Genomic DNA, 72089 nt, shown 5'->3' on the forward strand with positions numbered 1-72089 from the left:
TCCCCTTTGAGTTTCTGGGGGGAGGAAACTTCTCTCTCGCCCTGTTAGGTTTCCTTGAGCTGGTTCTGGTTGACAGAATGTTCCTTCCTCATATCCTTTCCTCCCTACCTTGTGGCAATACCCTGCTGACCTTTCCTTCATCCCAGCTCTTGAACTCCACAGCCACTGAGCCCACGTAACAGCACAGCTCTGTCAGCAGGAAGGCCCTGAGTTGGTTGGGAGTTTGGAGAAGTCTTATTCTGCAGCTCAGACTTTTCCATGCCAACCCCTTGGCTGGGCTGCTTCTTTTAAGCTAACTTGATGTCTGTCCTGATCACGGGGCCCCATCCTGGCCCTCTGTCCAAGCCCCCCTCTCATGCCACAATTCAACACACTGACAACCTCTTTGACTTCCAGTTCATCCCACCCTCCACTCTGCCCTGCTGCTGCTAAGTCGTGTCAGTCGTGTCTGACTCTGTGTGGCCCCATAGACGGAAGCCTACCAGGCTCCTCCGTCCATGGGATTTCCCAGGCAAGAGTACTGGAGTGGGGTGCCATTGCCACTGCCCTAGAGTGATCCAACTGGATCCCTCCTGCTGGAAACCCTTCTCAAGCTCCAGAGTGTCTTCAGGTCACAGTCCAACCTCCTTGGCCCTGCACCAGCTGTGCATAAGCACAGACATTAGCCAGGTACCCACTGGGCAGGAACCCCCCCTGCTTTTGCACCTGCTCTTTTCTCTGCCTTCATGTTCTTCCCTCCCTGTTGGCCTGCTGGATTCTTATTCACTCTGTCAGGGGGAACACTGACTGAAACCACCCACCCTGGCCAGGCACAAGAGTAACCACTTGCATGACTTATTTTATGATAGGAGGTGTTGGTAAGGGATATGAAACTAACAAGCTACCACTAACTGGAAGAATTTGGGAAGGGTCAAAAGGAGATACTACATGTCCCACCATCTCCCAGAATCCTTCTCTCTGGTTTCTATCTTGGCTGAGCAATCTGTGCATCTCCAGGAAGGACCCTGAGTAAGGATGATTGGCCAATGACAACCCAGAAACTAATCCCAACACCATCAAACCCGAGACTGTGAGCCACGTGGCACAGCAGCTCTCCAGGGTTCCCTTATCCCACTGCTCTCCACCGGGGTGCTCCTTCCCAATAGTCTCTTGCTTTGTCAGCTTGTATGTCTCTCGGGCAATTCATTTCTGAGTGTTAGATAAGAGTCCACTCTTGGGCCATGGAAGGGGTTCCCCTTCCTGCAATAATTTTACAATAGGAAGTCTTGGTAAGGAACACAGAACTAACATGCCACCCCCAATTGTGAGAATTCAGGAAAGGTCAAAAAGAGATGCCATGTATTCCACCACCTCCCAGGATCCTCCTTGCTATAATCCCTCTTGGCTAAGCAATGCATGCGCTGCCAGGGAAGACCCAGAGTCAGAATGACTGGTCAGAAATGGCCCGGAAACTCATCACCATAAAGTCTGAGACTGCAAGCTACGTGACAGAGTAGTCCTCCTGAGTTCCCGCACCCTCCTTTACTCTGCCCGGGAGTCTCTTCCCAATAAAGTCTCTTGCCTTGTCAGCACATGTTGCTCCTTGGACAATTCATTTCTGAGTGTTAGACAAGAGCCCACTCTCAGGCCCTGGAAGGGGTCCCTCTTCCTGCAACAATTCAAGACTTAGCTCCAACATCCCCTTCTCTGTAAAACCCTCTATAAAACACTGACTGAAACCTTCCGCCCTGGCCAAGCACCATGATAACCATCTGTGTGAGTTATTTTACGACAGGAGGTAAGGGACACGGAACTAACAAGCCACCACCGACTGGAAGAATTTGGGAAAGGTCAAAAGGAGATGCCATGAGCCTATTTCTGTCTCCACTCATGGTCCTTACTTAGGTATTCCCTGGTCTGTCTCTCCCACTAAACCACGAGCGTCTCTAGGTCAGAAGCCAAGCTTGATTTTCTGTGTCTGTCAGCAGATGAGGTGTCAGTGCGTTTGTGAAGGGAATGAATGGACTTACTACTGTTAAGACAACAGCAACGGTTTCTGGAGCATATGCTATGGTATATTGCCTAGAACTGTACTAAGCAATTTCCCAACTTATCCACCATAGGGTCACACTCCATTCTGAATTTAGCATGATGATTAGGCCCATTTTACAGAGGAGATACATTGGCTCAGAGACATCAAAGATTCAGTTCAAGGTCATACTTTGAGGGAAAGAAGGGGTTTGAACTTGAACCCAGAGATCTTGCCTCCAGCCTCTTCATTTACCAAGGGTTTATTATGCACCAGGCCCTGTCCTGTGGTCTGGGGACAGAGCTGGGACAAGAACAGGTCAAGTCCTTGCCTCACAATCAGAGCTCCCACTGTATGCGGTGGGGAGGAGACAAACACTAACAAAATGCATGTGTAAATAATGCCAGGGCTGATCATTGCTATGCAGAAAAATAGTGCAAGGCTGAGGGCAGAGTGATAGGGTGGGGAGGGTGATGTTTTTTGGGACATCTGAGCAGAGTCCTGAATGAAATGGCGGGACAAGCCCTGGTTACAGCAGAGGGAAGCAGTTTCCTGGCAGGGTGTGTGTTAGTTTCTTAGTTGTGTCTGACTCTTTGCGACCCCATGGTCTGTAGCCCGCCAGTCTCCAGAAGCAGCAGCCCCTCTGTCCATGGGGGTTCTCTAGGCAAGAATACTAGAGTGGGTTGCCAACTCCTTCTCCAGGGGATCTTCCCAACCCAGGGATCGCACCTGGGTCTCCCGCATTGCAGGCAGATTCTTTACCATCTGAGCCACCAGGGAAGCCCAGGGGACAACAGCAAATGCGAAGTCCCAGAGGCCAGAATGGGCTCTGTTTGAGAAACAGCGGGAGGTCAGTATGGCTGGAGTTCTGCGAGTGGAAGAGTCAGAGGGGAGCAAGGTCAGAGCAGTGGCCTTGGGGCAGATGGGGAGGAGGCTTGGGTCACACACATCTGAGTCAGCCCAGAAGCCTTGGAGGGCTGGGAGCAGAGGGGATGGCAGCCTCTCTATCGGTTCAAAGGTTCCTTCTGGCCTCTGGGAGGAGCTTGGTCTTGACCCCTCACTCTGATACTCTTTCTTTTTGCCAGTTTATTAAACTGCTTCTTCTCAGTCCTGGGCTCACATATGGGGTGGCCTTGGTTGCTCTGAGCCTCTGCCAGGTTGGGAAAGTCCCAGGACCACAGTCACCATTTACCGAGCATGTAAGGTAAAGGACCTTACCAGGAAGGTCCCCTCACCCACATATTCTCCTATAGTTCTCACAACAGCCCCATGAGTAAGGTCATATTGAAGGAGGGAACAGACAGAACAGGCCCTATCTTGAAAGCAGGACTCCATCTTAGACCAGACTGTGGACACTGGGCTACATACATGGTCACTCTCCCAATGGACTCTGAACTCTGCGCCTGGTGTCTATGGAAATGACATACCAATGGAAAACCAGACCCCCTGGATGGAAGAGCCTCAGGACTCGTACCTAGACTCTCCATGGCCTAAAAGAATACACTAATTATCTCTGTAACAGAACAGTTGTAAATTCTGCTATGCTTATCCGGGTGTGATCACAGGCCTATTGACAAATGTCCACTGTTTAACTACGTAGGCTTATGGCACATGAATCATGGGTTAACTTTGAACATATATCTCTTTTGCTTTGTCCAGACTAGTTTCAGGGAATTTGGGGAGGTGGGTTTGAGCACGTACACTTAGGGTATATAAGGTTTTTGCAAAAACTGGCCGGGGTCCTTGACTAAGAGGAGACTCTGCCTTGGGCCCGCCGGTGTCTGCATTGTCCTTCTGAGTGAGTTTGTTTCCTGGAATGCGTGGCTACAACAATTGTAAAGGTCAGGAGACTGAGGCCCAGAGAGCCGGGGCTGCCTGACGCAAGCCCAGTAAAGAAGGGAGTCTCCCTGAAATGGGAGCTCAGGGAGGGTCAGGAGCTCACCCAAGGGCACACAGCATTTTTTCAGGTCCCACTCCTACCTCAGACAGTAGCACTGAGCTTCTCCCACTCTGATCCTCAGGTCAGGATTGGCTGTAAGGCAAGGTGAGGCTGAGCTTGCAAGGGGGACTTTAAAAATGATAAATCAGATCATTTCACCCCCTGACTGTGGCTGATGGGGGGAACTGTAGCTTTTAAAGCTGAGTCAGTCTTATGACTTCATGGCCAATCACTATCCAGCACCGGGGCAGCCACTGGCACAGTGTAACCCCCAGGCCCCAGGAAGACACAGGGTACTTGACTTCACATACGGTGCTTAACTTTCTAACATCTCCAGTCCTTATGACAACCCCTGCAGGGTACATGGTGGTCCCCCACTTTCCACAGGAGCAAGCTGAGGCTCCCAGAGGCGAGGAGACACCCAGACTCACACAGCCTGGAAACAGAGGATCCACCCCCAGAGCCGCTGGCCCCAAAGCCCCCAGTCAGCATCCTGAGGCCTCATGTTGGGAAAACAGCAAGATTGATGCCTGTGTCTGCAGTCGGGCCTCGTTGTTCCCAGCTCTCCCGCCCGAATGGCTGGGCCAGCAAATGCTTTATTACTTAAATCAAATCTGATACGTATTACCCCTTTGGCTGGACATTAAGAAACTGTCTCAGCTATGAAGGTGAAAGGTAAAAAGGAGTTGCTGTAGAAGGGGGATAAAGATCAGTGTGACAGAAGCTGGTGTGGACTGGGGTGTGTGAGAGACCTGAGGTCAAGGAGGCCGGCCTAGGGTCTGCGGTAGTGGACTCCCAGCTCAGAGATTCTATCGCCGACCCCTAGGTGACCCGAGCGGGTCCGTTAACCTCTCCAGGCATGGCTCCCTTCTGGGTAAGGTGGCTTTGGCTGTGTACAGCCGTGGGCAGCTCTGTTTTTAGAATTTCTGACACTGACTCTGCTGGACTCTTTCACCTTCTCGGTCCTCCCAGCCTTTGCTCCATTGGTGGGTCTGCAGGGACTCTATTCCCCTCCTGTGACTTGTGTACCCTTACTCATCCTCCCAACCCCACCTGAGACACTGCTTCCTCCAGGGAGGCCCCCGGCACCCCAGTGCTGGACTGTCCATCCCGCTCTGCCCGCTGCCTGTGCCCAAAGCTGTGCCTCAGGCTCAGGTATTCACATGAGCCCCCAGTCCATGACCTTGAGCATGAACCAGGGAAGAAGTTCCACCTGGGCTCAGGAAGTGGTCTCTGGACCACTTGGTCTGGGAATTGGCAGAGGGGGTAGTGGTGGCGGTGGGTGGTCCTAGCAGTCCATAGGCTGGCAAAGAGTGGGACACGACTTAGCGGCTGAACAACGGCAACAGCTACCTGAACCATGGTCTAGAATGATAAATCTCAAACCTTGGAAAAGTGTTAATTGCTCAGTCGTGTTTGACTCTTTGCAACCCCAAGGACCGGGGCTTGGCAGGTTCTTCTGTCCATGGGATTCTCCAGGCAAGAATACTGGAGTGGGTTGCCATTCCCTTCTCCAGGGGATCTTGGCAACCCAGGGATTGAACCCGGGTCTCCAGCATTGCAGGCAGACTCTTTACTGTCTGAGCCACCAGGGAAGCTCAAACCTTGGATAGGCACAGCTTTTTAGCCATGCACATTTCTCATCCTGGGGGAGGGGATACAGAAGAAGGGGGGCCAGGGTGGAGGCTGTAAAGTGCAGGGCCCAGATCCACGATGGTATGAAGGCCAGCCCTGCTGCATCTGATAGGCCATCAACCCAGTTCCTTAGTGGGAAAGACCCAAGGGGCTGGACCAAGACATTAGGGAGGTGAGACTCTGAGACCCCAGGCCAAGGCCACAGACAAAGTTTCAGAGACAGGGCCAGACTTAGAGACTGGAGTCTCAGGAACAGGGTGACCACCTCATCCTCGTTGCCCCTGACTTCCCTGGAGTGCCCTCTGTCCTGGGCAATTTGAGACAGTTGGTCACTGGATTACGGACAGTGTTGGCCAGACAAGAGGTCTAGGCTCAAGCGGTTGGGAATCAGGGGGGATGTCAGGAATGTCCACCAGCCTCCCACCTATCTGCACAGGTGAGAGGGTCCAGGTGAACCTGTTTACCTGACGACAGGCCAAGGCAGGGCTGACAGTCCCAGCAGGACTCACTCCACTTCCTGGAGTATCACCACCTGAAACAGAAGCTGGAGCACCGGTGAGAAGCCGGCCCTTACAGCCAGATCTACAATTCATTCAAAGCAGAACAATTCAGCCCACCCTACAGTGACCCCACAACTTACACATTCATACTCGCACTGCAGATAAATGCATCTTAAAGAGCTACGTCTTCTCAGGAGTTTATGCCTTCCAGATTCATCTCCCTTAATGCACCTTTCACAAGAATGAACGAGAGACCCTCTTCTATAAAAGAAAGGAAGAGGAGGGGTTATTATCGAGTCGAGAGGAAATTCTGATTTTAACATAATGTAGCTTAAAAGGAAGTGCTGCCTTTTGCCAAATAGCTCTTCATGAGCTTCTTACCACTGTTTGTTCAAAAAAGCAGAGGAAGGCACGCTGAGACAGGGGCGTGCTGTCATTAACCAAGCGGTAATAGATGCATAGTTTTGCAAGCACAGAGAATCCATTTCCATAGACTGAGTAGAGGCCAGACTCGCCCTGTCAGAGCTGGACCAAGAGACAAGAGATGGTAAAGCAAGGAGGCAGGGGAGGGACAGCCATGGATCCCACAGGGGATTCTGGAAGGGATGCCGGGAGTGAATGATAAGTGTGAGAACAACAGCCCTCCTGTGGTCCAGGGTTTCACTTTTTAAGAGGCCCCGCAGAGCCCCTGCTCTGGGGGACAGCAGCTGCCTCTGTGATGGCAGTGCCTTCCATGCAGGCTGTGAGCCGGCACGTAACAATGATCACCTCACCGAGTCCTCACCTCGATCTGCAGGGAGGTGTTATTATTCTCCATCTTGCAGATGAGGAAACTGAGGCTCAGGGAGGGAGAGGGGCTTGCCCAGGGTCTCACAGCCAGGAGCCAGGGCACCAAGACACAAGTCCCAGAAGCGTGATGGTGGAGCTGTGACCCTGGCTGGGGTGTCCTGGCGGGCAGTGGGCGGGAGGAATCCCCCGCTGTCAGGGACCATCCACCTGCCAGGCTCTGGGCTGGGCCTGTTGCATATTTTGGGGTTTATTGCTCTGCCCTGCAGTCCTAGGGGGGTGTTATTATCCCCATTTCCCTGCCCTGATCATTGAGATCACTTGCGGAGGGTCACAGAGAAGGGTGTGTGGAGCAGGACACAGTCCCTGCCTACAGAGCTCATTCCAGCAGGAAAGTGGTCCCCTAGGTGCAGCACCCACCCGGCACCCTGCACCTCCTCCCTCCTGTGACCCCTTCCCAGCCCTGGGGACCGCCTCTGATGCTGTTACCCAGCCCCTCCCCAGCTTACTCTATCTCATGGCCTCCTACTGACCCCGCCAGGCCCCTGCAGTGTCGCTGTCTGGTCTGAGATGGACGCACCTGGCTGATGGGAGAGAGAGAGAGGCCGGCACATCCCTTCCAGCCAGTTCAGTTCAGTTCAGTCGCTCAGTCATGTCCGACTCTTTGCGACCCCATGAACCACAACGCACCAGGCCTCCCTGTCCATCACCAACTCCCGGAGTCCACCCAAATCCATGTCCATCGAGTCAGTGATGCCATCCAACCATCTCATCCTGTCATCCCCTTCTCCTCCTGCCCTCAATCTTTCCCAGCATCAGGGTCTTTCAAATGAGTCAGCTCTTCGCATCAGGTAGCCAAAGTATTGGAGTTTCAGCTTCAACATCAGTCCTTCCAATGAACACCCAGGGCTGATCTCCATTAGAATGGACTCGTTGGATCTCCTTGCAGTCCAAGGGACTCTCAAGAGTCTTCTCCAACACCACAGTTCAAAAGCATCAATTCTTTGGCACTCAGCTTTCTTTATAGTCCAACTCTCATATCCATACATGACCACTGGAAAAACCACAGCCTTGACTAGACGGACCTTTGTTGGCAAAGTAATGTCTCTGCTTTTTAATGTGCTATCTAGGTTGGTCATAACTTTCCTTCCAAGGAGTAAGCATCTAGCTATTTCAAATCCTGAAAGATGATGCTGTGAAAGTCTATTTCCAGGCAGCCTGAGCCTTTAATGGGGGGTTTCCCAGAGAGGGCAAACCCAACCTCTTCAGAGGGAGACCTCGGCTTGAGCATTGTCAGAGGCGTGATGGTCTGTGGGGACAGAGGTGGTGGAGAAAGGCCCCTCATCTGGGCTGGGGGCCCCTGATGTGCTGAGTGAGAGGGCAGGCCATGTCCCTCTCTAAACCTGGGTGTCTCTGATTGTAAGGTACACCACAGTCCCAATTCCCTATGGGCCCCTGACCTTTGACAAGAGGTTGACATTTCTGCAATCCAGGATGGCTGTGACCCCAGGGAGGTCAGGGGGCCTATGGCAATGCCTGAGAGGACTGGGATCTGGCTCCTCTGCCTTTGAGCCTTTCTTGCCCCTCCCTCTCCTCTAGGCAGCACCAGATCCCATCACAATTTAGCCTTTCTCCTGAGTCTTCTTCTAGACTCATCAACCATGACCCCGCCACCTCTTCTCCCCAAAGCTCCAGATTGGCTCACAGCCTCAGTTCTTCCCTTGAACATGAGCTGGTCTTGGCTCCCTGGCTGGAACACCCCTCCTAATGCTGGCTGTGACTCTGCTCTCCCTTTCCACTCTGTCCTGAACCCCCAAAGCAACTGTCACCCCAGCCCAGGCACAGGCACCCCAGGAGGACCCAGCCGTTCTCACTGCAGACTGCACGACACTGGAAATGAACACCAGGGTCCACCCTGGAAGGCGTGGCAGCTGTGGGGGATTTGCTGTCCCCCATCAGGGGCAGGGCACCTGCATGCAGACACTTCGTTCCCTGTAAAGAGAAGCCCTGGTCCTTGGCAGATGAGTTCAGGCTTTGGTTGCATTTAAATTGCATTAAACTGACAGCTCTTCTGTTGTCAGTTTCTTTCTTTCTTTCTTTGCGGGCCACCTGGCTCTCTCTCTCAAATGCCTCCTTTTGTGTTCTGAGAATTGTTTTCAGTTCCAGCAAAGAAGGTCTCTGGCTTTGCATAAAGTCCAAGTTCTCAGGCCCTAGAGGGACAGCTTTCCACCTGCTTTCCCTCCCTCCTGGCTGGACACTGGACTCACTGAAGGAGTCTTTTGGGCCTAGAAAAGAAAACAACAGTTTCAAAGGCCCTTGCTGAATCATCTGACCTCGGAGAAAATAAAACAGAACTTTAGGTCCCGCCCTGATGCTCCAGGCAGGTTGCATCTATCTGGGATTATCACCCCCTGTCCAAAAACCTTCCACCCCCTACACCTGCCCAGAAGACTTATCACCCCCTGCCCAACTACAAATGCCATCTCAACTAAAGTATACCCAAAACATCCCGCCTGATTAACATTTCCCTTATCGCTTACATAAACCTCCTTGTAAATATGGAGCCTCCCTGATCCCTCTCCACGCTCAGCCTGGTCGTTAGGCCAACTGTTGCCCCTCCTTGCCTGAATAAAGGTAACCTACTTCTGTTGAGGTCGTCTTTCCTTTTTCTGCCTCGGCCTGAACTATACCTTACACTCACTATCTGAGCCACAGAGGAAGGTGACGTGGCACCTTGGAGGTGACACAAAGGTCTCACCATGTGGCCAGAAAGGCCATTGCCCATGAGACCCATGAACCAGCACAGTGGGCCCCCTGCCCCAGGTTCACAGATGAACACATGCCCCACGTTTGCCGGGAAGGGGCCTTGTGATCCTCACTGTAGTGACGCTGACGGTAACTCGTGATCACGGAGCCCTTCCTGTGGGCTCTCACTCCTCCCCTGAACTCTATAAAGTGGGCTCTATGACTATTTCCATTCCTCAGATGAAGACAGTGAGGCTTAGAGAAGTAGGAAACGCACCTCAGCTCACACAGCCAGTAAGCAACACGGAGCATCAAACATCTGTGCATATTGGTGCATCAGCCCCCACGTATATCAGGGGTCCTCGCAAGAGCAAGCCTTGCCCTGCCTCCAAAGACACGCTCTTGTCTCACTGATGACACAAGTCCTCGTGAGTGCTAAGGAAAAGCCTTCCTGTGCACGGGCTGCATGTGCTCCCATGTGTCTAGCGGCACTCTCCCCGTGGACACGGCTAGTCCTGGCCCCCAGGTACTCTGCATCCGGCCTGGCAGTGATCTTGAGTGGCCTCAGCCTACAGCATCTTGAAATGGGGCTTCGGTTCCCAGCCAGAGGCTGAGGTCAGGTCGTGGTGGTAAGAGCACCAAATCCTAGCCACTAGATCAGTGGTCCGTGACAAGGCCCTGGCTCTTTGGCTTGGCAGAAAAGAATTCTCACAAAGATGGAAAGTAGTGAAGCATGTATTAGGAGGAAAAAGAATATAGTGAGTGTGGATAAACACATGGGCGGACGCAGAGTCGCCAAGTGCATGTCTCAAGGTAGTGTGAATCAATTTTATGGGGCACTTCTTCTGGATTTCCTGTGGCCAATCGTTTTGATTTGCCTGGTTCAGAGGCCGTACTTGGTATATCTCAGGATCCTCCCATATGTACACACACAGCTCTTAGGCAAGATGGATTCGACCTCAGAGGCCTATGGGTAGTTAGCATCCCTTAGCATCACGCCCCTTTTGAACTCCAAAGAGCTCTTCTGCGCATGTGTAGTTGGGGGTGGGGGTGGTCTCCTAACTTCGAGAATGAGAAATATGTGCACTCTTAACTTCTCTCTTGGCAGGGCTCAGCCTCCTCCCTCCACTGTCCTACTATTTTCGTCTTGGAGTATTGGTCCACAAAGAACAAATTCCATCTGTTTGCGATGGGGGCCCATCTATCTTCCGCTGCAGCAGGACAGCCTTTGGACTCAGTGATAGACCCACATGCAAGTACCCCCAGTAACACTCTCCACCTGTGCACCCTCCAGGGGCCCGATGGTGAGCCAATCCCAAGAGAAAATGGTCCCGAGGTCCCCCACCCGCACCATGGGACCACAGGCACTTGAAGACCCTTCTCCTTCCTCCCCTTGACCTCGTTTCCCTTCTACTAAGTCCCTCATGCCCACTAACCAACCAGGGGAGCCAGCTCTCCTCAGCAACAGAGGAAGAAAATAGACTGAGATTGTTGCTCTGGCTTAATCGGCTCCAACGTGGAGTATGAGAGATGTGAATTATGGGCTCCCAGCGCTTCATCACCCCGGTTACTGTCATATCTTTATTCATTCTGGAAAAGTAAATTAGAGCTGTCTTTCCAATCTTGTTCTCTGGGAGAAATGAACGGCAGCAAAGAGAGAACTGGCTGTGATGGGGGTGTTTGATAGAACTTCGACCTAGGCTTCCTGCACCCAAAGGCCCATTGCCCTGAAGGCCAGGCTCATCTCCTGGGGATGTGGTTTGGGGCAACTGGACAGACATTTGCCTCTTCTGTGTTTAATCCCAGAAGATTGGTGAAATGGGAGTGGGGTCAGCCCGTCTCCTCCAGTTCTGCTTCCTCACACAGGAGCATGCGTGAAGGGGAGGTCTCATTATCCCCATTTCACAGAGGTGGGCACTGAAGCTTCGAGAGGGCAGGTGCCTCCACAGTCATGCCTCCAGCGAGGGGCATGTGAGGGGGGCTGCTTGCCTCCCGTGTGGGCGTCCCTGGGGTAGGGGCTGTGTCTCATCCGTGGTGGGGGGCCCGCAGAGGCTTGCTGAGGGGACTTGGTTGTGCCCACCCCGTCCTTGCGGCTCAGAAACCAGCAGGGAGAACCGAGCGGCTCTGAGGCCTGGGGGTGGGGCGGATGCTGGGCGGGTCTCTGTCCTTCCATCAGGGAGGCTGGTTCAAGGGGAGGATGGAGGAGAAAGCCCAGCTCAATGCAGATGCGCCCACAACACCTCTTGGTCCTTAGGGCTCCAGGTGGAGGGCAGAGCGCGTCTGGGAGACTGGACCTGGGAGGGTGACCATCTCCACTCAGCTGACAGTTCAGGCTCCTGTGAGCCAGTCAGGAGGTGGTGGAGAAAAGAAGGCTGTGGGCAGCCGAGGAGGGGGTGAGCTCCCAGCGTCTGATGCTGCCGGCTCCTGCCTCCCTCCAGCTCCCTCCCCGCCAGCGTCTCTCACAGCCTCTCCCCATCACTCTCGCTCTCCCTTTCTCTGTGTATTCATCTCTCCCTATCTTTTTTCTGTCTTGCTATCTGTGCCCTTTTCTCTTCTCTGCCCCCACACTCCATTTGTTCCCTCCGCCTGTCTGAATTGTATCTCTCCATCTCTGGACGCGGGTGCTGGGGCAGCGGTGGGTGGGTGTGAGTGTATTTCTCATTCTCTTTATGCCTCTGTCACACCCTCATTTTTATACCCGCTCCCAAAGGCTCTCTTTCTTTCTCTCTGTGTGCGTTTGCATGTACGTGTTTCTGTGTCTTTCTTTATGTGTTTTTCCACCTTTATCTCCCTCTAGGTGTCTCTTTTTCTTTTTTTTGCTTTTCTCTTCTCTGTGTGCCTCTCTTCCCATTTTTCTCTCTCCTCTGCTGGTTGCCGTCTCTCTCTCCCTCATCTCTCCTTGTACTTGCTTCCTCTTTCCAGGTATCTCTGTCTCTCTCTGTCTGTCTCTTTCTCTCCACCCTGTCATAGAGGAGCACAGAGGATGATCACACAGAGGCTGATGGGTGGGAAGGAACTGACCCGCCAGAAGGGTGCCTCCAAGCCTGGGGAACAGCCTGTGTGGAAACTGATCATGTGGTTTTGGTCTGATTGAGATTCAAGAGAAGAAAGTCTTGGAGGGCTATGGAAGTGGGGGTGGGGGCAGAGGGAGGTCTAGCCCAGCCAGCATGGGGCAGGGCCAAGAGGACTCTGAAGGCTATGAGGAATAAAGGCCAACTTCTTGGAGTGTTCTTTCCCTTCGTGCCTGCAGGGACGGTTTCCAGTTCCATAGGGACATGGGAGTATTGGTTATACTCACGACAAGTTTCGTGAGCCTCAGCTCCTGAGCAGTGCAGCTCAGAGGCCCATGTAACATCCAGACGAGAGATGGGACATTCTCCCCAGAGCAACCTACCTGTCCAGCACCTCCTGTGCCTTGCAGGGTCACTGCCTGTTGGAGCAGGGAGAGACCCCGGTGCTCAGCAGAGGCTCAGACTCCTGGAGACACCATCACTGGCGGCAGAGGTGGGAGGCCTCACTGATGGCCTTCAGGGGCCAGCAGTCCAGGAGGAGGGCAGAGTGGATGCTGAGGATGGGCGGAGCCCTCAGCATGTGCCGCACCCACCACAGATGCTCAGATCCACCTGGGGAGACCCAGGAGGGAAGTGAGGTTCAGTGGTCCTCAGCTAATGTGGCCCCCTTGCAGGTGGACAAGACAGAGGCATCCTGGTTGCCATGAGAATAACCTGCCAGGAGAATAACCCTCTGAGGGAGGCGGTGTGCTGGAGATGCCATCAGGTGCTTCTAGGAAAAGGACTCCATCGTGAAATCTGCGTGGGTAACTGCATTAGGTTTTCTTTTTGTCTTTGTTTCTTTTCCAAAACAACTTCAAATTCTCAGAGGCTGATAGCAGTAAACATTTATCTTTCTCACTTATGAATCTGCAGGCTCCTGGGGTGGAGGTCTGCTTCAGGCTTTGGATGAATTTCTGGGCCACTCCTAGGCCTCTCTTGGAACCAGGGGCTCCCTGTTCTCCTCGGGGCCCTTGGCCAAAATGTGACAAAGGTGAATGCATGAGTGAGTCATGCCTCTTAAGGCCTCAGCTCAGAACTGGCAACAGCCACTTCCACCAGTGTTCCATTGACCACCGTAAATTCCACGGCCACACTCAACATCAGAAAGAGTCGGAAACGTGCTTTACCTACTCCAGGGTCACGAGGCAGAAGGAAGGAGGAGGGAACCGGGAGTAAATCCCACCTGCCTCCTTAACAGGCTTCCCAGGTGGGGCTAGTGGTAAAGAACACATCTGCCAATGCAGGAGACATAAAAGACGTGGGTTCAGTCGCCTGGTCGAGAAGATCCCCTGGAGGAGGGCGTGGCAACCCACTCCAATATTCTTGCCTGGACAATCCCATGGACAGAAGAATCTAGTGGGCTACAGTCCACGGAATTGCAAAGAGTTGGACACAACTGAAGTGACTTACACACACACACACACACACCTCCTTAACACTGCAGACTCAGCCCCCAGGCTCCACTTGTCTCTGTGCGGTCCCCAAGCTCTCTGGACTCCTTACCCTTAGTATTAGGTCAGCTGACTTGAGCCCTTTGGGGCACTGTGGGACATCCAGTCTCCCAGGGCTTAGGATCCTGCTCCCTCTGGTTTCTGGATTCTGCTCAGTGTTACCCCTCTCCATCTGCCGCTCTCCATTCCTCCCTACACTGAGCTTGGAACCCATGCTGGAATTCTCCAACCCTCCCTCTGGCCTGGCAAAACAAAGGGCTATCTATTTTGAGTTTCTATTCTCAGTATTACAAAAGATGATTGAAGATTTATTATTGTTATTCTTATTGTTGTTGTTTTGCCTCAAACATGATGAAACGCCTCTCCCCACTTGCCTGCCTGAGCCAGCCAGAGCTTCAGGAAGACCGCCTCCGCCTGCCCGCTGCAGCAGCCCCCAGGCCTTGCGCAGTGTTTTCTTCCATCCCGCTGCGCGTATTAGCACATGAAAGGTGTACTTGGCCCAGGAAACGATCTTTCCTGGAACATCTATTATGGGTCCTCTGACAGTGGATGGGGTGGGAAGAGCTCTCTAGGCTTTAGGGAGCTTGTGAGGATTAAAAGAAGGAAATCTTGTCGGGGGCCCCTGGGCACTGCTAGAAGCCCAGTCAGTGTTTGTTCCCCTTTTCTTTAAAGAACACCCCACCTTAGGTGACCCTGTAATGCTGTCAAGCCAGCATGTTCAGAGAGAGCAAGGGGACACTGCTATGAATCACATCCAGACAACAGGTGTACGCTGGGGCTGTCCCAAGTCAAGTGGGATTTGTGGCTGCCCTGCCCAACCGTGGTGGCTCAGACGGTAACGAATCTGCCTGCAATGCAGGAGACCAGGGGTCTATCCCAGGGTTGGCAAGATTCCCTGGAGAGGGGAATGGCAACCCAACCCAGTATTCTTGCCTGGAGAATTTCATCGACAGAGGAGCCTGCAGGGCTACAATCCATGGGGTCACAAAGAGTCAGACACAACTGAGTGACTAACACTTTCACACTGCCCAACCCTGGGCCTTATCACAGACTCTGGTGTCTCTGCTCCCTTCCGCTTCCATGGAGATAGGGTGGCAAGGGGGTGGCGTGGGTAGGGAGGCCCCACGCCCACTCGCATAGCACAGGGCTGCCTCCTGGCCCTGATATGAGGCCCTGAGGTGGTCAGGGCCTGTGGAAACCAGCTGGGACTCAGATTCTGACAGATCATTCAGCCTTGCCTTCAGCCTCTCTGGGTAAGGGTGTACTCAGGGATGGATCACAGGCACACACCTGCTGGACTCCAGCCTTCCACTCTTCTGCCACAAGCTGATCCTGGAAGCTGTTGTTTTTCGTTCTTTGTGACAGAATTAGAAAAGCCTCTGGGAGAGATCCTTCCCGCCAAGGGTTCCACCTGTAAACCCCCTTGTCCCACCCCCAGTGCACAGCAGCTGACTGCTCCTGGCTCAGCAGAGAGGGGACCTGACTTCCCTGGATGAGCTGGGCTGAGAATGGACAACCCTCAGTCAGACCTGGGTCAGATGGTGGCTCTGCCACTGTGTGACTTAGAGCAGGTCACTGCACCCTCTGTTCCCTCATCTGCAGAGTAAGTCTAATTACATCTTTCTCCCAGGACTCTTAGGAGAACCTAGTGGGTCCTTTGGTTGGGGGAGTGTATATAATTCCCTCAGTTCTGTCTCACCGCAGCAAAGATTTGAAACGGTGGACCAGCGTTACAGCTCAGTTACAGCTCAGTTTTATTTGGCAAGCAAAGGATAGTACACCCTCAAGGCATGAGGGTGGGCCAACCCCAAAATAAAGGGAGCTCAATCTTGGCTCCTCTTTTTATATGTTTTCTCTCCTCCCCCTGAGCCTGCCCTATGTAAACTGGGCTAGGCAGGAGGGCTGTTTGTTTCACCTGAAGTTCTCACTCCGGTCCTCGGATTTTCTTTTGCTCCATTTTTGCGGGCTTTTCCCTTTCTTTATCTTTTAGCCTCTGCCATTTTGGACTCCTTTTTCCTATTCTAACTACCTAACACCTTGAAATCAGAGTCTCATTTCTGCTCCCATGAGGTCAAATCCCACTAGTCTTTAAGCAAGCACATATTGTGTGCATGCATGCGTAGACCCAGGGCATGTACACACAGCACCCCCTCCCCCCCTGCCCCGCCTCCGCCACCACCCAGGATGCATCTGGAATGTATTCTGCCCTTTGGTTTCCAGATCCTCCCCATCAGGAGTTCATCTCAGATCCTCCTTCTCCAGGATGTTTCCTCAAGCTAGCTAGAGCATCCAGTCCCTGGCCCATCCTGGGGAGGGTGACCTCTCCCCATGTTGTGCTCCCAAAGCTTAAATGGGCCCCCACGACCTATGTGTCACCTTACCCCTTCATTCTTTATATACATGATTTATCCAGTCATGCAAATAACATATAATAAGTCCCTACTGTGTGCCAGCACAGTCTAAAGTCATGTGAATGAGATTTGATTCCTGCCCTTAAAAGCTCTTGGTATAGAAGGCAAGACATCTGTTTCACCTTGGCATTTAATCCTCAACCAATGAGCAGAGACCAACCTAGACGGGCCTTTTGGTGGCGGATCCTGGGCCATACCAGGAAGATGATCCCACAGCACTGGGGGCCTCCCCTCCCCTACACTGGATACATTCAGCCTCCAGGCTGGAGTCCTAGGGAGCTGGCGAGGCACGGTCACCTCTTTCTCTCCCCAGGAGCACTAATCACAACTCACCTGCTGCTCTGGGGAATGATCACCTGTCAGGATTCATTCGAGCCCTTGGCCTCCCAGAGACTCTCCCATCCCCCACCAGGCCGTTCTGCTGGCAGCCGAGGAACTGCTCCCCTAGATGTTAGGAGAGTGAAATTACTTCTCCCCCACCTCCTTGTTGGATGTAGCAGGGGGGTGCTGGGACGTTTCAGTTCTGCCGGACCTGATAATGGAACTGTTGTGGTCAGACCAGCCGTGGGAGGTGAGCAGTGAGGATTCCAGAAACTCCTGGAGATTGTCTGCCATGCAGACCTTCTCAGATTAGATTGGCTCAGGGAGCTATTTCAGACTCTTAAATTGCATCTGGAGCTCTTCTTGCCCTGACCCTCAGCAGGCCTGTCACTGTGATTCTCTCAGACTCCAGTTCCCACAGACCCACTAGTGGGTCTGGGCTTGAATCCCCAGGTAGTAAGTGACCAGTGTACCACTGCCAGCAGGATCATGGTGGTGTGGGAAAATGGGATAATAATTGTTTTGATTGGGTCCATTTCTGTTACAAGAAACACATATCCAAGTTGGCTTATTAAAGGTTGAAAAAAGGAATTTATAGGCTCATGTAACTGAGAAGTTTAAGGGAATCCAGGTACAGCTGGATCCAGGTATTCAGATGAGGTTGTCAGGCATCCATTACACCCAATCTCTTGCCTCTGCTTTCCTCTGAATGGGCTTCACTCCCAGGTAGACCCTCTCCTCCTGGAGGCTCCCAGTAGCTTCAGTAGAAAAAAAGTACTTTGCTTACCCAATATTCCAACAGAGTCCCAGGATGGAGTCTCACTGGTCCAGGCTGAGTCACATGTCCTCCCCTGAACCAATTACTGTGGCCTGGATCCCATGCTAGCCATGACTGTACATGTGCATATACTGTTCCTGTCACCTGGAGCAGGCTTCTCCTTCATCTTCCCAGCTGCATCTCCTAATCATCAAAACCAAGGTCAGCACCTCTTTCCATGAATGCTTGCCCAACTCCATCCCCTCGTCTGCTTTAGGCTCCCCTGCTCCGAGTCCCTGTTGCATTCTATCTTGGCAAGCATCACATGATCACTATGGATTTATATGCTGATTCTCATTTCACTGTAAATGTAATGAAATTGAAGGTAGGCAGGCACTCAGTATTGCCTACCACTGGCCCCTCAGCACAGGCTCAGGGACACAGTTGCTGCTGTTGTTCAGTGTCTAAGTCATGTCCAGCTCTTTGTGACCCCATGGACTGCAGGACTGCGGCACACCAGGCTTCCCTGTCCTCCACTGTCACCCAGAGGTATCTCCAGGTATACAGTAGGCGCTCAGTAAATATTTGCTGAAGCAGGAAATGGTTAGTGGGGAGTGAGGGAGGTTCTGGCACATATTCAGAAGGCAGAGGATTAAGGCTTGAACTGGGCAGTGGCTGGGGGAGGAGGGACTGACACCAGACACATCCAGTGGGAATTGTGAGGTTATCCCTGCCACTCCCTCCCTCTGTGAGCTCAGATTCTGATCCAGGAGTCAGAGAACCATTGAGGTGACCCCACCTCACTCAGCCTTGAACTCTCAGTCACCCACCTGCTATCCACACTTGAGAAGTCCATGAGATGTTAGCCTCAGAACTGGACTACAATCTCCTTTCGCATCTGGGAGGGGAACACAGTTCCACTCCTCACAGTGAAGAGAGCTCTGTCTAGGACAAAATCTCTCCAGGGACTTGGAGGAGCCCATGCCTTTGCTGAGCAGCTCCGGAGGGAGGGTGATCAGAGCCCTGCTTTCTCAGCCTGCTGTGTGATCTTAGGTCAGGCATTGCGCTCTCTGTAGCTCACTTTATCCTTCTGGCCAGTGGGGATGACAACTGCATCAATTTTCTAGGGCTGCCATGATAAAGTGTCACAAAGTGGTGACTAAAAACAACAGAAACTGATCGTCTCATGGTTCTGGAGGCAAGAGGTCCAAAATAAAGGCGTCAGCAGGGTCACGCTCCCCCCAGAGCCTCTGGGGAGGAGTCATCCTTGCCTCTTCCAGCCTATCTTGCCACTTCCATCTTCACAGGGCATTCACCTTGTGTGTTTCTTTGTCTAAATTCCCCCTTTCTTACAAGGACACCAGTCCTATTGGATGAAGACTCACCCTGATGACCTCATGTTAATCTGATTACATCTGCAAAGACCTTGTTTTCAAACAAGTCTCATTCATCAGTACTGGGATTAGGTCTTCACTCTGTCTTTGTGAGGGGCACAAACTTGTAACATCACTTAACCGGGTTTTTGAGATAATTAAGAAATGAATGTGAAGAGCATTGTGCAATCGTGGACCCTTGATAAGATGAAGAACCTGGACTGGCTACTGTTCTGGGGTCCCTGCCAGGCTTGTGACTCTGTGCCCTTTGATTTCTACAAAGGTTTTTACAGCCTCCCAAGAAGGGGGCCCTGGTCACTCAGAAACATTAGCACCGCGGGTGAGGAGATGTGATGAATGGGCTATGTCTCCTGATTCTCCTGCTGTCACATTTAAAGAAGGTTCCAAGCCCAACCACTCAGTCACTGTCATGGAACATTCCAGAGCTAGCACCCACATCCTTCCCACTAATGAGGCTCAGCCCTCACCCTAATCTTTTCCCTCTTTGCCCTTCTTGTCACATCCAGGAGAAAAGTGGTGTTCAAGTTGTCTGTCTGCCAGAGGAAAAGAGATGCCTTGGCTGAAGTGAAGGCTGAGGTGACATTCTCTGGGTCTGTCTTTCTGGTGTGGCTGTTTCTGAGGGAATCTTAACTGTGGTCATAGTGTGGTATCTTCTCCATCCACGTGACTGTGTATGGCATAATCTGTAGCAGCATCTTGACTCATTGATTTAAGAAATGCATTGAATTCCTTGAGAAACATGAAGTCAAGTCAACCTACGAGATGGAGACTATAGGCAATTTATCATTGGGTTATATAAAATAATCAGCTTTGAATAGTAATGGAGTTTGTGCTTCAAATAGGAGACACCAAACATCCCCATATTTCCCAACATCCTTTGCAGTTAGGTTGCCACCATGTGACTAGTAATGGCCAATGGGCTGAGAGCAAAAGTAACATACATATTTTTGGTTTCAGGTAATTAATAGTGGGAGTGATGCCTCCATTCCTCCTTTCCTTAGCAGTGGTGACCACAGGATCCCAGATGGGAGAGACAGACCTTCTCTATCTTGTCCACTTCTGGCCCTAGTACATAGAAAAGAGGCACTTGGAGATATTCCATAAACATGGGATGCATGAAATAATGACTTTTCTACATAAATGTCCAACATTTCTTCTTTAAGCCACTGAAAGAAAACTCTTTCTCCAGATTTGGCTTGAAAACATGTTCTGCCTTTCTCTGTCTTGTCTGGTTCAAGTTCCAAGGTCCCTTTCCTGGGGTGTGCTGATGCCCCTGCTCCCACTCTTGTGTCTCACATTGTCAGAATCTTCCTCACAAGGGCTTTCACAAAAACAAAGTTTTTTATTTCAGTGAGGTTCAATTTAATTAATATTTTCTCTTGATGGTTCACACTTTTGTCATCAAATCTAAGAACTCTTTACCTGGCCTTAGATTAGGAAGACTTTCTTCTATATTTTATTCTAAAAGTTTTATTTTTTACATTTATGTATATGATCCATTGAAAGAGAAGAGTGAAAACACGGGCTTAAAACTCAATATTTAAAAATCTAAGATCATGGCATCCAGTCCCATCACTTCATGGCAAATAGATGGGGAAAAGGTGAAAACAGTGACATTTTATTTCTTGGGCTCCAAAATCACGGATGGTGACTGCAGCCATGAAATTAAAAGATACTTTCTACTTGGAAGAAAAGCTGTGACAAACCTAGGTGGTATATTAAAAAGCAGAGACATCACTTTAGTAACAAAGTCAAAACTATGGTTTTTCCAGTAGTCATGTCTGGATGTGAGAGTTGGACCACAAAGAAGGCTGAGTGCTGAACAATTGATGGTTTCAAATTATGTTTCTAGAGAAGACTCTTAAGAGTCCCTTGGAGAGCAAAGAGATTAAACTAGTTAATTCTAAAGGAAATCAACCCTGAATATTCACTGAAAAGACTGATGCTGAAGCTGAAGATCCAATACTTGGGCCACTTGATGTGAAGAGCTGACTCATTGGAAAAGACTTGATGCTAGGAAAGACTGAGGGCAGGAGGAAAAGGGGACAACAGAGAATGAGATGGATGGATGGCATCACTGACTCAATGAGCATGAGTTTGAGTAAACTCTAGGAGATAGTGAAGGACAGGGAAGCTTGGTGCGCTGCAGTCCATGGGGTTGCAAAGAATTGGACGTGACTGAACAACTGACAACAACATATGATCCATTATGAGCTTTGTATGAGTTGAGGTTAATTTTGTTGTTTATAAATGTGTAATTTCTGAGGTCTTCTTGTTGGGTAGGCTATTCTTCCTCCATGGAATTGCTTTTGCACTTTTGTCAAAAATCATTTGAATGCATTTGGCTAGGTCTACTTCTGAGTTCTGTTTTCTGTTCCATTGATCTATGAGTCTATGGGGAAACAATGGAAACCATGACAGACTTTATTTTCTTGGGCTCCAAAATCACTGCAGATGGTGACTGCAGCCATGAAATTAAAAGACGCTTGCTTCTTGGAAGAAAAGCTACGACCAACCTAGACAGCATACTAAAAAACAGAGACATTATTTTGCCAACAAAGGTCCATCTAGTCAAAGCTATGTTTTTTCCAGTAGTCATGTATGGATGTGAGAGTTGGACCTTAAAGAAAGCTGAGCACTGAAGAATTGATGCTTTTGAACAGTGGTGTTGGAGAAGACTGTTGAGAGTCTCTTGGACTGCAAGGAGATCAAACCAGTCAATTCTAAGGAAATCAGTCCTGACTATTCATTGGAGGACTGATGCTGAAGTTGAAGCTCTGATAATTTGACCACCTGATGGGAAGAACTGACTCATTGGAAAAGACCCTGATGCTGAGAAAATTGAAGGCAGGAGGAGAAGGGGACAACAGAGGATGAGATGGTTGGATGGCATCACTGACTCAATGGACATGAGTTTGAGCAACCTCTGAAAGTGGTGATGGACAGGGCAGCCTGGCATGCTGCAGTCCATGTGGTCATAAAGAGTTGGACATGGCTGAGCAACTGAACTGAACTGAACTGATGTGTCTATCCTTCTACCAAAATCTCAGTATCTTGATTAATGTAGCTGTATAGTACATCTTCGGAGAGGGCAATGGAAACCAGTACTCCAGTACTCTTGCCTGGCAAATTCCATGGATGGAGGAGCCTGGTAGGCTGCAGTCCATGGGGTTGGGAAGAGTCGGACATGACTGAGCAACTTCACTTTCACTTTTCACTTTCATGCGTTGGAGAAGGAAATGGCAACCCACTCCAGTATTCTTGCCTTGAGAATCCCAGGGATGGTGGAGCCTGGTGGGCTGCTGTCTATGGGGTCGCACAGAGTCGGACACGACTGAAGTGACGCAGCAGCAGCAGCAGCATAGTACATCTTAACATTACATAGTGTGATTCCTCCCATTTTTTTCCTTGTCAAGATTGTTTTAGCTGTCCTAGGTTCTGTGTTTTTCTATATACAGTTTAGAATAAGCTTGCCTATGTTTACAAAAAGCCTTCCTGGCATTTTGTTAACAATTGTGTTAAACCTGTGTATCAATTTGGTGAGAGTTGACATCTTTAATATGTTGAATATTCAGATCCATGAGCACAGTCTGTTTCTCCATTTATTTATTTAGGTCTTCCAAAATTTCTTTTATCACTAATTTATAATTTTCAGCATACAGATTCTGGATGTATTTTGTTAAGTGCATAGCTAAATGCTTCATTTTCTTTGATACAGTTTTAAGTAGTACTGTGTTTTTAATTTTGGTTTCTGTGTGTTCAGTTAGTTTATAGGAATATAATTGGTTTTAGTGCATTGATTTTGTATATCCAGAAGCCTTGCTGAACACACTTAATTCTGGGAAGTATTTTGAAGATTCCTTGGAATTTTCTATACAGACAACCTGTCATCTGCAAGGAGAGATAGTTTTATTTCTTCTTATTCAAACTGTATGTCTTTTATTTCTTTTTCTTACCTTATTGCAATGGCTGTGAATTTTAGTACTATGTTCCTTAGGGACATAGGAGTGAAAAAAGCAGATATACTTGACTTGTTTCTAATCTTGGTCAGAAATCATTCAGTGTTTCACCACTAAGTTAAATGTGGGTTTTGCATGGATGTTCTTTATTTTCTGGAAGAGATTGTATATCTTTGTCATAGTGGTAAAATTAACTCACTCAGTATTATTTGAAAGTGTTAGTCACTCAGTCGTGTCTGACTCTTTGTGACCCTATGGGCTGTAGCTTGCCAGGTTCCTCTGTCCATGGAATTCTCCAGGCAAGAAAACTGGAGTGGGTAGCCATCCCCTTCTCCAGGGGATCTTCCAAACCTAGGGACTGAACCCAGGTCTCCCACATTGCAGGCAGATTCTTTATTGTCTGAGCCACCAGAAAAGCCCCCGATATCATGTACTGAACATCTACTATGTGCTGGGCACTGTGCTGGGGCTGGACTTAGTGATGAAGACATGTGTTATGGTTCAGCCTTTGGGGGAGTGGATATTCTAGAAACAGAATTCTCATGTCAGCTGCTTTGCCAGTGGTGTCTTAAGTCTCAGTCCTTGTGATGATAATAACGCTTTAGGGGGCCTGCTGGAAGCATCTGCTTCCCTGATTCTAAACCCAGCAGAGGGTCCCGGGCATGGCATATAGAGAACGGGTCTCCCCTTTATCACTGATTAAGCTGTTGCTGGAGTATGGGACACATCCTGCAGGCCTATGGACCCCTACTGTGGGCCCCAGGATTAGAGAGCAGTCACCCCATTACTGGAGGCAACACTGGACCCCATAGGCTTCCTCAGGGTCAGGGTGTTGGGAGTCATTGCTGTAAAACCTCTGGCAGTGGGAACGCAGCAGATGGCAAGCTTCCGAAGACAGTCAGGCTCCCAAAGAGAGAGTGATAAGGGTGGGCCCCATGAGCTGGTCCTGCTCTCCTCAAACTCCCCCAGTTCTTTGGGAAGGAAAGGCAAGGGCATCTGTAGGACCACCCTCCCCGAGGACCCTAGGAGTAGGAGGGAGCCTCCTCCCAGCTCTTAATAATTAATAGTGTGCCCGCTCACCGTACTACGCTAGGCAGGGCAGTCATCATCTCACAGAGGAGGCAATGGAGAAACAGAGGTTTAGAAAAACTGACTCACTCTTCCAAATCCCTGGAAAGTGGGAATTAGAAAATGGACTCAGGTATGATCCTCAGCCACCCCTCTTCATCACCCCCCACAGTGACCACACCAGGTTCTGGACCCTGCTGGTCTTGTCCTCCGCCCTCATGGGGCTGATATGATGTTGACCAGCTCTGATAGCAGAAAGTGCTTCTTCCTTCTGAATTCCTACCTGCTTCCTGGAAGATTCTGCCAATTGGTCCTTGTTTTGCCCTCTAGAGCTGCATAGTGACTTTAATCTCCTCACTAGCAGCAGAATAAATTTAATAAACTCCATTAAAGTATGTAATCTCATAGACAAGGTGCAGAATTTCTGTGCTTCAGACTTTTTTTTCCCGTAATTACTAGCACCATGGAAATTGCAGGGATTAGAGACTCTACTGGAGACGGAGACAGATTGTGTCATCAAGAAAGTACAAATGAACTGAAACTGCTGCACAATAAGGTGGGCTGGGATTTGCATTACATTAGGAGGCAGGTTTCTTCCCATTAACTCCATGGGACCAAACTTTGAGAATTTGTTTAGGAAATGGGAAGGTAGTTCGGGTAGGGGTGGTGATTTAGTGGCTGCTGCTGCTGCTGCTGCTAAGTCGCTTCAGTCGTGTCCGACTCTGTGACCCCATAGACGGCAGCCTCCCAGGCTCCCCCGTCCCTGGGATTCTCCAGGCAAGAACACTGGTATGGGTTGCCATTTCCTTCTCCAATGCATGAAAGTGAAAAGTGAAAGTGAAGTCGCTCATCGTGTCCGACCCTCAGCGACCCCATGGACTGCAGCCTACCAGGCTCCTCCATCCATGGGAGTTTCCAGGCAAGAGTACTGGAGTGGGGTGCCATTGCCTTCTCCGGATTAAGCGGCAGCTCATCTTAAGAAGGATTTCCCTGGTGGTACAGGGGATGGGAGTCTGCCTGCCAATGCAGGGGACATGGGTTTGATCCTTGGTCCAGGAAGATTCCATGTGATGTGAATAAACTAAAGCCCATGCTCCACAACTACGGAGACTGTGCTCTAGAGCCTGAGAATTGCAACTACTGAGCCCATGCGCCATAACTACTGAGCCCATGCGCCTAGAGCCTGTACTCTACAACAAGGGAAGGTGCCGCAGTGAAAGCCTGTGCACCACAACAAAGAGTGACCCCTGCTCACCGCAACTAGAGGAAGCCCACGCACAGCAGTGAACATGCAGCGCCACCAAAAAAAGATTTATTAAATGTCTGAAGGGAGCAGTGGCGATCTAGGCTAATCCTATTTTCCGGGTAGGACAACATTCTTCTACCACAGCTACCCCTCCCCCCACTTCCACATCCCCCCACCCCCAGGAGGAGGGGACCTGCCCTAGAACCTAGAACATGCAACTGGTTCGCAGGAGACCTAGGGCAGGGACACAGGCCTCTGACACCTACCCAGTGACCTTCCCAACACACCAATGAATCCTGGCTCCCAACTTTGGTGATAAAAGTGGCCACCAGATGGTCATCAGGTGATCAAGAAACAAAACACCCATGTTAGCCAAAGAAGACCCTCTCTTCAGTTTGGATCCTATTGTTAAACATCTGCCCTGTGCCATGTGCTGGGTCAGGGATTTTCTCATATAATCCTCTCAACAGCCCTATGGGATACCAATTACCCCCATTTTACAGATGGGATAGTTGAGGCTCAGAGTGATTAAATATGCTTGTCCAATGCTGCCCTGGTTAGTCATTTATAAGCTAGAATTCAAACCCAGGCCTCTCTGACTCTACCACCAACATTTTATGTAGCCTGAGATTTCCTTATTCTTATTGGGCAAAAAGGATCATCTCTCAAAACAGTACCAGTTGGATGGTTGTATCTGCTTGATGTGCTGCCTTGGAAAGGAGTTTGGGATGGAGTTCAAGGTCAGAGAGAAAGAGTGGTGGGATGGATTAGTGATGTCTGCCATGGGAATGCGGAAGCAGAACATGAGTGCTTGCATTTGCCATTTGCGCTGAAATCTTGCACATGTTAAAACCCACTGGGTCACGTGTCAGACTCCTGGGTGGGGCAGGGAACCTGTGAGTGCTGCCTGCTCGTGTGTATGATGGCTGTGCCATCTTTTTCTGCTTTCAGGCTTTGGATTCCCTAGTTGTCTGCTCTGCTCCAAGGGGTCACCAGCTTGCCACATCCCTAGGTTGGCACCGGGCCTGAAAGAGTTCAGAGGTGAGAAAGCACTTCATATCTAGGTGAAAATGATGGCTGCTAAGTTGCTGCTAAGTCACTTCAGTCGTGTCCGACTCTGTGCGACCCCATAGATGGCAGCCCACCAGGCTCCCCTGTCCCTGGGATTCTCCAGGCAAGAACACTGGAGTGGGTTGCCATTTCTTTCTCCAACGCATGAAAGTGAAAAGTGAAAGTGAAGTCACTCAGTCATGTACGACTCGTAGCGACCCCATGGACTGCAGCGCACCAGGCTCCTCTGTCCATGGGATTTGCCAGGCAAGAGTACTGGAGTGGGGTGCCATTGCCTTCTCCAGAAAATGATGGAGGAGAGTCAATTAAAGACAACTCCCCTCTCTCTAAACAAATGGAAGACAGCATATAATGAAACACAGAGAGCGGAGGCCTTGCTTTCATTATTATTTAGGCTAGAAACTGGCCACCACTCTATCCGTAAACTGAAGCATTTCTTCCAGGAACTGTGGCATCTAGACCCGAACAAATGAGGAATCAACGTACACTAACTTCCTTAAGCCAGTTTCCTTAAAATTCAATATCCCAGACATGATGGTTTATCTAAGAATCCTCTTAAAGTTCTCAGACCCAGAAAGACTCCTAGAGAAAAGGCAACCACCCCTGAGGGGAGATGGGAACAGGGCAGGGCGTAACCTTTAAGAGAATGATGTAGCCCAGGGACATGATATAAACAGATTGGAACCAACCAGGTCCAAGATGCGGAGTAGTAGTCTTCCACTGGACCTTGAGCCTAGTATTCTGTTCACACATCAGCATGCTAAGTGACACCGACCAGCGCCATGACTGTAAAGGTCAAAAGGTAGGTGCTGGTCCACTCCCTGGAATCCCCATCCCTTCCCCCAAATAGGTGGAATATTCTTCCCTCTCATTAACCCACGAAATCACCCAGGCCCATAAAAGCTGACAACCCCATACCGTGGTGCCTCTCTTGCCTTCTGAGACGGCCGAACTCTGTCTAAGGAGTGTGTTTCCTCCCTGAATAAACCTTCTTTCACTCTCCTATGGCTCACTCTTGGTTCTTTCCTGTGAGAAGTCAAGAAGCCACACTTGGTGGCCGTCCCAGGGACTTGGATGTGACCTGAGATGTGACTATACTCCTGTGTCCCACTCTCTTTTCTACAACAATCTCATCTTGGGGGGGTGGGCAAGCAAGCTGGAACGCCTCCTCTAACCCCTCACCCGTCATGGCTGAAGGCTGCTCACAGTTTATGAACACCTTAGCATTCCCAGCCAGTCCTCACGTGGAGACTGCCCAATGCTCACAGCTGGGCCCATCAGCATGCCCTGCAGTGGTGTTCCTACCTGTGAGGCATTATGAGCAGAGCAGGACCACCGCTGGGCAGGAGGGGTGCCCTGAAGTCCAGACACAGAGCAGAGAGCAACGCATGAGGAACTGGTCTTTTTGGTGGGATGTGGTAAAACATGTTGGCTCTGCCAGTGATGTCATCAGGATGGCCCAGGTGTGGGGGACTTGGTGTCTCTGAGGCTCTGGACACCTTCAAGTGCGTTGCTATAAACTCCACAGTGATGCAAGCCCTAACACTTGGAGAAGCATTCCTTGGAGCTGTGACCATGGCAGGGCTCCCAAGCTCCTGGATGCATAGCTGTCCTGGCTGGAGCTGCAAAGTGACCCTGCATGTACCCCTCCCCATGCTGGGTGCCCCCTGATACCACGTTCTCATTTCCTCTCCACTCACAGGTCAGATCCGGGATCTGGGCCCACGGACTTCACCGAAGACCTGAAGGAGTCGGAACTGCAGCTCCCCTTTTCTTCTTTTTCCTTCTGCAGCCTCAGCCACTTTGTCCTCAGGCCAGCGCTCCAGGCTCATAATTTCAAAGGCCTTTTAACTTTTCTAGGTCAGAATTTTATCGCTTTTGGCCAAAGGCCACTTTGAAATTTACAGAGTGAAGAGTAGGCACAACAAGGTCTTTGGAGTAAGTGACGGGGCTCAGGACGGAGTACGTGGGGCTGATTCAGCAGCTCCATCTGGACTGATTATACCTGCTTTTCCCGCAGCCCTGACCCGACCCAGGTGGCAGACACAACGCATCAAGCAGGGCTGTGATTTCTCTCTTCCCCCAGTGGAGCCTGGGGTACCATCACTGCCAAGGGGCTTCTGGAGGCCTCGGGCTGGGCAGATTGGGAGGTGCCAGAGGGAGGGCAGTGCTGTGGGCAAGGGTTGGGAGTTGGGGGGCTAGGGCTCAGGGTCCATGGCCTGCTCTGTCCCCAGCGTGCACTTGTGAGTTGTAGGTGAGATGCAGACCCCTCCAAGTCTCAGCGTCCCCATCCAGCGTCCCCATGGGGGAATCACACACCTTCAAGTGGCTGTGTCAAAGTTTCAGTGGGGTGATGCAGATGGCATCTGTGTGCCTGGCACAGGTCAGCTTCCAGGTACCTTGAACTCAAGGGTTCCAGAACTTTCTATCAACTCCCAATCTCCTGGTGATGCAAAGTTAGGAAGCAAATACAGATAGTAGTGTTGTCTCTCACTGAACCATGAACCAGGACCCTGAGGTGAGGTCTGGGGACTGTAATGGGAGAGAATAGAGCTGAGGCTCCTGCCCTGACCCAGCGGGGCTCCCTTGGATCTGCAGGGATGTGGGTCTGTGGGGATGCAGGTCCTGTGGCCGGATAGAGGCTGGGCATGGATAGAGGAGGGGCTGTAGACGGGGTGGTGGAGCACCACTGGGGTGGCAGAGTCACAAACACCCAGGACTTCCGGATTTCTTCCTGGGCCACAGGACTCTGAAGCTGAGTCCCTCGTGGGGAGCTGGTGTGAGTGAGTCAGCAGGGCCCTCCCCACCCAGGATTCCCCAGGAACTGGGAAGTAGGGAGAGGACTGGGGGTGGGGCTGGAGCCGAGAGCAGAGTCTGAGCCTCACTTGACACCCTGGAGAAGGGCAGTGGTGGTTGCTGCCGCAGGGCTGCTGGGAAGAGGGCATGGTGGCCATGGGTGGAGGTAAGCGCAGCTGGCACTGCTGGGAGGGCAGGTGGAGCAGCAGGGGAGATGGGAAAGGAGTGAACTAGCTGGGACAGTGGTTCCCAGCGGCTGGAGGGCAGCACACTTATTCAGTGAGAGCGAAAGTGAAGTCGCTCAGTTGTGTCCGACTCTTTGTGACCCCACCAACTGTAGCCTACAAGGCTCCTCCATCCATGGGGTTTTCCAGGCAAGAGTACTGGAGTGGGTTGCCATTTCCTTCTCCAGGGGATCTTTCCCACCCAGGGATCGAACCCAGGTCTCCTGCACTGTAGGCAGATGCTTCACCATCTTAGCCAGGGAGATGGTTAAATACAGATTCCCCAGCCCCACCTCTTCCCAGAGGTTCTGGTGCCTGAGTCTGGGGAGAGTCCTGGGATCTGCATGTTAATAAGCCCCACCCCTACTCAGGAGGCTGCCCACCACACTTTGGGGGCCTTGAGGTGTCTTCTTGGGTCTTGAGCTGAAATTGGAAGACACTGCATGGGCCAGGGTTTAGGCAGCTGATGGGTGAAGGTGAGGGGAGCATGGGTGGCCTGGGGCAAATCACTGTCCCTCTGAACCCCAGTTTCCTGATCTAAGAAATCAGAAGTAATGCTGACCCTCTCTGGATGTGACATTTAAAGGAAGGCAGACCAGTCACCCTGAGTCTGCCCTCAAGAATCTGTTCTCAATAAACCTCTCTGCTCTCCCTGCTTTCTGTAAATACCCTCCCTGTCCCCTGGGCACAGGTCCCCCTCCCTGAGGTCAGCCCCAGGGACAACATAGCCATTGCCCAGCTCTGGCACACTCTGAGATCTGCCAGGATGGGGGTAAGTAGGGCCAAGTGCCAGCCGGCCCTCCCTGGGCAGTGTCTTTCAAAATAAACCATGTTTCCTGGTGACCCAAATGAAAAACATACTGCTTGCAAAGTGCTGCTCAAACAGAATTACCCAAACCTTTTATCATCAGAGCCGGAGTCTCACGGTGGACATCTGGCAAAGGTGTCAATTGTCATAATTAATTAAACTTTCCCCAGATTCCTGGCACCACAGTCTGTCAGCAGGAGCCACCTGCCTCCTCTGCAAGGATAGGGGATGGAGAGGGATTGACCTCTTGCCTGGGTGCAATCCCCAGCCGTAGGAGCTTGGGGGGTCTCCGTGGCCCCAGAGGAGCAGCTTCATCCAGGGAAAGCAGTGCTTACCCCACGCCCTTTGTTGATGGTTTCTGAGACCTCAGAGCAGGAGGTGTCTTCAGATAATAATAACATCTGAAGTATAACCGTGATCATGATCTCATGGCTCTTGTGTGCTGAGCACCTACTGTGTGCCAGGCCCAAGAGATTGTTTAACCCTATTGACCAAGGTGACCACATGATTTATCGTCCCACTGGGACTCTTCCCAGAGTGAAGGGAGTGCCTGGACAGGGTAGTTCCTCCACTTCAAGTCTCAGCTGGGATGTCACCTCCCCTGAGCTCCTCCTGACCACCCTGCACCTCCACACTGTTCTGGGTCCCCGTGCTGTCTACTCGTCTCCTCTCCTGTTGCAGTCGTTATGACCACCAGCCCATCACGAACTGCGTGAGTCATTGGGGTGTCTGTCACCTCTCCCCGTGACTGCCTGGGGCAGTGAGGCAGGGCCTGGGTCTCTTGTGCCCGCTGCTGCACCCCATGCCAAGTTCATAGTAGCTGCTCACCAAATGCTGGAGGTGTGGGGATGGGGGGACACGTGGATGGGCAAGTGAGCGAATTAATGAAAAATCGTGACATGAAGGGACTGGGCTCTGAGTTCGCGCCTCCTCTCTGAAGTCTTTGCCAGGTGAAGCTCTCTTCTGCGATCTCTCAGGCCTGCAAGAGAGGGTGCCGCTGGGGTCTGGGCCCAGCTGCTCAGGCTGAGGAGTCAGTCCCCTGGCGGGTCAGAGTCAGTCTGCAGAGAACCGACTGTCTCCACCGAGTGACACCCCGGCTCGTACGTTGAGGACATTGTGCTGATTGGCTCTGAGGAGCAGGAAGTAGCAGGTACTTTAGATGCCCTAGTGGGAGGTGCCAGACAAACCAGGTCTGGAGGCCCGCCACCGCAGCATCTGCCGGTTTGTGGCAGAAACCGAGAAGGTTCTGAGGCAGCTTCAGCCTGCAGTGCAAACAGCTCTGCCGTGAGGGCCATGACCCAGCAGATCTAAGGGCACTTGAAATGTCTGTGGACAAGGTGGGGCAGTATGGAGCCTCTGGGCGGCACGCACAGGGGAATTCCGGTTCAGATCTGCAGGATTTCAGAGCTAATCGCAGCTCTCCACTGCAGATAACTGCACACCTTTTGAGAATGGCTCCTGGCTTGCTAGGGGGTCTTGGTAGAAAATAAATATTTAACTAGGGGACATCAGGTGATCACATATCCTGAGCTTTCCATCGTGACCTGGGTACTTTCTTTCTTTTTTTTTAAAATTAATTTATTTATTTTAATTGGAGGCTAATTACTTTACAACATTGTAGTGGTTTTTGCCATACACTGACATGAATCCGCCATGGTGTACATGTGTTCCCTATCCTGAACCCCCCTCCCACCTCCCTCCCCATCCCCTGCCTCGGGGTCATCCCAGTGCACTAGCCCTGAGCACCCTGTCTCATGCATCGAACCTGGACTGGCGATCTATTCCACAAATGATAATATACATGTTTCAATGAAATTCTCTCAAATCATCCCATCCTCACCTTTTCCCACAGAGTTCAAAAGACTGTTCTTTACATCTGTCTCTTTTGCTATCTCACATATAGGGTCATCGTTACCATCTTTCTAAATTCCACATATATGTGTTAATATACTGTATTGGTGTTTTTCTTTCTGAGTTACTTCACTCTGTATAATAGGCTCCAGTTTCATCCACCTCATTAGAACTGATTCAAATGGATTCTTTTTAATAGCGGAGTAATATTTCATTGTCTATATGTACCACAGCTTTCTTATCCATTCATCTGCAATGGACATCTAGGTTGCTTCCATGACCTGGCTATTGTAAACAGTGCTGCGATGAACATTGGGGTACACGTGTCTCTTTCAATTCTGGTTTCCTCCGTGTATATGCCTAGCAGTGGGATTGCTGGGTCATATGGCAGTTCTATTTCCAGTTTTTTAAGGAATCTCCACACTGTTGTCCGTAGTGGCTGTACTAGTTTGCATTCCCACCAACAGTGTAAGAGGGTTCCCTTTTCTCCACACCCTCTCCAGCATTTATTGTTTGTAGACTTTTTTGACAGCAGCTATTCTGACTGGCGTGAGATGGTACCTCATTGTGGTTTTGATTTGCATTTCTCTGATAATGAGTGATGTTGAGCATCTTTTCAAGTGTTTGTTAGCCACCTGTTTGTCTTCTTTGGAGAAATGTCTGTTTAGTTCTCTGGCCCATTTTTTGATTGGCGACCTGGGTATTTTTTGACCGTAAGGTTGGGAGCGCACAATCTTTCATATGGAAGAGGGATAGGCGATGAGCTCAGAAGAGTGTGGATCATGCCAGCAAGTCACATGGGCAGGCAGCTCAGACTCCTTCAAAACCAGCTCCTGCCACATCACTTCCTTCCCTTAGTCCCTGCAGATGGCCGCCTGGGGCTTCCGTGTGACCAGCTGACTGATGAAGAGAGGACTTGAGCCTGCTTTACAGGTGTGTCCGCACAGTGGGCTGGTACCACTGGGAAGTAGACAGCTACCCCACTTCCAACCCATGTGGGGGTGACGCTGAAAGACAGTGGTGAACCAAAATCCTTCCAGGGGGCAGAATTTGGAGTGGTACATCTGAAAGTCCACCAAGTCTAGAGTAAGAGAAAGCCATAGACTCATATGCATGGCCAGTGGTTTGGCAGATGGTCAGGGACTTGGAAGGAGTAGGATTGAAGACCAGTGATGAGATAGTCTGGGAAGATGTCTGGCTGGACATCTCAGATGTTCTAATCGCTGAAGATATTTGTGTCCCAAGTGAATGTTCACCAGAGGGAATCCACTGTAGATGAGATCCCAAATAATCAGATGGCAAAAAAGAAACTTTGCACACAGCCTCCTTTCCCGCGGCCACCCCAATGCTTGCTCCATGGGCATGTGAACAAGTAGCTATGGAGTCGGCTGGGACTGTCTGTCATCAAAGCAGAACTGATAAGAGCCTAACAGCAGAGACCAGCACCGAGGCCCCAACGTGGCACCCATTCCCAGCAGGACCTGCCGGCCACCTGGTGGCCGGTTGACAGCACTGGACATCTTCAGCATGGAGGGGGAAGGGATTCACCCCTGTTGGAATAAACGCACGTTCTGGGTCTGGATTTGTGTTTCCTGCAACATCATCCATCAACTCCAAAATGCCTTAGCCTCCACCACAGCATTCCTCATGGGGCTGCTTCTGATCAGGGAACTCATGATACAGAAGGAAAGTGCAGCCATTGGCTCGTGTCTGTGGGGTTAACTGGTCTTACCACATGCCTGGAAGTGGCTGGCCTAACTGAAAGATGGAATGGCTACTTGGGGCTCAGTTGTGGAGCCAATCAGGAGATAACACCCTGAAAACTTGGAGTTCTTGCTGATGGGATGCAGACTATGCTTTGAATCTAAGGCCGTTATCTGTGCTGGCTCCCTGGCTCCTGCTCCTGGCTGCAGGGGAACCAGCACCCCTGGACTCCAGGAGATGAGGTGGGAGTGGCTCCCGTCACTATTATACCGAAGAGCTTGGAGTTTGGTCCCATCCTGGCAACTTTGAACTAAGGGCATAAGGCTTCCACTGGGGGACACATCAATGGCTCTGGAAGATGAGACTGCCACCTGGCCATTTGGGACTTAATGCTGCTGAACCAACAGTCAAGAAAGAGGTTAATCTGCTTTCTGGAATGATTGATCTCGATTGCCAAAGGGAAACTGGGCTGCTACTACACATGGGGGAAAGATGGGGAGGAGAATCTGGGTCAGGGGTTTCTGCAAGTCATCCCTTAATGCCTTCAGGTCCCATTGGAAAGGATAATGGAAAACTAAAGCATCCCTCTCCCATCCCAACAAAGGCAGGATGACTGAGGACTCAGACTATTCAGCAGCGAAGATTTTGTCACACCACCAGGTGAAAAGCCTGATCATTTGAGCATTTGGACAAGGAAGGGGTTGATTAGGGGGCTATGGAGTGAGTGAGGAAGAAGGAAGCCACAGTACCAACTATGGCCTCAAGATGAGCATAAAAAATCATGAAAAATCAGCAGTAGCTTTGCATATTTTCAATTTGCTTCCCACATACCTGTTTTACCCATGGATGCTAGTCCCTTTCTTCTATTTTTTCTCATTTTAATTTTATATACAAGGGGTTGCAAGTTAACTCAGAAATTTAGTCTTTGGTAACAGAACAGTCAGCAAACCGTGTCTGAATCAGAGGAGTAAGTTATAGCTAGCAATGGATTCAACGTGTCTTAGGACTGTGGGCCTCCTTGTTTTAGAGAAAAATCTGGTTCACTTAAAAGATACATAGCTGCCTTTTGTAGGCTGGAGATAGAGTTCCTTTGCTGTTGAATGGGAATTCAAAGACGTGTACACGTGTACTTATGAGTACACGTGACTAGCCGAAGATGTGGACCATGCCAGTTTCAAAGTTACTGCATCTCAGCTCCAATTCACTCAGATTTGTGGGGATGGAAATGGGCATCACTTTGCAGCTTTTCCCTTTTCCAGCTTAACTTTCCATGCTAAACTTTGTCAGTAGAGGGCAGTGGAGAGACGTCCATCCGCGGTCTGGTGCACACTCTGGCTCAGTAGGCTGTTGCAGGGGCACTGGCCTCCCCAGCACCCAGGTCCCGTAGGGAACATGGATGTTTTAACAGAAAGAAGCTCCGTGTTGCATGAGACTTCTCCAGCATCCTGCTCCTGCAGCGCAACTGGCTTTCCCGGGGCCTGACCCTGTAGTACACATTGGGTCTTGTAATTAAGCCCTGCAAGGGGGAGAGCAGAGTGGGCTGCTGGCAGAGGGGTGGCCTTGCAATCTGGGGAGAGTCAAAGTCAATCCCTTCCCCTCCCTGAGAACTGAGCACTAGTTCAAAGCACCCCCCACATCCCTTCCCCCGCCTCCTTTCATCTTCAAAGCAGCCCTGGAGTTGGATCACTGCTGTTTATTCCTGAAAAAGAGGCCCAGCGGGGGAGGTAAAAAGCCCAGGGTCAAGTGGCTATTGGTAGAGGTCCCAGTGGCTGGAGGTTTCTCCCAATAGCTTCCAAAGGTGATTTCATAGCAGATGCATCCAGGGAGTCACCTCGCTAGAAACAGCATTCCTTGGCATCCTTAAAGAATGGATTTCTGGAAATTCTGGAGGGCAGACTCCAGCAAGTTCACCTGTGTGGCATCACGGGGACTTCCCTGCCACTAAGCGAGCTACAACTCTGCCCTCTCCTTCAGGGTGTGGGCTCTTCCTTGGTACCCTGTCTCAGCCCTAGAGGTAGTGGCTGAGACATATATTTGCATTTCTGGATTTGAAAGCACTGATAGCATTCTTTTCACTTCCTACTAGCCAATTCCTTGTTACTCTGATCCACGGTTGCAATGAAGATTATTTGTGTTGAACTTTCCCTGTTTGGGCTTCCCTAGTGGCTCAGATGGAGAAGAATTTGCCTGCAATGTGGGAGACCCGGGTTGGGGAGGTCCCCCTGAGAAGGGAATGGCAACTCGCTCCAGTATTCTTGCCTGGAGAGTCCCATGGACAGAGGAGCCTGGCGGGCTACAGTCCCCGGTTGCAGAGTTGGACAAGACTGAGTGGCTAACACTTTCCCTGTTCACGTTCCTGTGTGGTTCCTGTCTCCTGGAGGGTCCTGCACTGATGCCCCAAGGCCGGTAGGCAGGCAGAGTGCCCTGCAGGGTGGCCAGAGGGCAGGAAATGCTCAGGGACTTTGAAAGCCAGAGCCTGGTGTTCAACCACCCACAGAGGCAGGGAGGAGGAGGAAGGATGCAGGTGAATCAGAGGAGGGGCTGCAGGTCCCAGGTCCACCACTGATAGGGGCATGGCCCTGGGCCTGTCCCCTCCCCCGCTGGGCCTCCTTTTCAGGAATAAACAACAGCACACTCCAACTCCAGGGCTGCTTGGAAGATGAAAGGAGGTGGGGGAAGGGATGTGGGGGCGCTTTGAACCAGGGCTCAGGGCTCCGGGAGGGGGAGAAGGGGCTGACTTTGACTCTCCCCAGAGTGCAAGGCCACCCCTCTGCCAAGCAGCCAGGGCTTAATTACAGGACCCAGTCAACCAATCCTGAGACTTGGGCTGTTAACCCCTTCTGAGTCAGCCTGTCTCTGCAGGGCGTGGGAGGTGGTGCCTACAAGAGCCAGGAGTTGAAGTCTTCCCAATGTGCAGGGGTCAAGGAGATCAACCTCTGGGAGACTTGGTTTCCTTAAGTTCTCACTTTACTTCTCTGTCACAAATCTTTTTTGAGCCCCTGTTACATGATGGGCACCTGCTGAGGGGAGTGGGGAGTGAAACTGACCCAGCCATGGACATCAGAGACAAGCAGGGAGGGCAGACGGGGATAAATAACCACCCAGCATGCAGAAATGCCCACTAGGGATGGGGGTGGTGAGAAGGGCACCAGTGGGAGTGACCTTGGACTAGCCTCTTCTCTCTTTGCACCTCAGTTTCCTCATCTGTAAAATGGGGCCAGTCATACCTCCACCGAGGGCGGGGTGGGGGCGATGTGAAGGTGAAATGCAGTCTCACCTATAAAGTGCTCAGCAGGTGCTGGCATGCGTGGTGGGTGCCCAGCACTGGTTATTATTATGATTATTATTCTACGTTTCTTCAGCAGAGGCACACACATTAGTGGGAACTAATCCCTAATTTGTTGTGTGATCTCAGGCAAGCTGCTTCCGTCTCTGTTCTCAGCTTCTCCCTCTGAGCACAGAGGTGTAAGGGGGCTCCCCACTCAGATGGGGGTCAGGTTCCAAGTCCATGTCAGGGCCCAGGGCTCCTCCCCAGCCTAGGGCTCCCAGAGGAGGACGAGGTCACAGCAGAGGTCACTGGGCTGAGGAGGAAAGGTGGGGTCTGTCTTCTCTGAAAACTCTCATTGTCTGTGGGATGAAACTGGCTCAGGAACCACATCCCCCTCCTTGTCCCGCCAGCCACTGGCCACTCTGCAACCTTTTCTCAACCCTCTGCCCAGGCTCTGGCTCAGCTGGCCACACTGCAGCCTGGCCTCAGAGAGTAATTCTAGATGAGAGGATTGGGGCTGACTGGAGAGGTCCTTGGACAATCCAGGTGATGCCCCATTTCATGGAGGAGTAAACTGAGGCCCAGGGCTTAGCCCCTCTCACCATGCTGCCTTCACCCCTTCCACAAAGCATGGCACACAGCAGGCATCTAGTAAAGATCTGTGGGATGCGATGGTGGATTGATGAATGACTGAGACAGGAGTGCCTGCTGCAGGCCTGGAACTGGGGGTGCGGCAGGGAAGTGCCTGCAGGAGCCCAGCTACTTTCTAGGCTGCTGCACAAAAGCTGACTCCGACGCCTGCAGGAGGCTCTGTTAATCCCCAGCTCCAGCTTTTCCTCCTTGCTACTGCCTATCCTGGGTGTGCATGACTGTGTGTGTGTGCACACGCACGCATGTATATAGAGAGATGCAGCAGCAAGCATCTGGTCTGTGCGCTGCCAAACTGGAGGGAAGTGGTTCCCGGAGGCGTGGAGGTGGGTATTTATTGGGAGTTCCCAGGGTCTGCTTGCAGGGCAGAGACGCAGCCCTTGGAACCGGATTGAGTCCCTCAGGTCTCCTGTCAGGGTGGAGGGATACTGAAGGGAGACAACGGGAACAGCAGGGACTTTGGGAGAGGGAGAACAAGAGGAGGAAAACTCACACACACAGTCACAGGAGTAAGCTGCAGGGAGCGCTGGCTGCTTGCCTCTTCCAGGAAGCCTCCCTTTTACCTTGCCTTGGACTGGGATCCTGGAGCCTACATTCAGCACCCGCTTCCCAGCTGCCTGGACTAATCTGGAACTTCCAGCTGGTTGACTGGCTGTGCCTGGGTCTGTCCCCCACGTGGACAGGAGGCACCATGGCCATGTCTACCTCTCTCATGGTGGATGGGATTTTGAACATCAATCAAAGGGTCGTCTGTTCACAGAGTGGAAGGTAGAGGTTCAGAGAGTCTGAGTGACCCGTCCAAGGTCACACAATGCCAAGGGCAGAATCAGGATTCAACCCAGGTTGATCTGACCCTGAGGTCTGGGCTCTGACATACTCACTGAACTGAACCACTAAATTAATCAGTTTCAAAGGGGAAAGGGCTTCCTCTCAGGGTGACTGGGAAGGGTCCATCCAGAAACAGGTGGACTTCTTAGAACCCCAGCAAACTCTTACTCAACCTTCAGAGCCCAGCTAGCATGTCCACTTCGTTACTCCAGCTGCAGGGTCCAGCCGCAGTCTGGCACACAGTGGGCACAGGAGAGATTTGTTATCCATTCATTCATTCCTTCACTCATCCATTCACTCATTCATTCATTACAAAGTCTGCACTGAGCCTCCACTACCTCCAGGGCATATTCTAAAGGCTATAGCAGCATCAAGCAGTCAGACAAAGTTCCTCCTCTGAGAATTCTATTAAACAAACCCACAAATTAGTGTGTAATTATAACTTGTGTTAAGCTGTGAAGGAGAGGAAATAGATTTGAGAGAGAATCTTAGGAGGAAGACACTAATTTGGAATGGGGGACGGTGATCAGAGAAGGTTCTCTGAGGAGGGAGGTTTAGATTAAAAAAAAGAAAACAAAAAACCCTGAAGTCCGAAGAAGTAACCAAGCCAAAAAGGGGGTCAGGGGGCTTTTAGAAGCTGGGTCACCCTAGTTCTAGTGGCCAGGAAGGGAGGGGAACTGACCTGAGAACAGGTAAGTGTTGCCAGTCAGGAAATGACGGGGCAGTAGTTTGAACTGATGACTCTGCAGATGGATGGAGAGTAGGTAGGGGCAAGCGTGGAAGTGGGGAGACCAGTGAGGAGGCCGTGGAGGACCCAGGAAGGGAAGACTGGGCTGAGTGAGGTTGGGGGTGGGAGACAAAGAAGAGGGGAGACACGTCAAATGCATGGTTGGATTGATAAGAGTGGCCATGGCTGGGGCAGGCGATGGCAATGGTAGTGGGTGAGGAGACAGCAAGCTGTCCCCCTGTCCTGATCTCCCCAGGACTCCTGTCAGCCCAGGCTCTAGGATCAAGGGCGGGGGTCATCCTCATCCCTCATCCCTCAGGATCAGGAACCCAGGCTTGAAAAATGCCAAAACCCAGCATAAGTCATCTGTCCCTCTCTTGGCCATGGAGTGCCACCCTCCCCCCCACCCCGCAGGAGTCCCCGAGGGGCTGGAGGTGGGTCAGGAAGGAGTCAGGTATAGGGATGAGGGACTAGTGTCCTGACTCTCCCTGTCCTGATGGGGAGGGTGACCTTGGGCAAGACTCTCCTCCCAGACCCCCACGGGAGAACGGCTGCAAGAGGGCAAAGGGGTCTGGGTCAGGTGATCCCAGGGCGGCTCGAGACCCCACCCTCCCGGTGTGGCCTCACTTGGGAGGAAGGGTTAATGCGTGAGGTGCTCTGATGGTGCTGCTGGCCTGTCTGTTCCTCCTCTCCTGTGATTAATTCAGTTTGGTAAAGCGGTATTTACGCTGGAAATTTAATCGTCATTTCTGATGGCAAAGGAATAGAAAAATAAATTGAAAGTGTCAGACGATGCATTAGGGTGGGTGATGAAGTGGAGCGGGGGCCGCCTACCTGGCCTCCCCATTGGGCGATTTACAGAACCAAGAAATTAGCCAAGTTTATGTTTCTGCAACTGCAGGATCAAGAAGAAGGGAGAGGGAGGCAAGGGGGTAGGGAGGCGAGAGAGGAGAGGAGTCCAGCCTGGAGGCGGAGGCAGCATTAGCGTCACTGGGTCCAGCCCAGAGAGGGGCAGGGCCTGTCTGTGATGACACAGGAGCTCAGTGAGGCTCCCTCCTCCCACCGCCAGGTCAGGGGAGGGTCCTGAGGGGTCCGGTCTCCCAGGAGTGGGTGGTCTTGGCAGTACTGATCCAGGGTCCATTCATCTGGGAGGGTAGCCCCCATCGCCCCCAGCTGCCCCTCTGCCTCAGGGAGGGGGGCCCCACCTGTGAGAGGGGCCACCTCACCAGGGGTCTCTGTCGGGACACCTTGAGCGCATGTTTCTGTGAGTTTGCAGGGACTCCATCTCCTCGGGAGTTCCCAGTCTCTCCCAGAGGCTCCTGTCCAGGGAGGACTAGGCTCCCCCAGCCGACAGTGGGCTTCTTAACATGGGGCTCTGTTCTCCAGTGAGCTAGCATCTCCTTAGAACAAGCTCTGAGGCTGCCACGATGCTGGGGACTCCCTGCAGCACCCCCCACCCACCCCACCCCCCACCTCCATGGCTGCCCCGGGCCTTGGGCATTGTTGTCCAGCCCTCCCGCCAAGTTGGTTGGGACCCAGGGTGGGCCGAGTCTGTGCGTAATTTGCCAGTGAGAAAAAAGGCTTCAGGAAGGGAAATTAACAATGAGGAAGCAGGGGCCCTGCTGGGCCTCCAGGGTCCTGGCCATCAATCCCAGGGGCAGATCTGTACCTGGAACCCACTCCCCAGGACCCTCACTGCATCATCTGTCACCGATCCCCACCTCCTGCGGCCTGCCCCTGATAAGGTCCTGCCTCCCTCCCGTCCCCCTCTCCCCAACTACTGCACACGCACCATTGTGCACACACGCCATTTCGCACCCACGAGCTCATGCAGCCTCACGTGCACACATGCACACACATGTTCCCCCAGCCCCCGAGGTGTGTGTCCGCATGCACATTTGCCCCACAGCCTCCTTTCTTCAACAATGTCCCTGTTCGTAACTCTTGTTTCTAGGTGTGACGTGAAATTCACCATTGGTTTTAAAGCTGAGAGAAGAGATGGGCAAGGAGGAGCCAAATCTCATTTTAATTATCTGCGGCAGGTCCCAGTTTTTCAGGTGATAGTTATAATAATTAAAAATTCTGTTATCAGCTCTGGTAGGGGAAGTTTCTGCCCATGCAGTCAGCTTCAGGGCCACGAGCAGGCACAGTGGACCGATAACGAGACCCAGCTCCCCCCTTCCCCGCTCCAACTCTGTCCCAAGGTGATTCTGCTGGATGAAGATTCTGAACCTGGAAGGGGAGGACAGTGAGCTCAGAGAGAGGAAACCACCAGCTACTCATCCAAGGCGGGTGCACATGACCAGGTGACTCTCGCCTGTAGAGTCTGTGGGCCCTTGGGTGGGCCTGAAGAGTCAAGGGGGCCCAGGAGGGCTCAACCTCCACTGCGAGCTGAGGCTTGTCCTGGGACCTGGATAGTATGAAACTAGCGTCTCCTTGGGCTTCCCTGGTAGTTCAGCTGGTAAAGAATCCGCCTGCAATGCAGGAGACCCTGGATCGATTCCTGGGTCAGAAAGATCCCCTGGAGAAGGGCATGGCAACCTACTCCAGTATCCTTGCCTGGAGAATCCCCATGGACAGAGGAGCCTGGCGGGCTGCAGTCCATGGGGTTGCAAAGAGTTGGACACGACTGAGTGTCACTAGACACCTAGACACCAGGTCAGGGACCCATAGAAGTCAGGGCTGGCAAGGGCCCCAGGAACACAGTGTCTCCTTAGCACAAGCCCTGACTCCTTCTCTAGGGAGTGACCTCACTGTGTGTCACTGACTTACGCTGCATTGCCTCGGCTCCTGGCCACCTGCAAACACCTTTCCCACCAGCTCCTCACGGCAGCCACCCAACAACCCCACCATGACGGAAGCTCAAGAGAGCAGAGGCTTCACCACTGTCCATCTCTGTATTCTCAATGCCCAGACCAGGACCTGGCACATAGCAGGCTCCAAAGAAATGTTTGTTTAAGGACTACTAGAATGTGTAAGTAATAATGTGTGGGGATGAGAATGCCAAGAGGTACGCGTTCTCATCCCCCATTTAACAGGGGAGGCGTCTGAGGCTCAGAGAGGTGACGTGCTTGGCCAAAGTCACACAGCTGGTGGTGGAGGGGCGCGGGTAGGGATTAGGAAGAGGAGGGTCAGTATAGGACTGGGCGAGCAGCATGGATCTTGGAGAGAGAGGGCCAGAGCTAGCCAGCATTTAAACAATGAATCACCTTTTACCAGGCTCTAGTCATTCCTGGGGTCAGATGTGTGAAGCCCAGTGGCAGTAGCCTTGGTGAGGGGAGGAGAAAGGGACCAGGGAGCAGACTTACTTGCAAAAAGACCCAACGTCCTCCAATCAGCTGGGCTCTCAGGGGCGGGGACACCAGAGCCTGGCCAATCACTAGGAGGCTAGAGCAGAGGCAGGTGGAGCAGAGCCGGGCACTAAACCTGGTGTGTTCAGAATGGTCCCTCCCTACTGGCTTTTTGCTCCTTGACCTCCTTGAGTTCTCCTCCCCACATCCAGGGCAGGAATAATCACCTTCATTTTGCAGATGAGGCAGCTGAGGCCCAGAGAGGCCAAGTGACTTGCCCAAGGTCACACAGCCAGTCAGCAGCACCAGAACTGAGCCAGGCCCTGATTCCAATGCTGAGTCCTGCTCTTCTGATTTCCTCTGGGCTGCCCTGGCCCAGGGTCCTGCTAGGTACTGCCTCCCCTGGCCTGTCCTCTGTGACCATCAGCCCCTCTTTCCATCATACATCCCCACCCAAAACTCAGCTCAGAGCTGCTGCCCCCTCCCAAGCTGCCTCTCCAGCCTCCATCCCTGAGCCCCAGACCCTTTGCTTCAGTTGCCCCCAGACACCTAGACACCAGGTCAGGGACCCACAGAAGGTCAGGGCTGGCAAGGGCCCCAGGAACATCAGGACCATCCCTGGGGGCCGAAGTGGGAGCAGTGGTCCCTCAGCACCATGCTGTGCCCCTGCCCCCCCTATAAAGCCCCCAGAGCCTGGCTTGGGTGCTGCTCTCCTCCCAGCAGCCCTCCCCCTGCTTCCTGCCTCACTCACACGTCCCAGCAGATTCTGCAAATCCAGGTCTAAGGTTTGATTTACAAACTTCCTGGGGAAGGAAGGCAGTGTCTACAACTGTGGTAACTAAGAGGCCGGTGATTTATTCTGCTGGGAAATGCTGGCTCCTCCCGGGGGATGGTCTCGGCCCCTCCTGGTTGAAGGCTGAGATTTACTGAAGTTTCCCTTTCTCAGAGACCTGCCTGGTGGCTTTGGGGAAGGTGGGCAGTGGAGGTGGAGGAGCGATAGGGTCCCTCATACAATGAAGGGTAAACCTAGACAGTGTGGTTGGAAAATAGATGGACTTAGAGGTCACTGGGGGCCTGGGTTTGAATTCCTGCTCCACCATGGCCAAACTGTGTTACCTTCAGCAGGCCTTGATTTCCTCATCTGCAAAATGGGTATAATCACACAATGGTATTGATGACATCTGCCCACCAAGATGATGAAGCTTAGATGAAGGGTGTGTATGAATGCCAGGCACAAAGTAGGTGCTCAGGAAAGTTGCATTCTGCCTTCTAGCCCATCTGAGGTCTCCCTTTCCCTACCAGATCACCTCTTCCAGTTCTCCGTCCTTGCTTTTCTCTAAGCACCCTCCTGAACTCTTCTGTCCTCATGGAGAGCAGATCCTGTTAGTCTCCAGGTTCCAGGTCCCTGTGGTTCAGGAAGGAGAAGGGTGAAGTCCCGTGGGCAGGATGGACCCAGCTGCATGCCAGGATGCCAGGCACAGACAGTTCCCATGCCCAGGGATGGTTAACTTCCCTGCTGGTGGAGTTAACACCTCTTGTCTACAAAGGGCCCCTGGCAGAGGAAGGGACCTCTGGGGCCAAAGTTGTGCTGTGATCCAAGGGGTGAGCAGAACTCTTTAATTTGCCTGGATTCTAATACAGCAAGGAGGAACCATCAAGAGTACTGGCCCAGTTAGCTCAGGTGACCCGGGTCTGACTGCGCTGGGGCCTGACCGTGACGGGGAGTGAGTGGAAGGTATTATGCCTGGGACCAGGGATTCCAGCCAGCTCTAGTCTCTTCTGAAGTCATATTCAGAGTCCTCAAATCTGGTCAGAAACAAAAAACAACCAGCCAACCAAACATCCTCCATTCTCAAAGTATAATGCAGGGAGGAGGGGGCTCTGGAGTAACACTTGTCAGACCCCAGAGGACCACCAAGTGCTGTGGCTGGCACTTTAGAAATCCCGGCAGCCCCTCTGTCTGCCGAGCCTCAGTCTTCTCACCTGGGAGGCGGGAGAGTGTCTCGCTGTTCACACTGTGCACGCTGTTCACTGAACCCAGGCTAGGGAAGGAGCGAGTGGCGAAGCTGGAAGAAAACTCAGGGAGTCGTAGGAACTGCAGGCATGTTTATTCTGTCCTTGGCAGAGCAGCCATGCAGCAGACATGCTGTATTCTCTCGTGGTTGACCCAGCTGACACAGCCATAATGCAGTCACAAGAGCTTTTCAGGTGGAGCTTATACAGGTACACAGGACAAAGGTGACGTGTGGCCAAGTGAGTACCTGATGCGTCTATGCATTGCTATAAATGATCTCAGCTGTCACACAACCATGCGAAGTCATTGTTTATAGAATCTGGGTGAGAGAGAGGATGTGGGGCATGAGCGAGAGGGAGTGGGGTGAGAGAGCCTGACTGCCGCCATCCTGGCTGACTATCGCTATTCCCTACAGAGAGGCTCCAGGAAGGGGCAGGGTTGGGTCAGGTGTGGACTGGGGAGCCTGATTGCTGAATTCAATACCTATCTGACCTGCGCCAGGATTGGGGAAGTGACCTAATCCTCCGGGGCCTCAGTTTATTTTAATCTGTGAAATGGGGTAATAATAATATTTCCTGTTAGTGCTTCCCCTGTGGCTCAGCTGGTAAAGAATCCGCCTGCAGTGCAGGAGACCTGGGTTTGATCCCTGGGTTGGAAAGATACCCTGGAGAAGCGAAAGGCTACCCACTCCAGTATTCTGGCCTGGAGAATTCCATGGACTAGTCCATGGTGTCACAAAGAGTCGGACATGACTGAGCGACTTTCACTTCACTTTATAGGGTTAAATGAGATAATCTAGGTAAATCATTAAACTCAGTGCCCGGCACACAGTAGGTGCCCAAGAGATGGTGGCTGCTGTTATTACATCACTGCCTCAGATGCTGCTATTAGATCCCAAAGACAGAGGATGTGCACAATGGACTGAGGCTACCAGGAATGCAGAAATGCTTCTCAGCAACTTTCCCTGTCACTGTAATCACAGTGGAACATGCGTAATACCATGGAGCTGGGTTTGTGTGTGTGTGTGTGCCAGGCTGACTATTCCTCCTATAGATGGTGCTTGGTACACGAGTAGATTAAGGGGCCCTTTGTGATAAGCATTCCTGGGAATTCTGGAGGCTCAGGGTGGGAAACTTGGCCATGGCTCTAGTCAAAGCCAACAGCGATTCCTGCCTTTCACAGTTATGGTGGAAGCACAGTAACAGCCCAGCCTCATCTCCGCCCTCCTGCCCCAGCCAGAACCCCAGCTAGAGCCAGGGCAACTGGGTACCTCCCCCAAATGGGGTCCTCCTCCCTTCCCTCGCCTCCAACCCCAGGCACTCAGAGTTGTGGTCCTCCTTCTTCCCAATGAATACAGAATCGCCTCCCAGGATGGGTCGAGATGACTGCTGTAATAAAACTGGTTCATTACATCCCTCTACAAGGAGCCATTTAATGAGCACGCGCTGGTGCTCTGTGGCACTTTCGAACCAAATGCAAATGAAATACATTCCACAGTATCATTTAATTAGCTTTGGAAGGAGCAGAGGGCTGGGAAGAGGGGGTGACATGGGGCAGAGGCAGAGAAAGAGGAGAGGATGAGGAAGATAGGGGTGAGCAGAGGCTGTAGGAGGGAGGGAGGGAGGGAGGGGAGAGGGTGAGGGGAGGACAGAGGGAGTGAGCAAGGAGGGAGGAAATAGGAGGGAAGAGGCACCATTTTTTTTTAATGTATCTAACTTTCCCAAACCCCCTTGAAGGGAGGGAAGGGTTGAGCAGCCTTGTTCTTCCCATTGGAGAAGTGAGGACACCCAGTCCTGCTCTGTGCATTGTGCTGGGTCCCAGGGACACCATGATGGACCAGAGGGATGGCATCCCACCTCTGGGGTTCACAATGGGAGTGCAGAAGGCAGGCCTTGTGCACCGACTCCACCCAACTGTGTGCATGTGAGTGTTTCTGTGTGTTCATATGTGTGACTTTGTGTAGCCTTGCATAAGAATACTTATGGGAGTGCAAGGGGATGTGTGTGAATGCCTGGATGAGTGTGAATGAATGTGTGAGAATTTTTATTTGAGCACCTGTGTGTACGGATGAGTAAATATTTTGTGATTGTGTGTGTTTCTGTGAGTGCATACAAATGTGTATTTGAGTTTGTGTGTGAGCGCTTGTGTACCTGCAACACTGTGCAACGGTGTGAGTGTGCATGTGAAGGCATGTATGATTGTGTATGTTAGTGTGTGAATGCATGCATCTGTGTGTGTATTTGTTTATACGTGTGCACACGCATGTGTGTACAAAGTCATGATTACCTATGTGACTGTGTTTAGGAAAAGAGTAGTACAGTGCTTTGGAGAAAAGCGTGGGCTGAAACGTGACTACGGGACTGGAAAACCAGCTCTATTACATGCTGGCTGTGTGCCCTGGGCAAGTTACTTAACCTTGCTGGACTTCAGTTTCCTCATCTATAAAATTGAGCTTAAACAATATCCACCTTCTAGGGATATTAGAAGGATTACATTCATTAATATATCTAAAGCATTTAGTATATATTTAGACCAGTACATGTTTAGCTTTGCATTCTAGCTGTGAGACTAACAAAGGTCAAAAGGCAAAGGAAAAGGATTTCGGGGCCCTGACGTATCAGGGGTCAGGGAAGTCTTCTCTGAAGAAGCGCCACTTGGGCTGAGACCAAGAATGAGTCAAGAGGAATGTATAGTGGCCTTCTACCCCCTCTCTACTCCTCATGCGTTGCTCTCGTTCTGGTAAGACCACCCCAGTTTCCCTTTGAAAACAGCTCCCTGGCTGTTCTCAGCCCGTCCAGGTGGGCTGGCCCTTCAGGCCCCTGTCACCCAGGCCTGGCCACGCAGTGCGCTCCTCTCCTGGTTACAGTGATTGTTTCCGGCGTGGGCAGATGCCTCAGTGGAGGTCAGTGGGAATCATAGCAGAGATGCTGAAACTCTCGGAAGGAGGGGTGTGTTGCTGGTGTGCCAGAAGCCTGACATACCAGCCTCCCTTCCTCCACTTAGAGGGGGGACAGCAACTGTGAACAATGCCAATACAGAGAAGCTGAGAAGGCTCTGTTCCAAAATAATAGCGTTTGAATTCCTGGATCCAGCTGTACCTGAAGCTCTTTAATTCCTTGAATTTTCAGGGGAATGAACCCAACTAATCCCCTTTTTTTTTCTTTCCATTAAATTGGTTTGTTTCTTTGTCAATTCATTTGTCAGACTGAATGATGTTGTGCATTCCTGGAGAGGGACTCAGAATGTATGCAGGCTCTGAGGAGATTGTGATTAAGTTAAGAAGCTACAACCATGCCCACATGACTGAAGCCATGGGAAAGGGTGGTGAGCTCCTATGTATTAGGGCTCAGAGGGATGAAAAGCCTCAGCATATTGGGAAAGTGTGGGTGCATTGTGTAAGAGCTAGAAGGCTTGACATGCTTTAGAGTTGGCATCCTTTCCTAGCCCACCTTCAATATCATCCTCATTTATTCAACCCTCATGCATGACTTTGCACCACCCCAAGTCCTGAACCCAAGACCCAGAACAGATAGGGTTTATAGGAACCATAAATGCCACCTAGTCCAATATCTTTTAAATTTTACTTTATCACTGTATTTATTTTACCAAGTGATACATGGCTACACTCTCTTGGTAAAACCATACACTCTAGTAAGGTGAAAATAGCAAATAAATTCATTTTACAGAATGGGAACAGGGCCAAGCATATTATTTAAGTCACCTAAAGTCATATAACAAGTTTGTCAAACATCTGGGGTCATGGAAACCTTCTGAATCCTTTCCATCTTATGTAAGAAAAAGATAACTTTTTAGCACTTACTGTGTGCCAGCCACTGTTATACTTCTTACTTTCCTTGTTTTGATTTGGTCTTTACTGGAACACTGTGAGGCAGCTTGCATTAATTTCCTGAGAGTCTCTTGGATTGGACTGCAAGGAGATTGAACTTGTCAATCCTAAAGGAAATCAACCCTGAATATTCATTGGAAGGACTGATGCTGAAACTCCAATACTTTGGCCACCTGATGATGCAAAGAAGTGATTCATAGGAAAAGACCCTTATGCTGGGAAAGATTGAGGGCAGGAGGATAAAGGGGAGACAAAGGATGAGATGGCATCACTAACGCAATGGATATGAGTTTGAGCAAGCTCTGGGAGTTGGTGACAGACAGGGAGGTCTGGAGTGCTGCAGTCCATGGGGTCGCAAAGAGTCAGACACGACTGAGCGACTGAACAATGATAGACAAGGCAGCCATGGCACAGAGGTTAAGTAAGTTGTTGACTTTTCAAGAGTCACACAGCTGTGGTGCAGCCAAGACTGGAACTCAGTGAGAGACCGTGCCCTCATTTCTGGTAATAACATACAGTTTGCAAGAGCAAATTTACTTTAATAACCAGAGCATTCTACCATGATGACAGAGAGGACTGAATGGTTCCAGGACTCTGAAGAAGGCCCTCTAGCTGCATCAGAACTCTCCGTGGTGCTGAAAATCTATCATTTGCCACACTGGCTGACCCAGAATGTTTCTCTTCCTAGTCCATTTCTCAGCCCGAGTTCTCCAGCCCAGCTCCTCACAACTTAGTCCATTGAAAAATCTCATCTCCATCCCATCTGAGCAAAACCTGACTGAGGCTGCAAGTTATGAAACTACTACAACTCCCCATCTGTGCACACGCGCGTGCACACACACACACACGCATCTTGTAACAACCTCTGTCTTGGTTCTGTTTAGGAAAGAGTTAGTTAGAATAGAAAACAAGAAAGCTTTACTTAGGCCAAAAGTACCTTTTGTAATTAGCAGACCCAATCCTTGTATCACAATAATCCAAGTCTATGCCCCAACCACTAAGGTGAAGAAACTGAAGTTGAGCCATTCTATGATGACCTATAAGACCTTCTAGAACTAACACACAAAAAGATGTCCTTTTCATCATAGGAGACTGGAATGCAAAGGTAGGAAGTCAAGAGATATCTGGAGTAACAGGCAAGTTTGGCCTTGGAGTACAAAATGAAGCAGAGCAAAGGCTAACAAAATTTTGCCAAGAGAATACACTAGTCATAGCAAACATCCTCTTTGAGCAACACAAGAGAAGACTCTACACATGGAATCACCAGATGGTCAATACTGAAACCAGATTGATTATACTCTTTGCAGCTGAAGATGGAGAAATTCTATACAGTCAGCAAAAACAAGACTGGGAGCTGACTATGGCTCAGATCATGAACTCCTTATTGCCAAATTCAGACTTAAATTGAAGAAAGCAGGAAAAATCACTAGACCATTTAGGTATGACCTAAATGAAATCCCTTATGATTATACAGTGGAAGTGACAAATAGATTCAAGGGATTTGATAGAGTGCCTGAAGAACTATGGACAGAGGTTTGTAACACTGTATAGGAGGCAGGGATCAAGACCATCTCCAAGAAAAAGAAATGCAAAAAGGCAAAATGGTTGTCTGAGGAGGCCTAACAAATAGCTGAGGAAGGAAGAGGAGAAAGGCAGAGGATAGGAACGATATACCCATTTGAATGCAGAGTTTCAAAGAATAGCAAGGAGAGATAAGAAAGCCTTTCTAAGTGATAAGTGCCAAGAAATAGAAGAAAACAATAGAATGTGAAAGACTAGAGATCTCTTCAAGAAAATTAGGGATACCAAGGGAAGAGTTCATGCAAAGATGGGCACAATAAAGGACAGAAACGGTATGGACCTAAGAGAAGCAGAAGATATTGAGAAGAGGTGGCAAGAATACACAGAAGAACTATATAAAAGAGATTGTAATGACCCAGATAACCACGATGGTGTAATCAATCACCTAAAGCCAGACATCCTGGAGTCCTAAGGCAGGGGGGCCTTAGGAAGCATCACTACGAACAAAGCTAGTGGAGGTGATGGGATTCCTCCAGTTGAGCTATTTTAAATCCTAAAAGATGATGCTGTGAAAGTTCTGCACTTGATATGTCAGCAAATTTGGAAAGCTCAGCAGTGGCCGCAGGACTGGAAAATGTCAGTTTTCATTTCAATCCCAAAGAAAAGCAATCCCAAAGAATATTCAAACTAACACACAATTGTACTCATCTCATTCACTAGGAAAGTAAGGCTCAAAATTCTCTAAGTGAGGTTTCAACAGTATGTGAACTGAGAACTTTCAGATGTTCAAGCTGGATTTAGGAAAGGCAGAGGAACCAGATATCAAATTGCCAACATCTGTTGGATCATAGAAAAAGCAAGAGAATTCCAGAAAAACATCTACTTCTGCTTTATTTACTATGCCAAGTCTTTGTGTGGATCACAACAAACTGGAAAATTCTTCATGAGATGGGAATACCAGACCACCTGACCTGCCTCCTGAGAAATCTGTATGCAGGTCAAGAAGCAACAATTAGAACTGGACATGGAACAACGGACTGGTTCCAGATTGGGAAAGGAGTATGTCAGGGCTGTATATTATCACTCTGCTTATGTAACTTATATGCAGAATATATCATACAAAATGCCAGGCTGGATGAAGTGCAAGCTGGAATCAAGATTGCTGGGAGAAATATCAATAGCCTCAGATATGCAGATGACACCACCCTTATGGCAGAAAGCAAAGAGGAACAAAGAGACTCTTGATGAAAGTGAAAGGGGAGAGTGAAAAAGCTGACTTAAAACTCAGCATTCAAAAAATGAAGGTCATGGCATGGACTTCAAACCAGTCAATCCTAAGGGAAATCGGTCCTAAATATTCATTGGAAGGACTGATGCTGAAGCTGAAGCTCCAATACTTTGGCCACATGATATGAAGAGCTGACTCACTGGAAAAGACCCTGATGCTGGGAAAGATTGAAAGCAGGAAGAAAAGGGAGTGATGGAAGATGAAATTGTTGGATGGCATCACCAACTCGATGGACATGAGTTTGAGCAACTCCAGGAGTTGGTGATGGACAAGGAAGCCTGGTGTGCCACAGTCCATGGGGTCACAAAGAGTTGGAAAGGACTGAGTGACTGGACTGAACTGAATCCTTGCATCACTGATGTTTATTATATTGACATAACTTGTATGGTAAGAAGCACAGATCTTAACTGTACATTTGGTAAATTGTAAAAATAACAAAAATAACCACAAACTCTTTCCCTTCCTATATCCATGCTCTTTTGATGTGGCACTTTGGATTCTCCCATTAATAATGAAAGTCTGTTTCTTCATCTCTTCAATCTTCAGTGTGCAATGAACTTGCTTTGGCCAGAGCAGTAAGCACATATATGCGTCAGGGTGCTTGGTGATGGGGGCTTTCCTTCTCTTGCTGTATTTGGAGATATGAGAATGAAACTGAGCTAGTGTGCTGGAGGGTGAGAGTCCAGATGGAGGAGAATGAAGGTGCTTCAGCTAATAGCTACCACCTACCAGATGTGTGAGTGAAGCCATCCTATCATTCAGCTGCAGTCTGCAGTACTAGTCAACCACAGACCCGTGAGATTTAGCATCAGAGAGATGCTGAGCTAGCCTCGACCTGATTAAATGCACTACCGATAGAATTGGGAGCCAAGTAAATGACTGCTGCTGCTGCTGCTGCTGCTAAGTCACTTCAGTCGTGTCCGACTCTGTGCGACCCCATAGATGGCAGCCCACCAGGCCCCCCCCGTCCCTGGGATTCTCCAGGCAAGAACACTGGAGTGGGTTGCCATGTCCTTCTCCAATGCATGAAAGTGAAAAGTGAAAGTGAAGTAGCTCAGTCATGTCCGACTCTTAGCAACCCCATGGGCTGCAGCCTACCAGGCTCCTCCATCCATGGGACTTTCCAGGCAAGAGTACTGGAGTGGGGTGCCATTGCCTTCTCCTAAATGACTGCTATTTACCACTAAATCTGTAGTTTGATGCATATCGAAAGCTGACAGCAACATTTCTATGAATTTTTACAAATGTGTACACCTCTGTAACTACCACTTGGGTCAAGTTGTTGTACATTCTTCATTGTTGTTCAATTGCTAAGTTATGTCTGACTTTGCAACCCCATGGACTGCAGCATGCCAGGCTCCTCTGTCCTCCACGATCTCCACTGCACATTTCTAGGACCCCAGAAAGTTTTTTTGTTCCCTTTTCTGGTTAATTTCCCAGCCCTGAAAATAACTCTTATTCCAGTCTCTATGCTGTTAGTTAGTTCATATTAATAGAACCATAAAGCATGTTTTTGGTCTGATTTTTTTTTCTGATCATGTCTGTGATATTCATATCTGTTTTGTATATATTAGTAGTTTGTTCATTTTTTAAAAAAATGCTGTGTACTTCCATTTTTATTAACCTATCATAATTTATCATTCTCTCAAAGTTCAGTTCAGTTCAGTTGCTCAGTCATGTCCGACTCTTTTTGACCCCATGAATTATAGCACACCAGGCCTCCCTGTCCATCACCAACTCCCGGAGTTCACACAAACTCATGTCCATCGAGTCAGTGATGCCATCAAGTCATCTCATCCTCTGTCGTCCCCTTCTCCTCCTGCCCCCAATCCCTCCCAGCATCAGAGCCTTTTCCAATGAGTCAACTCTTCGCATGAGGTGGCCAAAGTATTGGAGTTTCAGCTTCAGCATCAGTCCTTTCAATGAACACCCAGGACTAATCTCCTTTAGGAGGGACTGATTGGATCTCCTTGCAGTCCAAGGGACTCTCAAGAGTCTTCTCCAACACCACAGTTCAAAAGCATCAATTCTTCGGCGCTCAGCCTTCTTCACAGTCCAACTCTCACATCCATACATGACCACTGGAAAAACCATAGCCTTGACTAGATGGACCTTTGTTGGCAAAGTAATGTCTCTGCTTTTGAATATGCTATCTAGGTTGGTCATAACTTTCTTTCCAAGGAGTAAAGGTCTTTTAATTTCATGGCTGCAATCACAATCTGCAGTGATTTTGGAGCCCCCAAAAATAAAGTCTGACACGGTTTCCACTGTTTCCCCATCTATTTCCCATGAAGTGATAGTTGGACATTTAATTTTTTTTATTATTATAAGTAAAACTTTTATGAATACTTACATGTAAGTGACTTGTGGATATATGCATTAAATTCTCTTGAACCTGTAACCCACAGAACCTCAGAATGTGATTGTATTTGGAGATAGGATCTTTGAAGAGATGATTAAGTTAAAATGAAGTCATGTGGGTGGGCCCTGGTCCAATGTGACTTGTGTCTTTGTAAGGAGAGAAGAGCAAAACAGACACACACAGAGGGAAGACCACGTGCAAACGGCAGGAGGTGATGGTCACCTACAAGCCCAGGATGCAGGCCTCAGAAGAGGTCCACTCTGTTGAATCTTAATCTCAGAATTCTAGCCTCCAGAACCACGAAAAGATACATTTTTGTTGTCTAAGGCACCCAGTCTGATATTTCGCTCTGGCAGCCCTAACTAAGGAATATGGTCTGTAATATATGTTATAACCAAATGAGTGATGGGTGCTAGGCTAAGAGCTTTACACATTTCATTGGATTTCCGCAAAACTCCATGAGGAAGGTGCCATTAGTGTCTCCAATGACAGGTGAGAAAACAGTCTCCAAGAGGTGTAACAAGTTGCCAGGCAGGGTTGTATAATAGTTAGTATTATTAGACTTCAGCATGATTAACTCATTACAACTCAACGCTAACTATACAATCCCTTGTGTGATTATTTCTTCAAAGTTGGTCTCTTTATTAGATGGTGAACCCCGTGAGGGTGGGGAGTGAATCCGTCTTGTTCATTGCTGTACCCCCGTATCCACCACAGTGCGTGCCATGATAGCAGACTTGAATTCCTGGGGTCCCCACCCCTCCAACCCCCTCCTGTGATTTCAGGGCTCTGTGATGGAAGGTGGGGAGCTGCCAGGCAGGTTGCCTGCCTCTCTGCAGACAATTTGGGGAAAACAGTTTCCAGAAAAAGCAGCTATGATTAACTCAAATGAACTGTAAAATTGTTTTTGGTTTAAAGGCTTTGCTTACTGAGGTATCAAGTGGAAGGAGGGGAGGGCACGAGAGGGAGGCGCCAGGAGGGGCTGTCACCACCCACTCTTTGGGCAGCAGACTCTGGCCAAGTGTTCACCTGGTCCCACCCTTGGTTCTGGGCCTTAGAAACAACGGAGACCCAGCACGGCCACGAGGAGTTCACAGCCCGTGAGAAGTGGAGAAACTGACAACTGGGGAACAATCAGGCAGAAGCTTGTATACAGAAAACCCAAGAGTACAGAGGAGGTGACCCTAATCTGGGAGGGGAAAGGTGGGATGCGGAGAGTTGATATCATGCAAAGACCTGGGTTCAAATCCCACCACTTCCCAGCCTAGTGACCTTGGCCAGGTGTTTTGTGTCTCTGAATCTCAGTTTTCTCTTCTGTAAAATGGGGCTAATAATGATCCCCACAGGGTAGTTGCTGTGAGTATTGAGATAATCGTGCAACATCCATAGCCCAGAGCATACACACCAGTTTAATACTACCCAGTTTAATAGCGCTACCCACTGAGCAAAGCTGTGAAGAAAGCTGGTGTCAGGCAGCACCTAGGAAATTACTTCCTGTCCAGGAAGACACCCAGCATGTGCAAAGGCCTGCACATAGCTGGGTCTGTGGGGTCGGAGTGGGAGCCGGGGGTGGTAAGAGATGGGGCTGCACCAGAAGGGTGGTCTGCATGGCTAGTTTACAAGAGCCCTGCAACCCGCATGCGTTGTTGGGATTTTAGTCCTCGGAGCAACAGGAGCCGTGGATGGTCTTTGAGAGGGAGCATGGCATGTTCATTTCTGCCGTAGATGGTGCCCTGGAATAGGAGGGGGAGGCTGAGTCCAGGACAGCAGGGCACCTGTACAGCACCTGGGAGAAGAAGATGATGCCCTGGACTAGGTCAGGACTGTGGACAGTGGACAGAGGACAGAGGTGGGGAGAGATAGCAAGGGGGCGGGGCAGTGAGACTCCCTGGATGGGATCGCAGGGAGGCAGCAGCTGAGAACAGCTCAGCTTTCTGGCTGCATCAGAGGATGGGGAGGCCGGTGCTGAGCTGGGGCCAGGATCCAGGGAAGGAGCAGTGTCTGGGGCCAGGGGCTCTCTGCCACAAGCCCCTGCAGGTGGCAGTGCCCAGCCTGAGCCGTAGGAGGATGGGGCGTCCAGACCCTTCAGCCACCCTCTGCCTCAGCACAGCAAGCCCCACTGCCCTCAGAACCTCCTGGAGCCTGTTCTCCCAGCCGGAACCTCCCTGAGGCCCTCAGCTGGTGTGGCCCACCCTGGCCCTGCAGGCCAGCCCCTGCGGCTCAGCTGCTGCGGAAGGTGACATTGAGTCAGTTCTGCTGTGCCTCTGTCCTCCTTGTCACACCTCTCGGTAACACAGGGGGAGCCCTGGGTCCTCTCCTGGCAGAAGGGTGAACCCCAGCCCGGTCAGGACAGACCCGAGGCCTCTGAAGCCCAAATCAGAAGAGAGTTGGGGAAAGAGGCAGACAGAGACACGGAGGGACTCGGTGACAGAGCCAGTGAAAAGGAGGGAGAGAGAAGCAGAGAAAAAGATGTCAGAGCATTCCCATGCACGGCCCCTCCCCACCAGGCCGGACTGGTTGCAGGGCAGGGAGTCCCCACGCCTCCAATACCTCTTCCCCCACCCCCGTTCTCCGTAGTTCATAATCTCAGAGAGAAGAAATCACTTTCTGTCCAATTAATCTAATTAGACATAATCAAGTTGTGGAGATCTGTGCAACAGGGTGAGTGATTAGGAAAAATTACCTCCCCGCAAAGAGTTTAGATCTAATTTTTGTTTCATAATCTAAAGAATAAATAGAAACAACTGAGTTCCTCGCTGCTTCTGGCCAAGAACTGGAAATTGTCAGGGGATGGAGCATCAGCATAGAGACATGGTCCTCCATCAGCCAGGATGGGCGGGGGACTCAGGGCAATGGCTGAGACAGGCACCCACACGACCTGCCCTCACCCCAGGGGACAGCCACTGTCCCCCTCAGACCGCTGTCGCACACCAGGTCACACTCAGCCATGCCTACACCCTGGGGCAAATGTGACATCCACATGTGTGCCCTGAGACTGTTCAAAACACACTTAAGACCTTAAGACCATCCCATACACCCAGGCAGATGTGCACACACACACACACACACACACACACACACAGTCTCACACAGGTACATGGATGGTCAGGATGCACCTGGTTAGTCCCAGCTCTGCTGCTAACTGGCTGTGTGAACACTGGGCTCAGTTTCTCATGTTTAACAAGTGACTTAGATTTCATTCTTGCCTGGAGACCTCCATGGACAGAGGAGCCTGGTGGGCTACAGTCCCTGGGGTTGCAAACAGTTTGAACACGACTGAGCGACTAACACTGTAAATTTCATTTCCTAAGCTCTTGGTAGCTGTGACAGCTCGGGATTTGACATTCTCTCTCTCTCTCTCAGCTTCTCCCTCCATCTTTGGAGACTAAGAATGTAAAGTCTGGGGAGGGAGGCCCCCAAGGGGATTTGTAAACTGACACTCCTCACCAGGCGATTCCTCCACCAGCAAAGTAAGGACGCATCCCAGCCACCCCTTGTGGCCCCAGGGCCAAGTCCAGGGCCTGGAGGGCACAAGGGCTTCACCATCCCCTCTGTGCAGACAAGTCTGTGATGCACAGCTGTCGCCTCCTCTCACCCCGGGACACGTCGTTACCAGCTCCAGGGTGGGATTCCCACCCAGCGCCAGTCCCAGGCCGGGCCTCACCCTCCCCGAGCCCAGGACCAGCAGCATCATCTCCTTGAACATTTCTCTAAGAATCGAGCTGGAGAGGGACCAGCCTGGGGATGCCAGAGGAAAGAGCGTCTGGAGTCTGAAGCCTAGAGATGGATTAATTTACATCCTGAGGCTGCTCAGCTGGAGCTGGGCCCTGGGGACGCCTGGGGGAAGGGGAAGGCAGAGTCCCCAGGGGGAGGCACAGCCTGGAGTCAACAGAGGAGGGGAGCTTGTCCCTGAGGTGACAGGGCCCTGGGTGTCCCTGAGGGTGACGTAGGGTCCTCCCTCGCTGCCCCCGTCCCACCCTCTCTCTGCACAGCTGTGGCAGCCTGAGCCCTGCTTGTGTGACCAGAAGCTATGGGGCCAATCCTGTCCCAGCCAAGGGCTTTAAGGGGTTCCAGGGGCAGGTAAACGAGTGAGGGCTGGCCTGGTTTCGAGTTCTGGCCGCTGACTCACTGCAGGACAGGAGCGCCAGCCCCCACATCTGGGCCTCACATTTTTCGTATTCCAACAGGGTGAGGGGCCTGCAGGGACCCCTCTTGGGTTTCCAGCATAGGGGGATCTGCAGGAGCTCGGTGGATGTCTGTTCCCGTCCCTTCTGTGGTCTCCACAGTGCCTGGCTCTAAGTCAGTGCCCAGTAAGTATTGATTAATCTGGTGAGATGATGCAATGAGCTAATGTCTGTGTCTGGGCCCCATGGCACCAAAATCTAAAATGAGGATGGCAAATTGAACAACTAGAGAGCTAGGTGGGTGGAGGCATCAGGGGTTTGGTTGTCAGACGTCAGGGAGGACTTCCTGGAAGAAGCAGGCCATGGACTGAACAGGACTTGGATGGAGGAGGAAAGCTGTGCTAGGAGGGGGCACTGTACGTGCAGAAGGCGGGAGGCAGGAAAGAGAGGGGTCAAGGTGAGGCCTCCCTCCCGTGCACTCCTGCCAGTGGTGTGACGGGTGAGAGTTTGGGTTTTGGAATCAGATAGACCTGGTACAACTTGCTTTTACTATGACTTTGGACAAGTCTCTCCAGCACTCGAGGCCTCAGCGATGTCAGCTGTGAAGTGGGGGTAACGAAGCCCCATCTTCAGAGGACTGTTTTGAGGCTGGCTCTGGGTATTCTGTGTGTGTGTAAAGGGAAGGTGGTTCTGGCACCATGTTGGGCTCCTAAGGGATGCTTGGTAACAGTCTTCTCCCCTCTCATCCAAGTCCAAGTCCCCAGGCCATCCCCAGGTCTGGCTTTGGGTATTATGTGTGTGTATAAGGGAGGATGGTTCTGGCACCGTGTTGGGCTCCTAAAGGACGCTTGGTAACAGAGTTTTCTCCCCTCTGTCAGCTCATCCAAGTCCCTTCCCTGCCATTCCCAGGGTTGCCCCCCACCCCAACCTGGTCACATGTGTGACATGTGTCCCAGCAGGGAGTGGGGACCTGGGTGGGGGCATGGACATGTCACTCCCCTCAGGGAACCAGGCTCTACTTGCCATGAAACAGACTTTAGAGCCTTGGTGCTGGAGGCCCCTCCAGCCCCTCTGCGCTGTAGGGGCCTAGAACAGAGAGGTTAAGGGAGTATCTCACAGTCACTTGCCCCCAGTGGGGGCCCATTGGTGCTCTGCTCTCCGACCAGTCCAGGGGAGGGTCCTCGCCTACACACACCTGAACTGAGTGACTCAGTGTCACGGGCTCCTTCCTTCCTTTCATCCTTTCTCTCTCTCACACCCACTTGCTCCCTGGGCTGAGAAGAGCTGAGAGCAGGACCCCCGGGCTCCTTGGGAATGGAAGCCAGTGATCCGTAGACACGTCTGGCCAAGGCCTGGGTCTGTGCTGGGAAAGTGAAGTCGCTCAGTCATGTCCGACCCTTTGTGACCCCATGGACTGTAGCCTACCAGGCTCCTCTGTCCATGGGATTTTCCAGGCAAGAATACTGGAGTGGGGTGCCATTGCCTTCTCCAGGAGATCTTTCCCGACTTGGAGGTCGAACCCAGGTCTCCCGCATTGTAGGCAGATGCTTTACTGTCGGTGCTGGGAAAGGGAGGGTTAAGCCTTGAGCAGCCCTTCCTGGTTGGTGTTTAAGTTGCAGTTTCTAAAGGCCATCAGGAACTCCATAGAGCAAACATTTTATCTCTTAATGACATTGCAGCAGATTAAGGAGTGGCCCTTCTCCCAGATAACATTAAAGGGAAGCCATCCATTGCCCTGCATGGCCCGGGCTGGCAGCTGGAATAACTTTCCCAGAGGCGCGCCTGGGTGAGAGAGGGATTCTTTCAGTCCTGCTGTCAGCAAACCTGCCCAGGACACTGGTGGGGTGGGTGGGTGGGTTGGGATAGGGAGGCTAGATGCACAAATACCAAACTGGGAGAACACTGACACAGACGGGTTTAGTCAACATGACAAAGATCGCCCAGTCCCAATAGACCACAAGCTGACAGCCATTCACCTCTATAGGCTTCATAATTCTTAAAGCTGGCTCAGTCAGGACCAGTGTCTCCTTTGGATTCATAGCAGTGAAGTCTTCCAGAGACTCAGCAATATTAACCCCACATGGCGTGCGTGCTCAGTCACCCAGTCATGTCTGACTCTTTGCAATCCCATGGACTGTAACCCACTGGGATCCTCTGTTCCATGGGATTTCCCAGGCAAGAATACTGGAGTGGGTTGCCATTTCCTTCTCCAGTGGATGAATCTTCCTGACCCAGGGATCGAACCCACATCTCCTGCATTGGCAGGTGGATTCTTTACCACTGACCCACCAGGGAAGTCCCAACCCCACACGGATACAAATCCAAAATCTTCTCTCCTCAGTTTGGAGATGTGGTTCAAAGGCAGATGGTGTCCAGAATGGGCACTTGACTTGTGGTTAGAAGATGTGGGTTCAATTCTGCCTCTGTGACCTTGACACGTGATTTTTCTAACACTAAACACAAATATTGCTTGAGCGTTTACTGTGTGCCCAACGTGTACCAGACACTTTCCATCTGCCTTTTGATTTCATCCTTTTCTATAAGGCAGGACTCCCTGTCCTCACTTTATATACAAGAGGACTGGGGCTCAAGAAACAGGTCAAGTTCACCCAGCAGCAGAGCTGGAATTCAAATCCATATGTGTTTGCCACGTTCCTTTCACTGTAATACACATGTTCTCTGAGCCTCAGTTTCTTTGTAAATTGGAAGTGTACACTCTGTACAGCTCAGAGGGTAGTTGGAGAGTACCAGTGAAGTGGAAAATAAGAAATGTGTCATGCACACCAGGGAGGTACTAGACACATAAGTGTGCATGTGCGCACGCACACGCACGCACACGATTGTCCACCAGAGGACATCCATCAGTTGCAATCCAGGGATGAGAAATTACAGAAGGTTTTCTATAATGACTTTATTTCTTTGTCCAGCGAGCTATGATTAACTTAGCATCTGAAAGACCGTAAACCCAACTTGTGAATGTAGAAATTTTGCTGTGTGTATAAAAAAATCTAAAATGCCCATATCTTTGAGGCAGCAATTCTACTATTAGGAAACATAATCAGGGCTGAGCACTCAAGCTTTGCCTCACGACAAGGATGTTCATTACAGAGTTATTGACAGCTGCCAAAATTGGGAAGCAGATTGTCCAGTAGAGAAACAATTACGTGAAATAGTATGTGTCCGTGCAATGACATATTATGGTGTCGACAAAAGTCACGACTGTGAAGCACAGTGCAAACCCTGGGCGTGAGCGCAGACTCAGCCTCTGTACCAGCCACGTGAGGCCCGAGGAAGCATCTCTCTGAGTAAGATGAGGGGTGATTTCTATTTCCACCCCTTACTTTTCTGCATGGAATCAATCTATTTTTAAAATAGATGAATAAAATATCCCGCACATCCCTCTAGTTCCAGAATGGGGATGGCAGAGGATAATTTAAGCTTTGCTCTGCACCTTGAGTCATCACTACCACCCCTACATGTTCTAACTCTGGGTGTCCCCCAAGATTCCCCATCCTGCATCCAAGGCCAGGTTGCTCTCACTTGAAGTTCTCTCATTGACTCCTGGGTGCACGTGTTTCTTCTTGCTGGTGTCAGTGTTTCTATTCCCCTAATGCCCCCAAAGTCCTGTCTCTAACCTGCTGTGTGGGGGGGAAAACCAGATCACCAGCTGTGTTAGAACCATATATACAATAGTCCCTGATCTCTGAATGAGGACACGAAGGGGGCACCTCTGTTTAAAAATACAAAAACAAAAACAAAACATGCTTTCAGACATGCATTTTGGTAATTCTAGGGCTTTTTGAGTTTTCTTGCATTTCAGATAACTGAAGCTGTCCATGCGTGATTCCTGGATAAGCGAGGTGTGGCCAAGTATGAATATGCAGCTGTAGTACATTTTTCTGTATTTTCTTATTCAGTCAGTTAATATTTATTTGGAACCCTACTCTGTGCCAGGAACAATTCTAGATTCTGGAGACATAGCAGTGGAAAAGACAGACCTTGTGGGGAAGACAAAAAAAAAAAAAAAAGTAACAGATGAAATTATGTGTTTCAGTTAGTGTTGATAAATATAAAGGAGCTAAAGCAGAGTAATACAGTGGAGAAGGACCAGTGTGAGTTGGGGGCAGTCAGGCTCCAGAAAGGCCATCTATTGCACAGGCATTATTAGCCTCCTCTGTGGCAGGCCCCCTGTCAGTCAGGCAGCTGGGTGAGGTTGCACAGGTTCTGGGTGCAGACACAGCTTGGCCCTCTCCCTATCTGTGTAGCTACCCCAGTGGACAGAAAGCCTGCCCTTTCCTGGTGTTCTAGCAAAAGTCCCAAAGCTGATGTTCATTTGCTCTGATTGGTCCATCATGGGTCACATGGTCCCTCCAAAATGCACTGTAGGCCTGAGACTGCAGCACTGCTCTCGGCCAGGCTTAGTCAAACTACCCACCGCGGTAGTTAGGCAATGAAGCAGCCTTGCTCAGGCCACTTGTACTGATGGTAGGGGAGTGTGACTCCCAAAAGAAAATTGGTGCCTAAAGAAAAGGCACCAAAAGAAAACTGGAGAGAAGAGGAAAGGGCGGAAGACTTGGGACCACAGCTGTGCCATTTCCTTTGTTTCTTCCCCATCGTCAAACATTCCTTTCTTCATCCAGTCATTCCCATTAATGTATAGAGTGCAAACATTTCTCCTACTTAAAAGAGAAATAAACCTCCCCTGACCCCTCATGCTTTCCCACTCATTCCTTTTGCTCTCCTCCTTCCTTGAACTTGACTGAGCTGTGTCCACAGCCATTCATTGAAGCAACTCTTGTCCTGGTTCCCAGTGACCTCCGTGCTGGATCTAGTGAACAAGTCTCAGTCCTCATCTTGTTCACCTGATTGTAATAGTAAGAACAACTCTGACTTCATATTGGATCTATTTATTTAACTTTTATATTCTATTGTTTTTGCTACAAGTTAAGAAAGTTGCCTACAGCCCCAAATATTCAGGATAGCTCATTCTCAAGGCTCTGACCTTTTCTGTCCATATAGAGATAAAAAGTTGCAGAACATATATGTATAACCGAATCACTTTGTGGTATGCCTGATACTAACCCAATGGCTTCCTTGGTAGCTCAGATGATAAAGAATCTGCTTACAACGCAGGAAACCTGGGTTTGATTCCTGGGTTGGGAAGATCCCCTGGCGAAAGGAATGGCAACCCACTGCAGTATTCTTGCCTGGAGAATCCCATGGACAGAGGAGCCTGGTGGGCTATAGTCCATGAGGTCACACAGAGTCAGACACAACTGAGCGGCTAATAGACACATTAACACAACATTGTAAATTAGCTATACTTCAATTAAAATGGTAAAAAAAAAAAGTTGCAGAACAGAAAATGATATTCCAATTGTTGGAGGTTTATGAGAACACTGTGACTGGACTTATGTGGACAGATGCAAGAACAAAAGATTTCAGTGCCAAGAAATTTGCAGCAACGAATAGTACCCCTTCCCCTTTTAGAATAGAAGGAGCCTGAATTCTAATTTAGATACGATGATTCTTTGGGACACCAGGCCATCATCGTCTTGGTCTGCAGGCTTTCCAAATAAAGTCACTATTTCTTGCCCCAACAACTCGTCTCTCAATTTACTGGAGTGTCGTGTGGCGAGCAGTGCGAATGTGGACTCTGTATCATAGTCACTCCTGCCTCCTTTCTGACCAGGACACCACACCCACCTTGCTGACCTCGACTTCTGTCTATCTTTCAGACTCCTCCTCTTCTCCCTGTCTCTGAATGTTGGGAGAGGGAGTGAAGGTGGGTTTTTAAACGATCTTCAAAGCTCGAAGCAGTCTGAACGCTCATAACCCTCTTCTGCTCTCTGCATGAGGCCTCCGCTCTGGGCGCACTGTGTTCTCACGGTTCCTCCAACAGCCAGAAACGCTCCCACCTCAAGCCTTTGGCCTTGCTGCTCGCTCTTCCCCACGTGTCTGTGTGGTTCACTCTTTTCAGAACTTGTTCACAATGTCACCTTTCCTGACCTTACTATTTAAAAACTCTGGCCTCTTCCCTACACAAAATATTTTTTAAAATTTTCTTGCATTCTTTCTGAGCTTTCCAGCTGACAGCAAGAATTGCTGTAGTCAGCAACATGATGATTGGCAAACCTCTCGCACGGCAACCTTATCCTGTTTTAGCATATTTTATTCAACGTTTTGTCAGGAAGTCCATTTCTATACTCTTTTTGTACTATATTTAATAGTTTTAAAAATATTTTAGAAAGAAAATAAAGATGAAAAGAAATATACTTAAGATAACTCTACAGTCTCCTCGCTCCTGTACTCCATCTACTTATTCATGCTTTTTATCCTTAGTTACTCTTATCACAAGCTTTATGTACTGTGTATCTGACCTGCTGGTCTAGTGCCTGCCCTCTCCACTGAATATAATAAGAGATATTCTCTTTTTTTGTTCACTGCTGACTCCCAGCACTTAGGACAGAGCTCAAAACATAGTAAGTATTCAATAGTATTGATTGAATGAGTGTATGAATGCCCCAAATAGTTACCTTCCTGTATCTTCATACAGATATATATATATAGCTAAAGAGGATGCATGCCTACCAGCAGGCTTTATCCAAAAAGAGGTGGCCTGGGAATGGGATAGGCCAGGCATAAAGACCAGAAGCCAGTAAGAGCCAGACATGGCCAGAAGAGGCTGGGAGGACAGAGGTGGAAGTGGCATTGCATTCCTGGTACAAGCCTTGGTCTGTTGGCAGCAGCACATAGGTAGCTTTACTGAAGGAGAAGGGAAAGCACTTGCATTTAGTGAGTGAAGTGAAAGTTGCTTAGTCGTGTCCGACTCTGTGACCCCATGGACTATACAGTCCATGGAATTCTCCAGTGGAGTACAGAAAGAATCTGACAGATTCTTTCCCACTTGAGGGTACTCCACTGTCCATGAAAGAAGGTTGAGTGGGAAAAGATATTTGGAAATGATGTGTCTGACAAGGGGTTATTATCTAAAATATGTAGGGAATCCATACAATTAAAAAATAGACAAACAACTTGATTAAAAAGTGGGAAGAGGATCAGAATAGGTACTTTTCCAAAGAAGAAATTCAGATGACCAACAGGTACATGAAAAATTGTTCAACATCACTAATTATAAGGCAAATGCAAATCAAAACCACAGTGAGCTATCACTTCACCCCTACTGGAATGGCCTTTATCAAAAAAACAAAAAATAACAAGAGCTAGGGACAATATTGGCACCCTACTCTAGTACTCTTGCCTGGAAAATCCCATGGACGGGGGAGCCTTGTAGGCTGAAGTCCATGGGGTTGCTAAGAGTCAGACACAACTGAGTGACTTCACTTTCACTTTTCACTTTCATGCATTGGAGAAGGAAATGGCAACCCACTCCAGTGTTCTTGCCTGGAGAATCCCAGGGAGGGGAGAGCCTGGTGGGCTGCCATCTATGGGGTTGCACAGAGTCGGACACGACTGAAGTGACTTAGCAGCAGCAGCAGGGATAAGATAGAGAAAATGGAATCCTCCTTCCCTACTGGTGGCACTGTAAACCGGGCAGCCACTGTGGAAATCAGCATGGACATTCCTCAAAAAAGTTAATAATGGAACTACCATATGACCCTCAACCAGGTGGTGAAGGCCAGTGTCAACAGTCACAAATCACATTGATGACTGTACCCTTGATATGATGTGAGCAGCCGCTTCTGTGCTTTCTCCTCCAAAATCCAAACCCCAAGTCTAATTGTTAGAAAAACATCAGTTAAATTCTCATGGAAGGTTGTCCAACAATATCCTTGGTCAGTACTCCTCAAAATTGTCAAGGTCAACATAAGGAAGGAAAATATGAGAAGCTGTCATAGCCAAGAGGAGCCAAAGGGGACAGGTTAGATGGTATGTGGCACTCTGGATGGGCCCTGGAAATGGAAAAGACCATTAAGCAAAAACTAAGGAAATCTGAATAAACCATGGACTTTAGTTCCTAATTATACATCAATATTGGTTCATTGATTATGTTTACATGTTTACAAGACAAATATGGGATGTTAATAGGGGAAGTTCAGTTCAGTTCAGTTGCTCAGTGGTGTCCAATTCTTTGCTACCCCATGAATCGCAGCACACCAAGCCTCCCTGTCCATCACTGACTCCCGGAGTTTACTCAAATTCACGTCCATCGAGTCGGTGATGCCATCCAGCCATCTCATCCTCTGTCGTCCCCTTCTCCTCCTGCCCCCAATCCCTCCCAGCATCAGAGTCTTTTCAAACGAGTCAACTCTTCGCATGAGGTGGCCAAAGGATTGGAGTTTCAGCTTTAGCATCAGTCCTTCCAATGAACACCCAGGACTGATCTCCTTTAGAATGGACTGGTTGGATCTCCTTGCAGTCCAAGGGACTCTCAGGAGTCTTCTCCAACACCACAGTTCAAAAGCATCAAATCTTTGGCGCTCAGCTTTCTTTATAGTCCAACTCTCACATCCATACATGACCACTGGAAAAACCATAGCCTTGACTAGATGGACCTCTGTTGGCAAAGTAATGTCTCTGCTTTTTAATATGCTATCTAGGTTAGTCATAACTTTCCTTCCAAGGAGTAAGCGTCTTTTAATTTCATGGCTGCAATCACCATCTGCAGAAAAAGCGGTATGTAAAAAATATTGAAAACAGGCCCTCAGCAAACTGTGAGATGAATGAAAGAATGGAATAGAAAAGCAAACACTTGAGAAAAATTCTAGAGAAATAATTTCAAAAGTTGATAAAAGTAACCGCTGAGATTAGGGATCTCAGTGAATCCCAACTGGATAATTACAAAGAAAGTCATAACTAGACCCATTACAGCTAAACTGCTGCAGTCCCAAGATTAAGAAAAGATCACAAAGATAGTCAGGAGGGAGGAAACATATTAACACTGAGGAACAAGAATAATAACAAAAGCTGATTTTATTTCAGATAAATGGAGGCCTCAAGACAATTCAAAATCTTTAGAGTTCTGGAAGAAAAAAAAATGTTTAACCTAGGATTTTTTAATCCAGAAAAACTCAAAAACATAGGGTGAATTAAAACATCTTCAGATAAGTGAAAGATGATAATATTTGTTGTTAGCTGACCCACACTACAAAATATCCCAAATGAAGTTCTTCAGTCTAAAGGGAAATAATATCAGGTGAAATTTCCAAATAGGGAAAAGCACTGGAAATGGTAAATATAAATATGTTTTTGTGTTCAATTCTGTAAGTTAGTAAATGGTTTAGAGAATCAATAATAACAATGTATTCTGGGGTTTACAAACACAGGGAGAAATAACATATCTGACAATAATAGCCAATGAATGGGAGTGAGTGTAAATGGAACTTCACTGTTATAAAGTTCTTCTATAAACTAAGTGGTGTAGTGTTCAGTTAGACTGAGAAAAATTAAGAATGCATTCTGACCACTAAACTGGCACGGGCAAGTGAGCTCGAGGGGAGAATAATATATTGGTAATCATTACAGCAAACACTAGGAATAACATGAAGAAGCATAATTAAAAAACCAATAAAGGAAATAGATTAGAAGACCACAAATACTCAGTTAACCAAAAGGAGATAGGAAAGAAGAAACAGAGAATCCAAGAACAAACAGGTCCAATAGAAAACAAACAAAAGCAGGTGATACGGTCAACACAGGCAAAATACTTGAGATCAAAGTCGGAGACTCTCAGATCACTTGAAAGAGCAAGACTCGGCTCCATGATGAGAACAAAACATACACATTAAATACATGACTGAACGGAACTGAAATATAAAGGCACAGATACGCTCATAGCAAAAAAGAAAAAAGATGGAAAAAGACATGTTAAGCATAAAAACGTGTATGTGAATAAATAGTAATTCAGAGAAAGTAGACTTTAAGACAAAGAGCATATAAGAGACAAAGAGGATCATATCCAAAGATTTCAATTTATCAAGAAGAAACGTGGTATGGACTGAACTGTGTTCTCCCCTAAATATATCTGTTGAAGCCCTAACTACCCCACCTCCACCCACTCTGACTGCATTAGAGATAGGGCCTATAGGGAGGGAAAGTGAAAGTGAAAGTCGCTCAGTCACGTCCAACTCTTTGCAACCCCATGGACTATTCAGTCAATGGAATTCTCCAGGCCAGAATACTGGAGTGGGTAGCCTTTCCCTTCTCCAGCGGATCTTCACAACCCAGGAATCGAACCAGGGTCTCCTGCATTGTAGGTGAATTCTTTACCAACCGAGCTCTCAGGGAAGCTCTCTGTAAGGAGGTAATTATGATTAAATGAATGGCTTCTCAGGTGGCTCAGTGGCAAAGAATCTGCCCGCCGATGCAGGAGATGCAGGTTCAATCCCTGGGTCAGGGAGATCCCCTGGAGAATAAAATGGCAGCCCTCTCCAATACTCTTGCCTGGAGAATCCCTATGGACAGAGGAATTGGAAGGCTGCAGTCCATGGGGCCACAAAGAGTCAGATACAACTGAACTTGCATGCTTGAGGTCAGAAGGGTTGGGGCCTTGACACAATAGGGTTAGGATGAGAAGACACCAGAGAGTTCATTTTCTCTCTCCACCAAGCGATGACACAGTTAAGAAGGCGGCTTTCTGCAAGCAAGGAAGAGAACCCTCACCAGGAAGTGACTTGCCTGGCACCTTGATCTAGGACTCCCCAGCCTCCTGTTTCTAAGTCACCCACTCTATATTTTGCTATAGCAACTTGCACTGACTAAGAATATGAGAAAAATGAAAGGAAATACAAATTACCAATTCAGGAATGCTAGAGGAAATATCACTACAGATTATACAGACATTAAAATGATAATAAGGGAATAATATGAACAACTTTATGCCAAAAAAATTCAAGAACCTAGACAAACTCAAAAAATGTCTTGAGATATATAGCTTGCAGAAAACTAGCAGAAGAAGAAATAGATACTTTGAATAGCCCTACATCTGATATTTAAATTGAATTCATAATTAAAAATCTTTTTACCAAAAAACGTCTGACCCAATGTTCAATTCTATTCAAATTTTAAGACACAAATAATATTAAAATTTCACAAACTCTCTCATGTAATAAAAGAGGAGGGTATATCTCATAATTCATTTTGAGACCAGTGTAACCCCATCATTGTTAAAAGAAAGAAAATCAACTCAAGTGCATGAGTGCGAAACCACTAAAAATATTAACACATAAAATCCAGAAATACTTCAAAAGTATATTACACCATGACCAAGTAGAAATTATTACAAGAATGTAAGATTGGTTCAACATCATAATTTTAATTGAAGTAATTCACTACATTAGTATAACAAAGGAGAAAGGCCATACGATCATCTCAGTAAATGCCAAGAAACTATCTGCAAAGAATCAACACTCATTCATAACAAAAACTCTCAACCAACTAGAGATAGCAGGAAATTCCTGTGGTTTTTACTTTATTTATTTATTTTCGCTTGCGCGGGGTCTTCCTTGCTGAATGCAGGCTTTCTGTAGTTGTGGTGAGTGGGGGTTGCTCTCTAGTTGCCGTGTGCAGGCTTCTCACTGTGGGGGCTTCTCTCGTGAAGCACAGGCTCTAGGGTGCGTGGGCTTCAGCAATTGTATGTGGACTCGAGAGCACAGGCTTCGTAGTTGTGGTTCACGGACTTAGTTGCTCTGGGGCATGTGGGATCTTCCCAGATCAGGGATTGAATCCGTGTCTCCTGCATTGGCAGGCGGATTCTTTACCACTGAGTCACCAGGGAAGCCCTCCTGTAGTTTCATAAAGGGCCTCTATGCAAGATCTACAGCTGACATCACATAGTGAGGTGAAAGGCTGAGTGTATTCCCCCACCGGGAACAAGTCATGACGTATATTATCATCAGTTCAGTGCAACCTTGTATTGGAGATTCTAATCAGTTCAATAAATCAAAAAAATAAATAAAAGGCTTGAAGTGTGGAAAGGATAAATTGAAACTCTTATTACTTACAGGTGACACACATGTTTTATAGAAAATCCTAAGGAATCTACAAAAACCGCTAGTGAATTAGACAAAGAGCAAGATGCAACTATAAGGAAAATCATAAAACTGTAAGTGAATTTAACAAGTTGTACGTGCAAAAGTACCAAAATCAACTGTTTTCTCCATGTCAGAGGTTGGCAAGCTGTGACCTGTGAGCCAGGTCTGTCCTGCCGCTTGTCTTGTTTTTAATTCTTGAGCCTGTGAGTTAAGAAGGCTTTAAAAGTTTTTTTTTTCTTAAATAGTGAAAACCATTCAAAAAATAAAAATGTTTTGTGACTCATAAAATTATACAAGTCAAATTTCAGTCTCTATAAACAAAAGTTTGTTTGGAATGCAGCCAAAGCTCATTTACTTACATATCGTTTATGGTGACCAACATGCTACCACGCCAGAATTAAGCAGTTGTGACAGAAAGTACATGATTGGCAACATCCAAAATTCTTATGCTCTGGTCTTTTTCAGAAAGAGTTTGCTGAATCCGGCTCCATACTAAAAAGTTAAAATGCAGTACTGTTTGATTTGACAGCATGAAACACACACCATTTAAGGATTTTTTTTAAATGGACAAGACCTCTACACTGAGGGCTATAAATTATTTCACAGGAAAATTAAGAAAGACAAATAGAAAGACATATCATGCTCATGAATTAGAAAATAATACTGTTAAGATGTCAATTACCCTCAAATTGAACCTTAGATCTAACACACACACACACACATGAAGGTTTGTTGTGGGTATTTTTTTTATATAGAAATCAATGAAATGTTTCTAAAACTGTGCACAAATGCAATAAAACTAGACTAGCCAAAATGATCTTTAAAAATAATTTGAAGGACATATAACATCCGATTTCAAAACCATGAAGATAATAATCAAGAAAAAGCAAGAATAGAAATGGATCAATGAAGTAGCATAGAGACACAAAATAAACCCACACATATTCGTTATCTAGGCCTGAGAGATATTTCAATGGGAGAAAGAGCCAATTTTTTAACAAACGGTGCTGTAACAAACCTGTGTCTAGATGGAAAAACAATTAACCTAGATCCTTAACTTACACCTTATACAGAAATGAATTTGAGATAAAAAATATAAGTAAAAAAAAAAAAACAAGAGAAAATCTTAGGAAAATATCTTTGTGATCTTGGGTGTAGACCAAGATTTCTTAAGACACAAAAAGGCACTATCTATAATAGCCATAGGAATGATAAATTGAAGTTCATTAGCATAAGAACCTTTGGCCTTCAAAACATATCGTTAAGAATAAAAAAAGCAAGCCATAGACTGGGAAAAATAATCCCAATACCTATGTCTGACAAGAGACTTATATTTGGAATTTGTAAAGAAGTTTCACAAATCAGTCATGAAAAGAAAAACTCCACAAACATGGTCAAAAAACTTAAACATACACTTCATATTAGAAGACACACCAAGGGCCAAAACACACATGGAAAATGCTCAGCATCGTTAGTTATCAGGGATCTGCCATATGGATAAAATGAAAAAGACTGACAACATCAAGTGTTGGTGAAGAATATGGAGCAAATGGAATCGGTACACACTTCTGGTGGGAATGCAAAATAATCCTGTCACTAGAATGAAAACAGCTTGTCAGTTTATTATCATGCAAAATATATGCCTGCTGTATGTCCTAGAAATTCCACTTTTAAAGACCTTTTTAAGTAATGAAAACTTTGGTCTGTAAATAGACTATATAAGTATCTTAATAACAACTTTATCCGTAGTAGGTCTAAACTGGAATAAATCAACAGGTTTAATGGATAAACAAATTGTTTTGTATCCGTACAATGGATTTAACACTGAACAATAAACAAGAATAACTTGCTGATCAACACAGACACAGATCAATCTCAAAAACATTATGTTGAGTAAAAGACCCTAGAGGCCTTCTGCGGGACTCTATTCATATGAAGTTCTAGGGCATGCAGAATAACCTCCTTGGCAGAAAGGGGCTAGGGTGGGGTGGGGATTGGTTTACAGTTGAGCACAAGCGACATTATTGGGGTAGTGGAAATAGAGTGTCTTCATGGGGTGTCAGCTGGATGCATGCAAAGTTCCTGTTCACATACATGCAAATTAGGGAAAGGGGCACCGTTTACTTGCTAACCCACCTAGTTCATGCCCACCTCTCCCCCCTTCTCACCCCTCCTTCTGCCCATCACAGCTCCACCTTCCCTGAGTGCCTCCCAGATCCTCTATTCTCTCCATCTCTCCTGCTGCTCCAGAGTGATCAGGGCTGAGCTGGGTTCCTCCAAAAGAGCAAGTGGTTTAAGTGGGAGCTGATCCCAGGAAGCACAGTGAAGAGGGGATGGGGCGGGAGGGAGGAAAGCCCTGAAGGCTGAATCACAGAGTGGGTCACACTGGGGGCTCAGCCCCGCTGGGGACCCTCTGAGGAGGTATAAGGATGTGTCTCCATCTGTCCCTCGG

General features: G+C 49.2%; 1 long non-coding RNA gene across 1 annotated transcript; it reads right to left on the reverse strand.

The window, feature by feature from the left end:
• Nucleotides 1–17412: 17412 nt before the first annotated feature.
• LOC112442419 (uncharacterized) lies at nucleotides 17413–18420 on the reverse strand. Its single transcript, XR_003030516.2, has 2 exons — nucleotides 17772–18420; nucleotides 17413–17607 (listed from the first exon to the last, which is right to left on the reverse strand). It is a non-coding gene; the product is annotated as an uncharacterized lncRNA (long non-coding RNA).
• Nucleotides 18421–72089: the final 53669 nt, after the last annotated feature.

Source organism: Bos taurus, chromosome 2, assembly GCF_002263795.3.
Source record: "Bos taurus isolate L1 Dominette 01449 registration number 42190680 breed Hereford chromosome 2, ARS-UCD2.0, whole genome shotgun sequence".
NCBI classification, from domain to species: domain Eukaryota; kingdom Metazoa; phylum Chordata; class Mammalia; order Artiodactyla; family Bovidae; genus Bos; species Bos taurus.